At 33.4% G+C, this 72,089-nt stretch overlaps 1 pseudogene; it reads left to right on the top strand.

The window, feature by feature from the left end:
• Positions 1-51,362: 51,362 nt before the first annotated feature.
• LOC114087259 (glyceraldehyde-3-phosphate dehydrogenase pseudogene) lies at positions 51,363-52,711 on the top strand (annotated as a pseudogene).
• The last annotated feature ends 19,378 nt before the right edge of the window (positions 52,712-72,089 follow it).

Here is a 72,089-nt window from a genome sequence, read left to right as displayed (position 1 = left end):
GGCTTTTATCAGTGGGATTCTTCCAGGGTGCTAATGACTTCCTGGGAATATGTTAGCATGTGGGGTACTGCACTCGCTCTGTGTGTTCACTAGAGTACCATTCAACAAATTGATGCTGCAATGGGCTCAATGATACCCCAGTATTTTGAGAAAGTTAATTGCACATTCTTAGGTACCTAACTAACTCCCATGGCCTTACTGAAAACAGGATTTTGGGCAGTGGAATTCTGGTAATGCAGTTTGCTTGGAAGCATTGATTTGATGATGTATTGAGTGCTCTGAACTTCTTAGAACTTTCTATGAAAATAAATAGGGCTTCTCAGTTGGTCCTTTACTCTTTAGAATATCCTACCCCTCTCAGGACAGAGGAGATAAAATTGTTCCCTTATTTGTCTCAACATTTGTGGAGTCTGCCTTTTCAGCTGCTGCAGAAGAATGCCCCTTACCTTTACCTTTATGGCAGAAGAAAGCTGGGTCAGGTTATAGACAGCTACTACTGGTCATCTGAGTTTTGAGGCTGAAATAGGAGCACTAATACTTTGACTTTTTTTTTTTTTTCAGGTTTCCTGGGACTGTTTTAAGCATTTCAATAAATAAACAATCTGTATAGGGGTGGAGGAAATCAATATACTCTGCGTCTTTTCCTAACATACTCCAATCAATAGAACATGCAATAGAAAACACATGAGGTCTGGACTTTTCAATAACCTAGTATAAAAGTGGATTTGGAAGGGATGAAGCTCAAATGAGACAAAACAAATCAAGATGACTGCCATTTTTTCTGAATGGCATGTTGACTTTTGAATGATATTAAGTAGCATTTTGTGTTTTAATATACATGATTTTTTTTTCTTAATTACATAACATTCTGACTGTAGAAACCAACCCAATGATAAACTTGAGATGTTGAGGCCCCTGGGGGAAAAGAGAACAAAAACCAGACTTTGAGAACAACTTAATAAGGAAACGAGGAGCTCTCTGGAACTACAGTTGCTGACTATCTACCTATATCTGTAGAAGCTAAGAGGCATAAGGAGTATCCCAAACCTTGATGAAGTACTGTCATGAATTCCACTTATGAGAAAGACTGCTACTTTATCAAAAGTCCTAAGTAAAATAATTAAATATAAATCCATATGCACATTTTAAAGAAAAATTAATATGCATTATTGTGCAACAGCATTGGATTTTATACATTAATATTTGCTTTGATGTTGGGATATGTGACTGCTTAGCTAGAAATACAATTTTCAACAAAACCATTGACCACCTATCAAAGGGTATTGAATTACAAAATTGTCAAAATCATAATGGCATAAAAAATCCTATCCTCCACATTTACTCATATTGAGAAGTTATATTTAATATAGTCATATATGTATGTATGCATTTGTGTTTCTATATATTTATATTCCTATATATGTCTATGTATGAATATATGTACATGTAATGGTGGAGCAAATTGAGAAATAATTGCACCACACATTAATAATATATACATCTCAAATAGTTCAGCTTTGCTAAAGGTGGAAGTAAGGTGCTTATGATTTTTACAGAATTTGTTCTCTTTATTCATTTTTGAATGTACACTCCTTTAAAAATTACAAGCTTTTTATTTCCTGATTAAAGAGAAACGTACTGTATTGCACTTTGAAAAAATGCAGGATCTATCATTGCATTTTCTTGTGACTGTCAAAAGCCTACATTTTCTTCCATATGATCCATGTTTATAAATCACTTACTTTCTAAGCAAGCACTTAATAGACATCGTATCTCAAAGCATCAAAATATTCCTGTAAAGGGAAAAAAACAGCAAGTGGAATTCTTCTCAAGAATAAGAATCTGAGATCTTAGGTTGAATCACTGAAACATGGAAATACCAGGCTCAAATCACACAGTGAATATAGCATGACAATTACAACCTAGGGCAGAGTGTTCTCACTACTAGGGTTCAAACTGTTGCCTCAGTTGAGTTGAATGTCCTTTTCCTTTTCTAGGGGGATGTGAGGGATGGAACATTTATAATTTTAAAAAGGTACGTAATTCCTCTAGTGATACCCTTACAATGAATGTGAATTTCATTTGCATGCTTAGATTCCTCACTTAAATTGAAGCTGCTCACAGCCCAAATGAACAAACAAAAATAACATTTACTATATTTTTGCTTGAGTTTTATTTTTCAAAACCCGTTCTCTTTCTGACTCCACTGTGACAAAACATGACAAATTATTTTGCTTTTGTTTGGCCACCCTCAATGTATACCTGAAATCATATACAGTCTTTTTTTCTTCTGGTACATTATGACATTTCCATGTGATTTGTTTTCTAGGTAAAAGGGCTCTTTTATTATGAAAAAGGTTACTACCAGGGTTAGCAATATTAATGTATAATGTCACATGTGGTTGTTTGGACATTATAGTGAAGGCTGCTTAGCTGCCCCGAGTATTTATTGTTGTCTGTGAATTAATCTGCTGTTCTAATGTAACATGTTCAGTAAAATGACACGGATCATTGGCTGGTTCAAGGTCTCTGCTATAGCAATATGAGGTAAATAAAAATTAATTCTTACCAGTCTAAACCTTATCTATATCAAAACAGAGTACTGACAAAAATTCCACTTATACAGTATTATTATTTTTTTCAAAATATTTTAGTTGTAGATAGATACAATATATTTTATTTTATTTATTTTTATGTGATGCTGAAGATTAAACCCAGTGCTACACACATGCTAGGCGAGCACTCTACCACTGAGCCACAACCACAGCCCGAGTATCATTATTTTTAACTCTTGCTAAAACTCATTATTTATAACCCCTCCTAAACTAAGAATACCATTCTGTTGAGCTTCGTAAAATCTGGTCCAGAGGAAAGATTCATCTGGAATTTTCTACTGAGATCTGTTTAAAGTTTTCTTATTTTTTCCAGAGTTCCAATAGGATAAATAGAATGTATGGGGGCGCAGAAGCCTGTTTCTGTGGGATTCAGCTTGTACTTAGAACAAAGGCATGACTAGTTAAATACTGAATATTTTTAAAGCATTGTGTTTATAACTTGACTCTGAGGAGTCCTCTTAGAAACAGATATGAGGGTCGATGTGGGGATAAGCCAAATGAATATCTCATTCCCTCCCTTTAGGAAGAACAGCTTTACTCTTACTTCTTTTCATACTAACCAATGTGATTCTGCAACCTGTACACTTGGAAAAATGAGAAATTAGACCCCATTTGATTCAAATGTATGATATGTCAAGATCATTGTATTGTCATGTGCAACTAAAAAAGAAAAAGAAAAAAAAAAAGATTTCATTTGAAGAAAGGGGTTTACGAATATGGAGAGCAAAAATTTCTAAGTTTAGCTCCCTTAGTCTTAGCCTGAGCAGCTTTTCCTTCATTAAGGCAGATTAAATAAATTGGAATCCTACATGAGAACTCTGTTTCATCACTGTGCTTTTACTATAAAAAATGCAGGTATAATTACCATCTTGCTCTGAATGTTGTTAGTAGGACTGAATAAGAAAAGTTTGGAAAACCTTTGGAAAAGCTTACTCATGATTCTTTAAGTATGGTGATTGATTGCTTATAACAAACTCAAATTGTGTGGCAATCATTTGTGAAATCCTGAAATGCAGAAATTTGAAAAATAATGTAAATGATATTGTAATATAACTGAATACTTCATAACTGACAAAGTGAGATTAGTAAAGTTGTTTTGATCATTCTGTGATAGCATTTGACCATGGAGTTACTTGAGCAAGTTACCTTTTCCAAACCTTTAATTTCCTTTTGTGATGAAGGGAAAACCATACTATTAACCTCAGGTGTGGTTTTGAATATACAATGGCATCATAACTGTGAAGACACTTTCTTCTATGCCTTGTATGGCAAGTACATATTGTGCTCAACAAATGCTTCTTTATTGTTGTTATGGTTATTTTTATTTGCATTTCTTTTATAAACCAGTTAGTGAATTCATTCCCGATTATTTATTGTTTGTTGGAAATTAAAAAATGCTTTTATAAAGGAGGAATAAATGCATGACTCTGAAAGTCATCTTACTGTTACATTCTCCCCACCCCCTAAACATCTACAGAGATAATAACAAAGCTATGAGTCATTATGATCTCATGAGAAGTGTATGAGATGCTTCCATTGAAATTTCACTGAAATCTTAATACAGCCATTATGGTTCTTCCATTGAAGTCAAAATCATGTGTTCTGAAGCCATCATGGTGCATCGTGCCAATGCACACTAAGGGAGTCCTCATGCACAGACCATTGACATGATAGACTATAATGGCTCTTTCACAGTTGCTATGGTCCACTGTGCCAATGCATACTGAGGGAGCCTTTAAAGCACTGATCCGAGCCTGCAGAGTACTTCTCCACTGTGTGGAAGGGGGATATCTTATGAATATTTTGATGAAAAGCTAGTCACTTGAGTTTCATTGATTTTTAATAAGCCTCATAGTGATGCAGTGATTAGTGTGCATCCTGATACTGTAAGGTTCAAGTTTTATTTAAGAATATGTTAACAGTTGTCAACCTCTCAGGATACAACCACTTACTTCCCAAAGCAACTGTCTGTATCAAACATAAGAGCACTTTCTAAGGGTTCATTGGCACATGCTTCAGTGCAGTCTCCCAGCCTAGCCATGGCGGAATCATCATCGTACACTAATGAAAGTTGCCAAAGCACTCTTCATCATTTCTAAACATGATACTTCTGCTTGTGTCTTATTATCGAAATTTCAGAATCATGAAACAGATGTGCTTTCCTAAATTCATTTCTAAATGAAGAAATTCGGATGTATATGCAAGAGACATTGAAAGTGTTAACCTTGATGAACTAAGTGTGTTCATTTTATAGCATTAGTTATCAACCCATGACCATTTGAATTTTTTTGTCACTATGGAAGAAATTTAGTGTTGAATTGTACAGATGGACATACATATTGGACTAATTTTAAAATTTACTCACTTAAATAAAAGCCACAGCCCCTTTAAGTATTTTGTAATTAACTAAAATTATTTAAAAATTAAGGAAACTAATTTACTAGATAATTCTAAGACTGTATGTGCAAAAAGAGTTTGAAAATTAAAAAAAAAAAAAAACACTTTGCAGAGTCTTAACTTCTTCCTCCATCCAGCATAACTTTTCTTACTGTTTTGTGTTACATTGTATTGCCCTTTTCTTCCAATATGTATACTTTTCTCTTTACTTTTTCAGGTATGTGGACTACTTATTTTTAAACCTGTATTTCCCTCAGCAGAATATTAGATCATTATTTGTAAATATTATCTGATAACTCCAATTGATTATTTATAATTTACTTTGCTATTAATGCTTCATAAAAAACAGTACTATCATATTAAAATAAAAACTTGAAATCTGACTCTTTAAACATCCCCAAGAAATTAATAGCAAATCATAGCATTTAGTCAAAAAAAAGTTCTCTGTTACAACTCATGACAGATTCCCCCCTCCCTTTGTCTATTTGTTTGAAGGTTTGATCATGACTAGATTCATCAATGACTCAGGAACAGTAGAATAAGACTAAAGGCAGATTGAAAATGAAAATAGCAACAATACCTAACATATATACCAATTAGTCTCCATCTACTCAAATAGGTCCATTTCCCCCTGTTCTATGTCCTGGTTGGTCTCTGGCTGTTGACTATAGCTAATAGGGGGAATAAGTAAGAAGTCAGGGGGAAGAACCTGCACCATGTCTTCTTTAGTTTAGCAAAACAACAGTGCCTGCATTCTTCTAAGACAAGAATGTAGAAAGCTTCAGCTCTAAGTCTCCAAGAATAATATAAGGCCTGTAGGCGAAGCAAGGATTAATGTTATCATGAGACTCTGGGCTTCTCAAACTCTTTTCATGATTCCTTTAAACTGGGACACAAATTTCTAAATGGTCCCATCATTAAAATTTCTTCATTTAAATGCTTTATGTGGAAATGTCTTTCCTATTGAGATGATTATTTGCACAATAAATGGTACCAGAACTGTTTCCAAGGAACAGAGGGGTTTCTGGGATATATCCAATGGACACAAAAGTGACTTTCTTACTGGTGGATGAAGAATTGGATGTTGGAATTCATAGTAAAGAGTGACATTGCATTATCCAAATTTTATATAAAAACATCTCTGGCATGGAATGTGTTATTAGCAAAGAAATAGACAGTAACTGTGATCCATATTATAGACAGAGTGAGAACAATTACTGTATTAGGGGAGAACAGCTATTGATTGAAGTTAAATTACAAAAAACAGAAGATCGTCGCCTTAAAATTCCAATTTATAGCATGGATTAAGAATCATAAAATTTTTGCAGTCTTTGATTTGGTGTTTTATTTTGGGCTTTTCCAAAAGAAGGCTCAGAGAAGAATTTGGGTTTTAAGTAAATTCTCTTACAGACAATCCTAAGTATTACAGTGAAAGTGTGGAATTAAAGCAAACAATTAAGGAAAGCATTAAATGTACATTAATGAGCAGGTTACCCTTTCTCAATCCCATAGGGGGCTACAAGGGCATTATCCATTAGTCTTTAAGGAATTATCCATCTCAGGGAGGAGAAAGTCAGGATATTTGATCTACAAGTTCCTATCAAATATTAGTTCAACATTTCTAGGGTATTAATTTCCTGTCACTTCTAGTTTGCCCCTTACACTGGGTCTTGAGTCAGAAAACATTGGCAGATAGAGGAATTTGTAGTGAAATTCAAAATAATCCCTAAAACATGGTGAGAGCAACTAGGTAGCACCCTGATAGCATCTGCTGTAGTTATCTCAAGCATAGTCCTCTTGTGACCATAAAACATGCCGTAGTCTGGCTGGGCAAACTAACCAGGGGGTGACAAGCAACTTGTGAAGATTGATACAGCAGGAGCCGCTTTATTACGGGACAGAGAAGTATATATACCTAACTAATTACACACAGCTTATCTTAATTAACATAAACTAGATGCAGCAGTCAACCAATAAGGAATTCTCATCATCTTAATGATTACACACAACTTAATTCAATTAACATAAACTAGATACAGCAGTCAGTCATTAAGGAATCTCCATTATCTTAATGGCTCGCTGGCATTACTTTACAAACCACTCCCTCTGGCAAAATGCCAGGCGCCATCTTGACTTGTTTATGGACCCTAACAAAAACAGATGAAAGTAAAGCAACTCCAATTAAATACGCAGTTCACCAAGTCCTTCGTGCCAATGTGAATGCAATGGTTCCTCACATGTGAACTGGGACTGTAGTCTGATACATAGGAAGCCTAAACCCATGTATTTCCCACTCTTCATTGCTGACTGTTTCCAACAACTCTTTTGAGAAAATAAATATTGGAGTTCTTTCAGTGACTGTTCTTCTTCATAAGACCTATATCCACTACACTTGGTTACTTTCAAACTCACAGTGAGAATTAAAAGTCAGAACTTTTCAGAGAGAATTGAAGTGTCTTTTCTGGTAAGAGACTACAGAAAAAAAAATAATAAGATATTGCTGATCTCTATGGTAGTACCCAAAAGATCTTGTATTGTCATGAACTCCATGGAAGAGGATTAAATATAACATTTATTTAGTAAATCTATTATATATGGCTATATTCAAAGGAGATTTGGCATTAATTGTGTAATGGTGGTTCCATTCCAAGTTTTCTTAGGAAAAATTTTAATTTGTGGTGGATTACAGCAATAGGCTAATTTTCACAGAAATCACCAGTCTTATGATTTATCTTATCACTCAAAAATTTCTGGCATGGGCTTGGATCGTGGCTCAGTCGCAGAGCACTTGCCTCACAAGTAGGAGGCACTGGATTTAATCTTCAGCACAACGACTGTTTCCATCAAAAACTAAAAAAAAAATTAAAATAAGTTCTGGCATGATATAGTGGAGAAATGGCTACTAAGTGCTTGGTTGTGGTGTCAATGAGGGAAAACACCTTGTTAGGAAGGGATGCTGTCCTGTGAGATTCAGCATGAATTTTTAATTAAAAATAACAGTCATATTACATCATTCTTAGCCAGGAAGCAGAAGTCTGGGAAAAAAGTGATAGTGTACACCCTCTCTATATATACCCAACATAGGACACAGGGATTTGCCTTTTCTTTGTTCATAACCTTAGGAGCAGCAAGTTTGGTGGTCTTGGAGGAGAATGCCTCCACCAGGTAGCATATTCAAAGTTCCACTTAATTGGAAACTAAAACTGCCTGGAGTTTCTTGGGGCAGCACAGTCAAAACCGAAAAGGAGGCTATTGATCTGACAGTGGCAAATTATCACAGTTGTCCTAGGGAGATCACACAGCTTTTTTATTGCTTCAGCAAAAAGACATGACAAGAACAAATTTAGAGGGAGGAAAAGTTTATTTGTGAGCCCATGGTTTCAGAGGTCTTAGTCCATATACTGCTGGATCCATTCCTCAGGGTTTCAGGTGAGGCAGAACATAATGGAAGAAGAGTGTGGTGGAGGAAAGCAACTCAGGACATGACAATCAGGAAGCTGACAGAGAGCTCTTCTCAACAAGGACAAAATATAAAACCCTAAGACACATTCCCAGCGACGCACCTCCTCCATCCACACCCTACCTGCCTACAGTTAGCACCAAAGTAATCCCTATTAGAGGATTAATGCACTGATTGGGTTAAGGCTCTCACAACCCATTCATTTTACCTCTAAAGCTTTTTGTCTCACATGAGCTTTTGGGGAACACTTCATAGCTGAACCATAACAGGTGGCTACTGCAAAATGGGCCAAAGAAGACAAACTTTTGAAGCCAGGAGACTCACTGACACACATTTTAGTAATCCATGTACAAAAATCTTCTTCTATATTCTGAATTTGGTAACATTTTTTTTCATTTTTTTTATATTCCCAAACTGTCTCCATATCATTACTTAAAATATTAGAATTTATGCCTATTTTGGAGGCTCTTCTTCTGCTTTTCTGTCTTCTCCCATTATTTCTTTTTGTGATTCATTTATTTTATATCTTTCATTAGTTGACCATGCAATATATGTTTAGTTATAGAGAGCCCTATTCATAAAACTGAAGAATTAGCATAGATTTGCCTGGTAGGATAAACATGGATGTAGTCTGATTATTTGAGTTTTTTGAAATACATAATCAGAAATTATACAAATAAATTTGAGGGACAAAGTTATCATTAATAAGGAAAGTGATATTAACAGCAAAACAAACACTGGAGCTAAAGGAAGTAAGATCACTGTCATCTGCCATTTACTAAACATACACACATAATTTATGATTTTTTGTTGGTTTCTTCATTTGTGAAGCCCTACACCTGGGATAATCTCACATTTCTAAGTTCTTTCCATGATTCTAGGTTCCTACTTTTTAATTGCACACATTAATCATAAGGATCAGGATTTCATATTAACAGCTATCCCAGAAAGAATGTTAGCCTGCTCAATGTTTGGGCAACACTGCAGAGCATGTTGTTATTCAGAGATTTGTAACCTAAGCAAATTTATGTTTGGCAAAAAAAATTTAATTTGTGAAGTCTCTTAAACCAAAGAGTGTTTATACAGAAAAGTAATGCGTTATAAGCAGTATATTTTAAATTTGAGGAACCATATTTTCCTATGCTAAAAACCTCATTATGCATGACACTGTGAGGCTTTTCAAACAGAATGAATTTGGGAAATTTGAAGAGAAAGCCATCATCTGAGTAGTCCTTTGAATATATAGATTATTCAGTATAACATTTTATTTGTTCTTGAGATAAATGTACACAAGGCAAAACCATGTCTCTGGTTAATGATTAAAATCATAAAAGGAAATTACTGCTTCAGTTTAGAGAATAAAAGAAATAATGTCATTCAAGAGGTCAGTTCTTTGGCATAAACAAAAACTCTTTTTTTGACATCATCTAAGAACAATGATCTATGCAGGGTTAGTAAGAGAATGCAAGTATTTCAAAGAAAAGAAATGAATCATACTAATGTGCCTTCCCTCACTGTAGAATATAAAACCAACCACTCAACTTCATTCTTCGTAGAAGCTAGGGTACCACACAAGCATCCTTTAAAACTGAAGCTCTGCTAAATAATAGCTCCAGACACATTTCTGATACATTGCACCTTACATCTTTAGTGACTGACTTACATATGTGATTCTTACTATAAGTATGCATTTTAATAAACAAACTTTTGAGATTGAAGTATGAGAAGTCAAGTATGAATGTGTTTTTCACAGAACCAACTGATAACTCAACCAAGGCAATTCCAGGATTAACATCTCAGTATGGATGGGGAATTTTCTTCAGCCCTAAAACATACTTACTCTCTCTCCTCTATCACTGCACTCATTTCATCGTTCTCCTTTCTCTAGTCTCACTTTATTATCATTGCTCCCCATCTCTCTCCTCTACTTATTCTCTTACCTCTTTCCTTAAATATCCTTAGACTTTACTGTCTCTCCACCACTAATCTTTCTACTTCCTTTCTGTGGTTCACTTTTGTTTCATTTCATGCAAATTCTCAAGCTTTATTTTGGTTATATTTTGAAAAAGGATGAAAGGATAAACTTCATGATAATCAATATATGATCATGATAAGGAAGATTATTTTCTGCATGGCAAATTTAGGTCATATACACTATTGTTAGTTTTCGGTTCAGATGTTATATGTGTTTATTAAATTATAAGAAAATAATTTTCAGCTTTTAAACATGAAACTCATCTTTTTAAATGATTATGTGGTAGTCTGGTCAAAGGATGGGATTGAGTATTTGATGAAAGAGAGGTGCCAAAGATCAAGCTGATCTATCAGCTTCTCAATGTCGCCCTGCCTGAGCAAATTGGCAACTCATAAATGCTTTGTGGGATGATGCACAGAGAAATGTGTGCATTGGAGGCTAGTCAGCCGGCTGCTATGTGTGGCCAAAAAGTTATTCTTGCCAGGTGCTGAGTCCAGAGCCACTCCTGGCAGACAAAGCCTTGCCTAGAGCAGAAGATACTGAAAGACTTTCCTGTACATATGGAAGGGCAAGTTGTTAACTATCACTCTGAGATATGAAGAAGAGAAGAACAGTTCTGATGAATTTCCCATTCAGAAACATCAAGGTCTGGAGGGAGAAGCTCACTTAGATTTATGTCAGGATTTACGGCATATCTTCTTAAGCCCCCTCTACTATAGAAATACAGTTAAAATGCTTAATAAGAGAAAGCTATAAAAGGAAAAGGAATTTCAGAGATAGAAACTCAAAGAGGTATATGGTATATACATGGAAAATCAAAGAGTGCCTTCTATCTTATTTGTAATAATATTAGTAAAGAATTATATTCTGATATGCAGGAAATAAACCCATGTACCAAAGAGCATCGCAGCTCACCCACCCAAGGTGGAAGATAATAGCCCAATTTAGTTTATCTTTTTCACCTCTATTTCCACATTTTTCTTCCCCTTACCTTTCTTGAAGGCTTCATAGCAACTTAAATACATTCTGTATATTGTGAAAGGATGAAATGACTCACCTCAAGTACAAACTGCAGAAACAGCAGTGGGGGCTAAGGATCAAGTAGTGGAGGTGGGATGGGCTGTGCAAAGAAAACAAGTTTAAAAATGTGACAACAATGTCACTGCCAAACCTAACAAAGTTAACAATACATCTTCAATATTATACAATATAGAGTACATAGTAGAATTTTCCTGATTTGTCTTACAAACAATTCTTTAAAATGCAAGCATCTATATCTCATTCTAAATAAGTTTTGCATGTTCAATTTTGCTGTTACTCAAATCTGATAAGCCAAATATATCTCTTAAGACTGGCAATTCAAATAGAATCCCAGCATTAAATATGATTTTTGGGTTAAGATTTCCAAATTATCAGCTACATGATATATACATTGGAAGCAATATATTGCAGAATCAGACAAAGTGGCTCATGCCTGTGATCTCAGCTAGTCTGGAGGCTGAAGAAGAAAATTGTGAAATAGAGGATACTCTGGAAACATAATGATTTCACTAAAAAAATTGGAAGAAAATGTAAAAATTATGTAAAAATACTTGAATTTTTTTCTCATTTTAAAGAAAGTGTGTGTGTATATATATATACATATATATATATATATGTGTGTATATATATATTTGAATGTATTTAAATTCATAACTATATATAGGTTTACATACACTTAAAATATAAAATGTTACTTCTAACTTCTTTATCATCTCATTTCATTTATCAGAGGAAATATGGCTAATTGCAAATATTAAGGATTGGATAATTCAATCTTGATTTTAAATTTATATGCTTTAAAAATTAATTAGAGCAAAACAAAACAATTTTCTAGTAATTTCCTATTTAAATTGAAAGATATATCCACTAATATACTGGTTACATTTGGAAGAATATAAGACTAATACCAGTATGATCCTAGAGTTTTGGTGTTAGGAAAACTTCAAGTAGCTCAATGTCATTAACAAATACATCAACTTTATTTAATCTTTTTAAAGTGCAGTATGGTCTTTGTAATAATGTCTCACCAATCTCCATTACTTCCTATTGATATGGTTTGGTTAATCTCAACAATAATCAAGGTAAAAGAAAACTACTCAGAAAAGCATGACCATGTACAATATGAGTGATGCTCAAGATGGTTTGAATTCTTCTGCCACAATTTCTTGAGTTCTAGAGCCACCCCACTCTCTTTCTATCTTTGCACATTATCAAAATGAGGTTTCAGGTGACCCTGAAGTCAGTTTCTATGCAAAGGAAACTGTTCGTCACCAATTTGTTAAAATGTTAATTTTAATTACATAATATATCATTAAGATTATATAGTTCAACATCCCTACCTTTATATTTTATTTATAATTCTATAATATTCAACACTCTACATTCTGTTTTCAACACAGTTGAAAAATTTCCTTAAATATTGGAACAATATTTATGCATTTAAGATATCTGATTGCCTTTTAAGATATTTTAATTATCTAACAAACCATCACTGAACTGTTAGTTTTAAGAATTTAACAAATTTAAACACTGAATATGAACTCAGACATTATTTTACTGCTTATAATATAAAATTATTTTCATTATTTTTAAATTAGGAGTACAGGCATAAATCAATTACTCTAATGATTAACATGAAATCACCAACCTAGTAATCTGATTAGATATTATGTCAAATTATCTTAAACATTATTTTTAAATGTCAAATATACCCAGACTTTTCTTTCATTTATGCAAAAATATTATTACTATTGGTTTGCTTTTATTTTTCTCACTCTGAACATTAATTTAAATTTCCCCAGCACTAGGCAGATTAAATTCCTCAAAGACATAGAGTATCTGAATGAATGGGTTAAAAAAGAAAATTTCTACCTGTGTGTTGTTTGTAATAGACTCAATTTAGATTTAAGAACATAAACTGTAACTGAAAGCATGATAAAGGTAACATTATGTGAAAGGTAACCCCCCAAAATGAAATTGTCTATGCTTATATCAGAAATCAGGGTTGCTCACTGATTTTTGCACTCCTGCATTCATTTCAGTGATATTCTCAATCGCTAAGAAGTGGAAACACATAAATGTCCATTAACAGATGAATGAACTGATAATGCTGTCTATACATACAATGGAATATTGTTCAGTCTTAAGATTGAAATCCTGCCATATGTGACAGCTTAGGTGAACTTTGTCAGACATTGTACCAAGTGAAATCAACCAGTCACAGAAGGACAGACACAGCATGGTTCCATCTGTGTGACATACATGGAAGAGACAGGAACTTCAAATAGAGGATAGAATAGTGATTGCCAAGTGCAGGGGGAAGCAAAATTAGAGAGTTGCTATTTAAAAAGTATTGTGTTTCATTTATGCAAGGCAATTAGATTATATAGAGCTGCTGTAAAATCTTGTGTTTAGTTAACAAAACTGTACAGTATACTTCAAAATTAAGAGGGTTGATCTTGTGTTTAGTGTTTTAACTAAATAGAAAAATACTTTTTCTGGGATTAAAGATTTTCACCATGAAGACAGCAATTAGATTACACTAACAGAATTGGCATTAGTGTATCTGTTGAATTTGGTTTACCTGTTCAGTTGGCTGAGGTTAAATTTGACCAAGATTTGGATTGGGACTTCAGATCTGTTGCTGAAGACAGACAAATCATTTTTACTAATGACTCAGTAATAATGCTTACATATCCTAGGTAAAAAGGGACTAAGTCCAAACCTTGAACATACAGTCCTAAAAAAATAATTATCTAATTATTTCATGATTTCTTTTAACTTTTTTGAAATATCAGAATGAATAAAATCCACTAAATCCCGAACAGGTTACTTTAGCAGGAGAATTGTTTCAACTAAACAATTTATTTCCTTGTTTAATTTGAATTCATTTCATATTCTTTCTCTCTTGCAGAAAAACAAAACAAAACAAAAACACAGAGAAAAAAAACCTTAAAAGATGTTTGAATGACATTTGTTTGAGACTGTTGAGTAGTCATAATTGTATGATACTGTAATTTCCCCCTTTTCTTAAGGAATTTAAATTGTTTCTTTAACTTGAAACTAAAATATCCCTCACCCAGGAGAAAAAGAAGCCAATGGAGTATTTTTATACAGAGATCTTATCACAATGAGAACCAGGAAATTAGAGTATCATGATAGCCCAAGAAAAACAACTCCTTTATCCACATTTCCCTTCTTTTTTGGTTACCATATACAAATATATTAAAAAAGGAATAGAATTTGGGAGAAACTCGAAGAATTCACATTTTGATTGATTTCAGAGGGTTAGAGATTATGATAAGATCTAGTTTCATGCTTTCAGAGTAACATTTTAAAGTCACCATTAAGTTATGCCTTAGTAAATGTTTTATGGTTATCCATTTGTTTCTATTTCCTGGATATATATTTAATTTATCCATCAGGCATTTTATTCTTTTTGTTCTGATTAGCAACTTGCTCCTTGGCTCAGAAGAATCTGAATTCTTAACTGTTCATCATTACTACTTTCAATTGAAAGCACATTAATTTTTAATTAACTTAGCTTACAAGTATAAAACTAGAGATACAATTGCCACTTATTTTTTCTATTTCAATCACATTTTGGCTCAGGCCCACTTCAGGAGAAGAAATAAAATCTTCAAATTCATTTGAAATTTTATTCCTGAAAGAGTCATAATTTAAAAGATTCGTCCCCAGGGTAATGCTTTTGAGAAGTGGTAAATTCTTTGAGAGGTGAAGCCTGTGGGTGGTCCTTAGGTCACTGGGAGCATACCCTCAAAGGACAGTGAGACCTGGCCATTCTGTCTGTCTCTCTGCTTCCTGGCTTGTGATATAAATGGTTTTGCTCAGTCACACACTCTCACCATGATATGCTGCTTTGCAACAGACTCAAATCAGAGGGACCAACTGATCACAGACTGTAGGCTCTAAAATTCTGAGCCAAAATAACCTTTTTATCTTTATAAGTAGATTATCTCAGTTATTTCATTATAGTGATAGCAAGCTGAGTTTAAACATTTGGAAAATTTGCAACTTGGCAAATTTGCAATTTGGCCGAGAATTGTGTAGTTGGTATTGCTTATAAAAAGAAGTCAAGTGCTTTGTACTGGGACAGTTAAAAAAAAAAAATGCTTTGGGGCATCTTAGAAATCCGCTATGCTACCTTGGCTATCCCAGGTTCAGAGATGTAGAAATGAAAAATATTTTCAAAGATTTTGGAGGACAGAATTTTTTCAATAAAGGGCCCTGGGTCTACCAGCACCTGCCCACCCAGGACCACCTTAAGAATAATTTATCTGGAATTTATTTCCTGTTGTTCAGCTGGCAAGGCACTCAAATGCCATGAAAACCCTGGTTCAAGTGGCCCCAGGTACAGCTAATGCTGGTGGTAGTCTTTGGCATGATCTGTGTGATACTGGTTTTGCAGCCATGAAGAATACAGGACTTAAGCAGTCATGGGGACTTCCACTGAGATTTCAAGGGAATACCCAGGAGGTAAGGCAGTGTGTTGCAGGACTGAAGTCTCTGCAAGCAGCCCGTGACCAGCTCATGTGTAGCGCTGTAGAAGTGAAGCTGAAGCTACAGTGAAGATACCCAGAACAATAAATGTATTAGCAACAATCAACATTCATTGCAGAAAGCTACACCCATCATGAAAAGGGGTCTGAGAGAGTGGTTGTGTGGGCTGCAACCAGCATATAGTGGTGTGGTTGCCCAAGACCTGAAGAGTCCATCTTTCTCCGTAGTTGCCCCAGATGGTGGGCATGGAATGGAAGGATTTAATGTTTGCCCTGCTGACCTTTGGTTTTGCTTTGGACTAACCCATCCTTTCTGTTCCTCATTTTGTCCTGACTAGGAATGTTTACCTTGTGCTATCCCACTATCTTGTCTTTGATGTAGGCAACTTGTTTTTTTTTTTTTTTTTTTTTTTTGCATTCTTAGAGAGGCCCAGAACTCTTTCCCGTGAATCACAGAGAAGACTTTAGACTTGGACTTTTAAGCAATGCTAGAAATGTTAAGACTTTTGGGACTCTTTAAGGGGGACTAAATGCATTTTGCATGGGGCCAGGAAAAGAATGCTGTAGTTTGGATATTCAATATCTCCCAAAGGCCTTTGTGTGCTGCTGGGGATTACAACCCAGGACCTTGTGCATGAAGGAAAGCCCTCTACCAACTGAGCTATATCCCCAGCCCTTCCCCCAAAGGCCTTTGGATTAAAGATTTGGTCTCTATAGTGGTACTATTGGGATGTAGTGGAAACATTAGAAGGTAGGGCTTTTTAAGATGTTCTTAGGTCATTGAGAGCATGTCTATGAGGGCAATAATTGGTCCCCAAGCCCCTTCCTCTTTGTCCCTCCTTCCTTCCTGACTGATGATGGAAGGCATTCTGATCCATCAAATGCTTTTGCTATGATGTGCTACCTTGCCTCAGGCCCAAAGAAACACAATTAACCAATCAGAGTCTGGAACCTCCCAAACCATAAGCCAATGTAAATATTTTCCTTATATAAGTTGGGTATCTCAAGTATTTTATTGTAGAGATAGAAAGCTGACAACTCAATTCCTATGAAAAAGATTTAAAAGAGATTTATTTTCTTTCCTTTTAATTTTTTAACTAGCAGTGAAGTATTATTACTTTTAGATATTTATATTAAATACATGCATATGGATACCCAGATGCACATATATATCTCTTGTTGTGAGGCCAAATATAATTACTATATGAAAATGGAGATAGGAAAAAATATTACTATAAATATTTTTAAAAACAAGCAGCAAAAGAGATTAATTTTGTGCAGCCATACAATACATGAAGTTGTTCTCTGGTTTGCCCCAAATGAATATTTTAGGAAAATATTTATATTGGGAAAAAATTTCTTCCCTTAACTCCCTATTTATGGTACTTCAGCAAAGTAACAGAAGTCAAATTTAAATAATACTATATCCCAAACATGTAAACAACTATTGCCCTAATTATTGCATTGACTTGAACTTCATATATTCTCTCAATTCCATTGGCTATTTTCATGAATTTTAAATTTTTTTGCAAGATTCTAGATTAGAAAGTATATAATAACCTATGTTTGTAATAGTAATATTTTTACCCTAGAATTCTTTTTATGAGATAAAGTATTTCATGATTCCTGATCTATTACCAATAACTACAATTTGTTGACTGGATAAGCTTTCTAAATTTTTTTCTTTGGAATATCATTATACAATTTTTTCCTTGCTTGATTTTCATTTAATCAGGATAATTAAAATAATATAAGTGACCATGGGATGAAATGCCAAATGAACAGAAGACTCACACAATGCCAGATGATCTCTTAGGTCCATAAGAACAAACCAGTTCATCAACCCCTGGAAGGCAGAAGGTCTGATGCAATTATAGAATCATCAGTGGAGTGAAAACTCATATTTTACTTTTTGATAAACATTTGAAATTTTGGGGGTATTTCTGAATAGGTAAGAAATGTAAGGCTGTGACCTATGTTCTCAATTTCTCTCTGAGGTTTTATCAAATTTTCACATTCAATATTTTGATGTTAGGTGTTTCCTCTTCGTGGTAAAGCTATGATCACCTTTCAGGTACAACCCCTGTCCATTTTTGAGGTGATGTTTCAGCAGGTTTATTTTTAGCTTACTATGTCAAACTCTTCTACTGTACTGTTAAGATTTTTAATGAAATGATTAACTGGCAAATATTGATTTCAGGTTACTTTCTTTCTCTTTCTCATCTATTGTCTAATAGATGGCTGTTTCTGAGAATTTCCTCAGTTGATACTTAGGAACGGACTGTGTTCCCCTGAAACTGACTAGGAGGTGATGGATGGATTAGATAGCAGCTTGAGGGAAGAACTGTGGGGTGCATCCTGGCTTTCTTCTTCTGGAGTCCAAGGAGGACTGTCCACCATACTGTCTCCTCAAATCAGAGAAACCAAGGGAGCCAGCACTGGCTGAGGAAAGTAAGGCCAGGAAGGAAGGAGCAAACATGGCAAAGACCTTGGGGCCCAGGGTAACAGGAACACTGCCTGTGTCTTCAGTGTCCTACTGTGCAACTTCTATAATCTGTCAGTAAGAATGAGCACAAGTGGAAAATGGTAACTTTCCATCAAGGCTGGACTTCACATAACATGAATGAAGATTCATGACAGAAAATGAAATGTGCAAAAACTCTAAGTATGTTTGACAGAAAGACTCTAAATTTGTGGAAAGCGACAGCCATCAATCCCAGTGTTTGTTGTGCATGTTCATTTGTTTCATTAAATAAATGTCAGTAAAAAAACCGATCTTTGCAGAATTTGCATTAGAAGAGAATGGATAATATCAAAATATTAAAAACAAACAAATACAAAAACTTCCTGACTCTGAAATACCACACTTTTATAAAACACATACTTTTTTCATTTTTCAAAGCATGTTCAGAAGAAATTCTTTCACTAAAAAAAAAGGGGGGGGGAGGGCTGGGATTGTGGCTCAGTGATAGAGCGCTCACCTAGCATGTGCGGGAGTCCTATGTTTGATCCTCAGCACCACATAAAAATAAATAAATAAAAGTTATTGTGTCTAACTACAACTAAAAAATAAATATATATTTTTAAAGTTGAAAAAATTACCTGTGATGGAGAGTTATCATTTTCCTTTTTGTTATAATTCTACATAAGTCTAAGAAGTGATTCATGGAAATACCCAGGATGTGCTTGGAGAGAACAATTTCCTTCTACTATCTGGATCATTTAATGCACAGCATGAATTGGGGAGGGGGGAGTCAGATACTTTATGAACAGGATTAACATACAATATGCGATATTTTTTTGTTTGCCTCCAAACACCAATAAGCAGCACACAGAGATCATAAACTCCTTTATATTGGGATGAATGACTCTTGTATTTTAATTGCAAACGAAGTTGCAGATACAATTTGAAGTTCTTTTTGTGCTTGTAAATATGTTGCTCATTGTTCCTTGTTTACGAGCAACCTTAATTTGCACTGAAAATTCTGTTTGCATCATATTTTCATAGGACTATGTACCTTTTAACATGGATCTATTTTTTCCCCATTGGTGAATGCTGTTCCAGGGAAAGCGATTACTAAATTCATGAGACCAGCACTATTTCTGCTGCTATAATTAAGGTACAGGGCTTATACCTAACCATAAAAATATTCACTCCAGAGTCTCATCTCATGGGCAAATCTTTGGCTTACAGCTATGCAAAAGAAGCTTTGGGGCATATTTTATTTATATATCCATGCGTACGGAAATGTGTTCAACATATTTTTTAAAACATCTTCTTCCTGGAAGTCATAAGGCATTTTTCAAGTTGCTTTTCAGACAAATATTTAAATGAACAGCATCAGAAAACTTTAAATGTATGTTGTTGATGGAGTATTTAAATTTTTTATATTACTTTTTATTTCTAAAATATCCTTATATTTTTATGGATGGACTTTTTCAATAAAATTATATATCATATAGAGAATTTTAGAGGGACAATTTATAAATAATTTTTTTTAGATTTTTCAAAATGTGGTAGTTATTGATATCACTGAAATGAACCAAATAATATTAATTATAATTCTCAAATTTATTTGATCATTTATAATATTCCAGGCACTAACCTTTTTACTTTAACAATACTAACAAGTCTAATTATTCTTTTTTTTTTTTTTTTGGTATTGGGGAATTAACCCAGGGGAACTTTATCATTGAGCCATATCCCAGACCTTTTAATGTTTTGTTTTGAGACAGCAGCTCACAATTGCATAGGGCTTTGCTAAGTTGCTGAGTCTGGCTTTGAACTTGCAATCCTCCTGCCTCAGCCTCCCAAGTTGCTGGGATTACAGGCATGCACCACCTCACTCAACTAACAAGCCTAATTATTCTAATAACACCATAAGATATGATTATATATAAAGAATTATATTATTATATCCACATTAAACATAAGAAAAGTGAGGCAAATATTATTTACTTGCTCATTGCTCTACAGCTAATGAGTGATAGAATCAATATTGTATCCTAGGCTGTTGAATACAGACCTTAGTTTCCTATAGAAAAAAAATAGTTACTAATTCATTACTAATTCTTATTGGGCTAATATAATTTTTACCCCAACCATAAATTGCATATTCATTAAAATGAAAATATGATTTTCAGCTATAGAGTTTTTCTCTATGATATTCCAATACATTGTGAATGGCCAATTTATATTTTATAAATATATTTATCACTATAGATTGCAATAATGCTAAAATTAGATTTCTAATATTTTTTTTATATTGACACAATATGTATAAAAATCACAAATCCAACATTTTGGGGACTGATATCTATATATTATCATTTTAACTTGTCCCAGAGAGAAGGTATTAGAATCTCCTAGCAAATGTAGAGAAAAGCAGAAGTTGTTTTACAAACATTTTTTTCAGATAAATCCAAGTGAAACACATTAAAAGCTTTGTTCATAATTACCTTTGGTTTTCTGTGCTGGAGGAAAAAGCACCTAAAAATGCCAATTGGCTCAGAAAGAGTAAAAAAAGAAATCTAGAAATAACAATCTAGGAATACTGGTCATGTTTACAGTTTAAAAGATTTTAGTTTATTTCTATTGTAAGGCATTTCTTAAAGAATACTCAGTTGCATACTTGTCTGTTTTAAATCAGAGGCCATCTTGTGCACTGATGTTGCTAATTGGTAATGTTGCAATTATAGAATGTTTTAATACAGTCTTCAAATCTAATGCCTTCCTCCTTTCTTGTAGCTTGCCTCCCTGATTCCTGCTGCAAGAACTAGTAGAGAGAAGATCAGACAACAATATTCTACTCTTCTTGGAAATTTGCATGTAGGAAAGCAAGTAAATGCATATTCGCCATGTGCATAGTTCATAGAGTGATGAGGACAATATGAGCCTCAGAGGGAATGATTGTTTCACAACAAGGAACTCATGCATTTCAAATTACTCGACACCTGGGCTTGAAATAGGTCCACATTCCTGTTGGTTAAAGCTACTGCTGTAGTACTGGCAAGAAGACTGACAGCTTGAAGGGGCATTCACAAAGTCATACAGCACGTTAATTCTGGTAATGTGTCTTTTTTTCATGATTGGCATGATTACAAGAAAGAAATTGGCCATATCTTCCTGATTCTGCATCTGGTTACATGGCACAATGAGAACAGACTCTACATTGAGTTCACAGATTTTAACTCTCATTATTTTTGTCTGTGCAAGTACATTTTTCCTGAAAATGTATAAAACGCCACACACTGTGTATGATTTTTTTTTTTTTATGTTCCTCATTAACCTATAGTATTAGTCATATCCTTGTATTTTTCTGTTGTCTTTGCTTTGACTCTTGGCTTTGGCCTTTTATAATATTATAGACTGTAGTAGAAAAAAGGATAAAAATCTAATATTCTTGGTATTTGTACACAGACAGGGTTTTTAATAGATTTACTGATCATATTAAGTAGAAATTACTTAAAACTCCATAAAGAATCTATTTTCTTTCTCCATATTATCTTTCCTGTATGTGTACGTGTGTGTGTGTGTGTGTGTGTGTGTGTGTGTGTACACACAGGTTCTTTCACAAGTTTGTACAGATAAACTTGAAATGTGCAGTTCTAAGGTTCTCAGTCAGTTACCACCTTCTACCCCAATTATCCTTTTTAACGTATGCCCTATACACTATATTTAAGGTTTATTTTGGACCTTTTCATTTGCAGCTACATACATTATCTTTGTAGTTCCTGGGAAAAACAGAATTGAATCAGCTAATCACAGGTCTGAGGAAAAAAACAACAACCAATAATTGTTCCTCTGAAACCGTAGAGAAAAATCTGACAGCATAGTCTGTAGCCATTCATATCACTTTTTGGAAAACAAGCTCTGTCTTTAATCTGTTATTTGGTTTCAAACCTGCTTTTGATCCATTATTCACTTTGAAATTCAACCTTTGTTCAGACATTCTCTTTAGCAATATATTCTAAAATTGCACCCATAGTTCAGAAAGATGGAGACTTGCAGCAGCAGCATTTTCTTAATTTCTCAGATCATAGAAATACATAAAAATTATAAAACTGCCAAACACCTCTTAGCTCACTCTAGCTCAAGGAAGCATAATAATTTGGATGCAAGATAGCAGAAAGAACATTTTTGTATTGTAAGTTATACACAATAATAATGCACACTATTAACTAACCAAGTATTGAAATATTTCCCAGCACTTCTTTCAATGTGCAGTAAAATTCTGGTGATTAGCATCTTATCTCTGAGTTGATTTGCCCTAGTCAAGTTTCAAGCAACAGCATTTTTCTTTACCATTTGAAAGCTGTTTACTCGGGAAAGCAGTATGGAAATTCCTTAGAAAACTTAGAATGGAACCACCATTTGACCCAGCTAGCCCACTCCTCCATCTATCCCCAAAGGACTTTAAATCAGCATACTAAGTGATGCAGCCACATCAATGTTTATAGTAGCTCAAATCACAACAGCTAAATGGTGGAACCAACCTAGATGCCTTTAAATGAATGAATGGATAAAGAAAATGTGGTATACAGACACAATGGAATATTACTCATACTTAAAGGAGAATAAAATTATGGCATTTGCAGGTAAATGGATGGAGTTGGAGAATATCATGCTAAGTGAAGTAAGCCAATCTCCAAGAAGCAAAGTTCAGTGTTTTCTCTGATATGTGGATGCTGATCCATAATGGGGGCGGGGCCAGGGAAGATTGGAGAACTTTGGATTGGGCAGAGGGGAGTGAGGGGAGAGGAAGGGGCATGGGGGTGTGAAAGATGGTGGAATAAGTCAAACATCATTACTCTAGTTACATGTATAATTGCACTAATTGCATTAATGGTGTGACTCCACATTGTGTACAACCAGAGAAATAAAAAGTTATGTACCACTTGTGTTAAATGAGTCAAAATGCATTCTGCTGTCATGTATAACTAATTAGAACAAATAAAAATTAAAAAAAAACGAATAGAAAATAATAAATAAGGTCAACAAAATAGCATTGTTTGACAAGCATAATGACACATTCCTATAATCACAGCTACTCTGGAACCAGAGGCAGGTGGATTGTAAGTTCAAAGCCAACCTCTATGTGAGACCCTATCTCAAAAGAAAAGAAAAAAAAAAGAGTAAAAAGTTTGGAGATGTAGCTCTGTGATAAAGCATCCCTGAGTTCCTTCCCCAGTACCAAAAGACAATATATATATGTATATATATATAATGTGTGTATGTGTCTGTGTGTGTATATTTTTATATATATATTATATATTGTTTCTTTGTTTTGTTATTACTTATACTGTCTTCATTGAGGATATAGCATGATGTGACAGCCAAGTGGGGCTGCTTCCTGAATGCCAGATTACCTCAGTTTGGGACTAGAGGGAAGCAGACCTCTTTCCTAGGCTGAGGCCCTGGGCAATAGCAGCTGATAGCATTCTTGGGTCTATCTTGCACTCAACTGTTATTCCTCCCCAAATTTCCCAATCAGCAAATGATCTTCTTCAAAATGATATCAGTGAAAAGCCAAGGATCTGCCTAAAATACTGCTAGAGAAAAAATCACTTTTCTTCAAAACCAAGTGTGGGACAAATGTTTTCATCTCTAAGAGTATGAAAAGTTACTTTATAGTTGGAAAACACATTGTTATCATAAACATATTTAATCCTCCTTAATAATCTTGTTTGAATGATTTATTTGATGAATGAATGTTCTTTTCATAAAATGTTAACATGTTTAATTTTTAAAGAATTATTAAAAATTCGGAATGAATATGGCCCAGATCATATAATATTGATTTACAAAGTACCTGTGATAAGCAGCTTCTTGTTCCCAGAAAGCTCTCAATATTGCCTCTGTGTTCTCCTCTAACCATGGTGGAACTTTCACTACCGATGGTTTTCTGAATATGAATTACAGTTTCTGTTTGGCAAGTGGTGATCCATCCTGAGATACTTAAATTATATTAATGCATTTTGATGATAATTTGCAAAATTTACTGCATTATCAATCATCTTTCTGATCAACCTTCAAAAAATTTAAATGATTTGTAATGAAAGTTTCAGATTTAAATAATAATATTAGATTGATGTTAATAGTATAATATTTAATGTTTATCTTTGGAAAATTTATGAAGTTTCTATCAAAGTTCTACCTCTAGTTATTTTTAAAGTATATGTTTTAATATATATTATGACTGATTGACCTGGTTGGATAGTAGTCATTTAAAATATTGTTTTGGGCTGGGGATATGGCTCAAGCGGTAGCATGCTCGCCTGGTATACTTGCGGCCCCGGGTTCGATCCTCAGCACCACATGCAAAACAAAGATGTTGTGTCTGCCGAAAACTAAAAAATAAATATTAAAAAATTCTCTCTCTCTCTGTCTCTTAAAAAAAAAGATTTAAAATATTGTTTTATTTAGCTTTTCCTTTGCTGTGACTCAAATATCTGACAAGAAAAATTAGAGGAGGAAATGTTTATTTGGCTCACAGTTTCAGTGGTCCAAGTCCTTAGACAGCCAACTCCATTGTTTTGGGACCAAGGTGAGGAAGTACAGCATGACAGAAGGTTATGGTGGAGGAAACCAGCTCAGGAATATGACACCAGGAAGTAGAGAGAACTGTCCTCACTAGGAACAAAATATAAAACCCATGCCCCCAGCAACCTACTTTCTCTAGACCCTTCCCATTTTTAAAGTTACCACCCTGTTAATCCATACCAGTGGATCAATACACTGATCAGGTTACAACTCTCATGACCCAATCATTTCACCTCTGAAGTCTCTTAGATTATCTGACACATGATATTTTGGGGAACATCACATGTCAAAAGTTTAATTTTCCTTTCAATCTTTTTGTGGAATGTCCTGCATTAAAAAAAAAGCATTTTTTTTTCATAGATTTTCATTGATGCATGTAATGAATGTATAATTTATTGTTTGGGGCATATTTCAGTAAGAGGAGCATGTAATCAAAAGAAATTTTCCAAGTGATTATTATAGTGTTGACCACTACTATAGAGTGGTACTTTGTTATATAAACTTCCACCTAATTTCACATCCTCCTTTACCCAGACTGAGAAGCTAACAATTCCCATACCACTTCTACTACAATTCCTAGTTTCCTTAAGCTTCAGCCTTCTACACTGTTCATTCTGCTAACACTTAACTTTTATATTAACTCCAGTAGTGTTCTTGAGTATGGAAATATTGCTTCACCCTGAAGCTGACTTGAAATATAATCTCTTCAAAGAAATCTTTTTCAACTCCTGAAATTATCACGTTACTATTCAATTTAATTTTTTAATTGATACTTAAAAAGCCTACATATTTTGAATATTTTACTCTCTAAGGCTCAGAAAGTTTTAATAAAGAGTTTTATTAGATGTTTTTATATAGTCGGAAGCAAACTAAGCCCAGAGTCTTCTCTCACTGGGATACTTTCATCAGTGACTCACCATCTCTATATATCTTTATGGAAATTTCATTTCTGAAAGAAAAGAACTGATCATTCACATTATGGAAGATAAAGACTGATTGATACAGTACAAAATAGCGACTCAGGTGTAATAAGTGAAGGGAAAATATCTGTAAACTAAATAAGCCATTTGGTGTCTCCTATAATTCTTCTAGGTAATATGAAATACTGAGATAGTTAAATGAAACAAATTTTTTCTGTTTTACAAATTTATTGATCCATTCATAAAAAATTATTTTTTCTTCTATTTTTGTTGAGAAGACAGTGTCACTTAAAAGTCTAATTTGACATCAACTTGCCTCTCTGTGTCTTTGATTGCTTCTTGGGTTCTGAAGTTTCATATGCTTTTATAAGTTTATTACACCTACCCTGCTTGAGATTTGTGTAGCTGTTTTTTGAACATGTGGTTTGGTTAAATATATGCTTTACTGAATCTGGTATTTTAGTTCAGTTCTAGAGTATTTTTATTCAATCACTTTTTATACAGTTTTTACCTCCTGTTTATTACCTCTTTTATTAGATCTTTATATTTTCTAACATTTCTTTACCTTTATAATTTTAACTCCTTATATGTTTCCATGAAATTATTTTTCTGTTATATTCTGGATAATTGCCTCAGATATATTTTTCACTTAATTAATTCTTTGCTAAGCAGTGTTTAATATGTTGTTAAATAAACCACGATTTTTTTTATTTTGGGGGGCACTGGGCATTGAACTCAGGGGCACTCAACCACTGAGTCACATCCCCAGCTCTTTTTTGTATTTTATTTAGAGACAGGGTCTCATTGAGTTGCTTAGCACCTTGCTTTTTGCTGAGGCTGGCTTTGAACTCGTGATCCTCCTGCCTCAGCCTCACCTTGGCTGGCTAAACTACTGAATTTTATACCAGTGCCTTCCCCCATTTCTAGAAGTATGTTTTGATATTTTTAAAATCTGTTAAATCATTTTTATATTTATCAATAATCTCATTTTAAAGGCTGTGGAATAGTGGTATTACAGTCCCTACAATCGGTATTTGCAAGATAATGAAAGGAGCAGGCATTTCTTCCTCTCTCTACCATTAAATTATTTCAGGTTGTTCCACTGATTTTTTTTTTTTTACCATGTAATCCATATGTTCTTATGGGTACTACAATTCACTCATGCCTTCTGTTATCAGGTAATGGTAATTTCTAAAAATAAATTTCTAGACCCAGAATCATATGCTGCTTACTGATCAGCACTTCATGAATTCTTTATGTGACACCTGAAATTACTATAAAAAATAAATTCTGAATAAATTATCTTTCCTTCTACTTCCTTTCTTGCCTTATTTTGACGAAGGATCCCATAGTCCAGGCAGTGTTTCTAACTGAAGCCTGTGAATGTTCTTTATTTCCCTTAGATGTAAAGAGTGTTTGGCTATGCTACCTTTTACGTGTGTCACACATGCTTCTTCCCTTTATTCCCTTTGCTATTGCCTCACTTTAGGTTGTTCTTCTGTCCTGTTTATTTAGTTATTTATTGGTACTGGGGATTGAACTAAAGGGTGTTTTTACCACTGAGCCGCATCATTAGTTCCTTTTAATTTAATTTTTAAAAATTTTGAGACAGGGTCTTGCTAAGTTGCTTGAGGCTGGCCTTGAACTTGGTGATCCTTTTGCTTCAGCCTTCAGAGTTGCTGAAATGGTGCGCACCTTCTATTTATAATTTTGGTAGCACTATATCCTCACTAGTTTCCCTAATCCTATTTTAATTTCTTCTGATCTCTGACCACTGTACTTTGGAAGCAATCTTTTAGAAACTGAAATCTGATCATGAGTCTTTCTTGTCAGGCATTCTCTTAATGTTTGCTGATTTTTACAGAATAAATTACAATTTTAAAAAAAATTCCCATTCTTCTCTTGCCTTCTTTTCTTTTCTTTCCTTTTTTTCTTTCTTCTTCTCTCCTTCCTTCCTTCCTTCCTTCCTTTCTTTTTTGTGGTACTGATGATTATCTTTTTTTGATTCTTTTGCATACTGTCACTTTTTCTATTTTCTATTGTGCATATAACATGATTTAAAACATCCAAAATTTTCATTTTCTTCCAGGGGAAAACATCCTTTTACATTTTCCCGGGAACATCTGTCTCCTTGGAATTTCTTTATACATTTGTTTTTTTCAAAACCCAGATCAAATTTTATAACTCTTTGAGGACTTCTTTGTCACCCAAACTCAATTTCCCAGCTCTCTTCCTTCCTTGTCCACATGTCCATAATTTCACCTGTCACTGAGAATTAAAAGTATCAATTTTTCCAGATAAACTTAAATTCCTAAAGAATGAGGTAATCTTCAATTTCCTTCTATTTTCAGAAGTGAAAATACTGCCTGACTTTTCTTTTTTAATCATTGAAAGAGAAATGTAGCTTTATTACTTTAGGTACCTGACATTTTGTAGGTGAGCCATACATATTTTAATAAATAAATGGTTGAATGTTTTGGAGATTGTTTTTGTTTTTCTTATTATAAAAGCCATCTCTTAATAGTCACCTTCTGCAATCTCAATCTCTCCCATTTTTTATGGTTCAGCTCAACTTTTATGTCGTCCAGGGCACAATTGCTGACAACTCTCCATGTTTCAAATACTTGCATGATATCAATCACAATGACACTTATAACTCAGTGTTGTGTTAAAATAAAAATAGTGTGAATTAATTTTCTCTCTACCCAATTTGTCTGTGTGTTTCTTATCTGTGGAAAGAGAATATAAGGTAAGGGTGGCAGGCATGCAGATTAACCTGATATTCTTATGCACTAGACTTTCTTTTGGTATTTTCTATTTCATTCTCCTTTGGCTGGATATCAATGCTATTATACGGAAAATAATCATAGGAAAAGTGACCTAAATTATGAAACTAAAATTTAACCAATATGGTTACAATCTGCATGTTAAACTGATATTAAAAACTTCCCAAGGACAATTTATCCATTGTAATATGCTTACTACAGATAAATAATGAGCAACAGAAGTTATAAAATTATATCTCCAGCTCTTCTTTTGACTTGCTCATAGTATTTTTCTTACTGTGTAACAAATTACCAACAACTTACTAGCTTAAAATCACAATCACTTACTGAACTAATATTGATTTGTTGCTCTTTGTCTCACTTGGTTGGAAATTGAAGTGTTGGTGATACCACAATCCCACCTGCAGCTTATGGGCCTCCTCCAAATGCACTCATTTATTTTCCAGAAGAATTCAGTTCCCTGTGGTTGTAGGACTGAGGTTCCTGATGTTATACTTTTTATAAATCTACTCCTGGAGTTCTCAGCTCTTACAAGTTACCTAACATTCCCAGATGCACGACCTTCTCCTTTATTTTCAATTTGCTCCTTCAAGACTAATAAAAGATTCTCTTCTGCTTCTTCTTGACTCTGTTAAATACTCAACTCATCCTACTGTGTCCATAGCTATTGACATACACAAAGGGAAGGAATGATTCAAGTTGTTCACACCAGGGGTGCTAATCTTAGAACTTCACTCACCACACTTGCTAAATGTTTAAATGTCAAGTGCCTTAAGTATTCAAAAATGAAAACTGTTAATAAAAATGATCTTAAAATTGTTTATGATATTTATCTCTCCAAGCCTTAAAATTGGTTAATTTAAAAAACCACAAATATCCATTTCTTTCTATTTTAATTTTTTTTCCCTTCCCAAAGGCTGAATATTGTCATTTTACCTCAGTTACCCAGTTATATTTGTTGATCAAACTCAGTCAGCCAAAATGAATAGACTTCTGCTAAATGAGTACCATATACAACAGATATTTTGTGGCTTAAAAAGTTACTTCATTATTAATTAAAAAAAATGAAAAGTAAATCATTTTGGAACTTCAAATTTCAATGTACAATATTTCAAAAGTGGTTACTAAACATAGAATTGTATTGTACCAGCAAGTGATCATATACTAAATTTGAAAACCTGTCTGCCTTGACTATTTTATTAAAATGAATAAAAGAGCAAAACAACTTCTAGAAAACTTATAGAAATTATCCAAGGAAAGCTTTTAAATCATGATGTGTCATGTGAAAAGAATACTGTACCCTGTCTTCTCCTTGACAGGTTCTGTCACCTGTGGGAGAAAGGTATTCTTATTTGTAGAATCTGTTGCACATTCTGGAACTCATGATGTCTAACTGTCAAGTTGCCCACATAAAAGTAAGAAAAAAAGACTTTATTCATCACCAGGACATTTCATCTTGATTTTAAAGAAACACAGGAGCTATCATGTTTTCCTAAAGATCTGAACTGGGAGGGTTTTGTTTGTTTTTTGATTTTTTTCCCCCTTTCTTCTGTAAGTCCTTAAGTTGTCAAGAATCCGGACACCTGCATGAATTTATCAGTGGAAGAGCTAAGTACACGTCCATTTATATAATGCTTTTTAGAATACAACAATCTGTTTATAAATTGAACATTTTTTCATAGATGATATATGTGCCACCATAGCTACTTAATTTCAAATTTAATAATTTAAGGAATTCATAAAAAGGAAAATTAAAAGAAATGTTATTTTTTAGATGGTAGTTAAGTGTCCTTATAATTAGGTTAAAATAGCTCTTTTTTCAAAATCATCATATTTACATTATGTAGTTTATGTTTAGGAATATAATAATTCTGAACATAAGAATCTTTCAGAATTAATTGAATTTGTTATAGTTTTAAGTTTATTTCTGATTTTCTGTTTCTGTTAATAGTAAGCTAGGACATTGGGACTAAAACTGTCTCTGAGGAGAGTAACAACATCAGATGAATTCATTATTAAAATATTCTTAAGCATTTGAAGAACTAAGAAAGAAGTGAAGACATATGAGAAGGAAAAGAAACACAGAAATAAAGGAATTCTAAATCTGATTTCTAGATTTCAGAAAATTCACATTTTCTAAGGGGAATTAAGTTTAAATCATACAACATCTGAAAACAGGAAAAGAAAACAACAACAACAACACAAAACAATCTTTGATCCCAATATATTGGGATACCCAGTGTAAGATTGAAAATTAGAGCATCCCTCTTTCATAGAAGTTTGCTTAGATATACTGGAAAACCTTAATGTTGTGAGACTGATTTAAGTTGGTCCTAGCTCAGTATTGTTTGCAGGTGGTTGGCAAGATTAAGTTCCCATACATTCTGAATGAGAGGAAACTTTAGTTCAGACAGGAAATTATTCCTAGGTAACATTTCAAGTTCAGTGCTTTGAGTTCAAGCAAGTTCAAGTTCATGTTCAGTTAGTCAATTATAATGAGGTACAAATGAAACTCTCATGGTATGACAACTTCAGTAGAAATGAAAGCCACAACAACAAAAGATCATGGAAAACACCAGCTACCAGAGTAAAAACCAAATCATTTTTAAAGAAATATTTAAGAAGCAACAAGCTTGAAGATATGTACAAGGAAGAGAAAATTATACAAAGGATCAAAGCAAATAAGGAAAAGAAATAACATTCTTTGTTTGAAACTTATGAGAATTGCTAAGCTACTGAATAAAGTAAAAAAAAATTAATACACAGACAAATGAAGGAGAAAAAAATTATCAAAAGCACTGGCAGAAAATACCAAAGAGATTATTTCCAAATAGTAACATTATCATTTGTCTGAGTTTCCCCACACCCCCCAGATAAATTTAAAGAAAAGGTCTTCCTCTTGGCAGTCTTATAAGATCATGATTCTGTGATCTTAGTGATGCAGGCTAAAATAAGTTCAAGTTTTCCATGCCTCAGTTTTATTATCTCTAGAATTTATTTGTTAGATTATATACTTTCAAAATATCTTTTATATTCTAAATTCTACATAATTCTGATAATTTTGTGAAAATGAAGTTAATGCATTTTGAGGAAAAAAAACAGAGTTTCATCTCTATTAATAAAATAAGTAAATAAAATATTAGTAGTAGAAGATTTTTTTACTAAAAAAAGAAACACAAATTTTTATATGGGCATCAGTGGCTAAATCTTGCAATTCTCTTTAAAAATAACCTAGATGCCCTTCAATGGATGAATGGATAAAAAAAATGTGGCATTTATACACAATGGAGTATTACTCTGCATTAAAAAATGACAAAATCATAGAATTTACAGGGAAATGGATGGCATTAGAGCAGATTATGCTAAGTGAAGCTAGCCAATCCCTAAAAAACAAATGCCAAATGTCTTCTTTGATATAAGGAGAGTAACTAAGAACAGAGTAGGGTCGAAGAGCATGAGAAGAAGATTAACATTAAACAGGGATGAGAGGTGGGAGGGAAAGGGAGAGAGAAGGGAAAATGCATGGAAATGGAAGGAGACCCTCAGAGTTATTCAAAAGTTCATACAAGAGGAAGTGAGGGGAAGGGGAAAAATAATACAAGGGGGACAAACGAATGTCAGTAGAGGGGGCAGAGAGAGAAGAGGGGAGGGGAGGGGAGGGGAGGGGGGATAGTAGAGGATAGGAAAGGCAGCAGAATACAACAGACACTAGTATGGCAATATGTAAATCAATGGATGTGTAACTGATGTGATTCTGCAATCTGTATATGGGGTAAAAATGGGAGCTCATAACCCACTTGAATCAAATTGTGAAATATGATATATCAAGAACTATGTAATGTTTTGAACAGCCAACAATAAAAAATTAAAAAAAAAAAAAAAAAAAAAAAACACTGGAAACAAATGCATCAAAATGCTTGGTATTTTTTTTATCCCTTACAGATGTCCTTGCTCCCTGGTAAAGAAACCATTGGAATGTTGCCATTTTAATTAGGCTTAGCTACAAAAAAGCCTTAATCTGCCATTGAGATGTATATTTGCCTGTTCTATTAAAGCTTAGGGGAGGGAGAAAGGTGGATTTCCATTTATAGAAATTATGTAATAATACAGATAAACTTATTCCAAGATAATTTTACAACTTAGAGTGAATTTGAAATATAATTGATGATTTTGAAAAAAAAAAATAATTCAGGTGTGGTGGTACACACCTATAATCTGAACAACTTGAGAGGCTGAGGCAGGAAGATCATAGGTTTGAGGCTAGCCTCAACAAGTTAGTGATACCTTCAGAATAAAAAAAAACAAATAAAAAATTAAAAAATGCTGGGGATGTATCTCTTAGCGAAAGCATCCTGGATTCAATCCCCTATATAAAAAACAAATAAACAAACAAACAAACAAAAACTAAAAAACAAAAATGCAACAATACAAAGCAAACAAAGGAACAAAAAATAATATATCCACCTCTTTATAAACTCAGTAGACTATGATAGCAATAGTGAAAGGTCTTCGTTTGAATGTTGAAAAGTCAGAATAATGTTTAGCTCTTTTCTTTAATACTAGATTTATTTTTTATCTGCTGTTAGGCCCATGGAAGCTTAAAGAACAAAGTAGAGGTGAGGATGAATTCCATTCTTATTCAATTCTGTAAATATTCTATAATAAATAGATTAATGTGAACATAAAATTCGAATGAAGTCGATACTATTAACTCATGGAAAGCGTAATTATAATCAGGTCGATTCTCACACAGGGGTATCATTTATTTTGCCATATAAAAGAAATGTAAGACAATTAAGAGTTTCCAAATTAGCTTGATGGGAGAAAACTTACAATAGGGCAATCCATTACTTACTAATGAAGTTACATTCCATAAAGGAGTTCCTCCAAGGAATTTCCTTTTGAAATAATATTTATGTACAGTTTAGCAGAGGTGAGCATTGATTGCTTATCTCAATTGCAAATTTAGCAAGTTCCCCAGAGGAAAAAGCACATAGATTGTTTGACTGAATTGTTGTGGTAGTTTAAAATTATGATGAAAGGCAATGTAAAAATAGCAACTATGTGGCTTTCTTTAGTTTGCTTGAAGGGAATGTTACTAATTTATTTTTCCTCTAAAAATTCAATGAAATTAGAATTTATATTTTGCTTCCAAATTGGCAGTGACAGAGGGGGAAATAAATTAATCAGCTTGTTATATTTATTAGTTCTATATCGTCCTCTTTAGCCCAGATATTAAACATGAGTGCTGACTACATGACCGAAAATACTTGATAAAGAGAAATAAGTGAGAAAAATTGATATGAAATAGCAGGTATTGCTAATTCTATGTAGGAATGTGAATTTAGAATAGTCAGTAAACATATAGATACAATGTTTATGTAACAGCTATATGCCACATACAGATATGGTGAATCATACAGTTATGTTAGACTCTAGATACTTACAATAAAGTCAGTTGTTTATAGAGTTATTTGAAACACATAATAATCTATCATTCATTTATCTCTACATTAAATAAATTCTAATATATCCTGGGTTCTGACAAAAAAGACAATTTCTGTCATCATGGAATTTACCATATAATGAGGAAGACAAAACATAAATATGTAAACAAACTAAAACTAAAAGCTTTGCAATTATAAATGCACTCTCTGTAGCAATGAGAAAAATTCAGTTGTAGAAGTGAATAGATAGGGGCCAGATGATTGCATAGGGAGGAACATGTATACCATTTAAGATGAGTTACTAAGTCATGACTCATGAGTCAAGAAGATAAAACTGTGTAAAGAACACAAATAATGAATTCCAGGCAGCCCAAATGGCTTTTGCTGGGAAAGGGAAGGACTTGGGTGTACTTATAGGATACAGAGTCTGATGTAATCAGAACTTTTCACATCATTGTAAGAGTTGTTTAAATTGTGGTTGAAACGTACTGTATTAGCTGCACATTACTATCATGAAATACCTGAGATAATTAACTTATAAAGATAAATGTTTTATTTTGGCTCATGATTTTGGAGGTTTCAGTCCAAGATTGGGTGAACTCATTACTTTGTGCCTTTGGTGGCTCTACCGGATGGCAATGGCAGGGAGCACATGGAGAGATAAACTACTTACCTCATGGTCAGAAGCAAAAGAGAGAAATAGGGCTTGTCCCCAGTGGCCTAGGAACCTCCCACAGGCCTCAACTCCTAAAATTTCTACTACTTCCCAATTATTCCATCCTGCAACAAAGTGACCTTTGGGGGATGTTCTACTCCAAAACTATAATGTACATGTAGGGACCAAGATTTGTAGGCCATATACAGGATGTATAGTAGATTCAAAGTTCCACAAAAAGTCATTGGAAAAGAGTTATGAGGCACATTCTAAGTTTATGACTTTAAAAAAGAAGATGACCCAGAATACACTGATTGTTGACAGTATGTTGAAAGTATGGAGTACAGGAATGGAAATCAGGAAAACAAAAAAAGACTATGGCTATAGTTCAGGCAAGAGGTGGTCTAAATTATAATGGTACTAGCGAGAAAGTTGAGGCAAACATGATTTATTTTGATGATGTTAGTAAGAACGCTTGGTGGAACCTAGGGACGGACCCTTCAACATATGAATGGATAAAGAAAGTGTGACATATATACATGATGGAATATTATCTGGCCATAAAGAAAAATGACTTCATTGACTTTATGGCATTTTCTGGTAAATGGATAAAATTGGAGACTATTAAGCTAAGTGAAATAAGCCAATCCCAAAATGTCATAGGTAATTTTTTTTTCTTATACACAGAAAGTAATTCAAAACAAGGAGGGGGGGATTAAAAAAAATAATAGAAGAAAGATTATTGAAGTAGACACGGGGGATGAAGGGAAGGGAGGAATGATGTGGTAGGAAAAGACAGTGAAATGAATCTGACCTAACTTTCCTATGTACATATATAAATATGCCACAGTGAGTCTCACTATTGTGTACATCCATAAGACTCAAATTAAAAAATTAAAAGAAAACCATAAGTAAATATCAGACAGATTAGTAGAGGAAATGAAACAGGGGGAGGGAGGAAGAGAGAAAGGGAAAGTAATGGTACTGACTTAGAACAAATTATATTTCATGCTTTCATAATCATATCAAAATGAATTCTATAGATATGTGTGACTAAAATGGAACCAATAATTATATATGTATATAATGTGTGTGTGTGTATATATATACATTCACACACACACACACACACACACATACACACACATATACTTGGTGGTATTTTTTTAGAGGGGGACAAAGGAGAGCGAAGGAGAGCCAAAAATAACGAAAGCCCCCAGAGGCATTTCTCTTGAAAAATCTCTGTGAATGATTTTATCATTTATTCAGATAAGAAATAGACTTAGGTTTTATGTGGATAAAGGTAAATTATTGTGTGTACTATGGATATACTAGTTTTGAGATTTGTATATAATATAAGAAAATTGGCCTTAAAAAAAAAGCAGTACAAGAAAATTCAGGGTCGCTAGCAGCCATAGGGATGGAGTGTAGAGAGAGAAGAGCAAAGGCCAAAGCATAAGCCTTGCAGATTTCAGCATGAAGCTGTCAGGAAGGTTATTGGAAAGGTTTTTAGAAAAACCAAGATAAAATTGATGTTCTTGTAGCTAAAAGAGGAGATGGCTTTCAGAAGAAGGGAATACTTAGCTGTGATAAAGGATGCGGAGAAGTAAATGAGAACAGAACCTGATCACTGAACTTAGCCAAAGTAAAGCTGCTACAGATTTTGGCAGAAAGGATTTTCTTTCAGTAATGAAGAAAGAAGCTAAATTATAGAGCACTGAGGAGGGAGCAGGAGGTGGAAAAATGGGAGTGAATGTAACTTTTTTTTTCCCCTAGTTTTTCTATAAATGTGACCACATATTGCAGCAGTGGTTGAAAAGAACTGCAGAGGAAAAAGTAATTTGGTGTTTATAATATGAATCAGAAAGAGGAATTTGTATCCTGATACAAATATTCTACTAGAGAAAGTGAGAAAGATGGTTTAGGAGTGAAAAAGAATGAGTAAGTAAGAGGCGAACTATTTTAAGTTAGTTAAGTGAGATGGGATGCAGTTATGGAGTAAGAAGGACAGATAAACTTTGTAATACAAGGGAAGATGAATAATATGGATACATGTGAAGGGAGATCAGAAATTTAAGTAAAATTGGAAGGAATTCTGGTAATTTCTGTATTTTCAGTGAAGTTGGAAGCGAGTTTAACATCTAAAAGTGATTAAGCAGGTATAGTCGAGGAACACTAAGGTGGTTGAGAAATAAAGATAACTTATGAAACTATTGCTTTAGGATAAATACATAAACTTTCTGCAGAAATGTGTTTGAACTGTAAGAGGAAGTTTAGTGTCTACTTAACATTTGACATCACAGGTTTAATTTAAAATTCCACTTTGGCCAACCTCATTGGTTGTGTGACTTTCATCTGCAGATCTCCACATTTGCCTTCTATATACCTTATAATACTGAGGTTCTTTTAGCAGAGCAGGGCAGAAGGTGAATGAAGTGGGAGTTAAATACTTTTGCTAAGGATCACTTATTTTTATGAATCATGAAATCTAAACTGGATGTAAGGAAGAACAGAAGGGTGTTTATAGGTAGGGAGAGAATGGTGAGTTTAATATTTTGAAGATTAAGACGAGAATTTACTTGAAAACATAAGCTGAAAGCAGATAAGATTGGGACATCTGACTGGGATTTAATATGTTGGCATTAGATACTTTGAAACTGGTAAGCTTGGGAGTGTATAATTGAGAGGGGGAGGAGGTCAGTAGAGACACAGGCAAATAAACAGTCAAGACAATGTGTTCCTGAGAATAACCACAAGCACTATGGTAGAGACACAGGTCCTTGACTAGCATGGGGAATTGATAGGAAAGTTAATAAATGATAGCAATAAGGAGTACCTTCAATTTTAGCTTTCATTACATAATCAAATATTTCTAATAGTAAGCTTTATCTATTACTTATTTTGTTGACTTTAGAAATGGATATTTGTTTTCCTATCTTAATGGAAATTTTGGGGTTTCCTTTAGCTACAGTCGATGTTGTTTTCCCTCCTATCTCCACAAAGATTTGTTTAAGGGTTTTGTTCAGCTGGCAAATATCAGTACTGCCTTCAATCTTCAAATATGCCTGTAAGTTCATTCATATTTCATCTCAAGGTCCTTGAGTGCCTTCTGCAGCCCTCCATACACATTCCTGGGACAGAGGCAGTTTTCAGCTCTTTGATGTATCACTAAAGTAGTGGATATACATGTTCATTGGCCTACCTAGTTATAACAGTTGGCATAACACTTAAATATCACCACTGGTATTCTCTCCTAGATGGATTGGCAGGTTGCTGTTTTAATACAAAACTACATATTTAAGCCCTCATTTTAAAAAATTGCTGTTATTCATTATAGATGATCTTCTTATTCTTTCCTCTTTATGGTTAGTCATTAGTACTGCTTTTCTTCTGTTCACCTGTTTTTCCTTGCCTTCTGTCTTATCACATATAGGTTTTACCTTATTAAGATGGATGATATCTGCATTGAAATCTGTATATACAATTTAGTAATCATAGGAAAAAAATATTATCTGCTAATTTCTTTTACCACATCATCTCACAGCATAGAAATGACTGGGGAATTGCCTATAGGTACTTTTCCCCCATGTTTTTTGTGTTAAACAAGAAAAGGGATATGTCCAAATGACTAGTTCTCTATAATATGTTTTCCAGCTGGCATTTGAAAATAGATTGCTGAGTTATTTATTAGAAAAATCCACATTCTGGAAAGTTTGCACAGATAGTAATTGAGTGAGAAAACAAAATTCCATATTAGCTAGGAAGCCTCTCCAGTTTTCTTAAAGTCCTTTACTTCCTATTCAAATGTGGCCTTTTCTTGGTGATGGTTATTTTCTATTTTTGGATAATGACTTTCTGATGCAGTTCCACTCTTCACTCTGTATTTTCATCATGTCATTAGGTTTTTCTGCATTCTTAATAATACTGGAGAGCCCCTGCAATCTACTGTTTTCCCAAAGAATGACCCTCTGGAAATATTTCTTTTTAAAATTTGTATGAACAATGACATGAAGAATAACAATTTTACACTTGCTGGCTTAAGAAATAAAAGGTATAAATAGAGAGACAGCTTTTGCATTTTATTTGCTTACTCCTAACCCTTGCCCCACCCAAACACATACATACCTCTACATATGCATGTATTAGTCAACACCACATAACACATTTTTATGTAGTAAGATAAATGATCTATGCGTCATTCATCAGTTTGATTTTATATTTATGTGATATTTTGAGAGCACACGTGTACTACATGTAGTTTCAGAACATTCATTTTTATACCTGTATTGTAATACTTTACCACATGAAAATACAAGTTACTTAGCCATTTTGGAGTTGATGGGTATTTCACGTTATTCTCTTTTTTCTTTGTTTTTGTTTTTGTTTTATTTTATTTTATTTATTTTTTTTCGCTTACAGACAATGCTGCAATGGAAGACTACCATATGTTTTTGAGTTTTAAGAAAGATTTTGTATACACAAATTTTGGGGTTGTAGGCACATGAATAAAGCTTTAATTTTACTAGATATAGTCAAATTAATTACCAAATTGATTTCAACTATGTATGTCCACACTGCTATGGTTTGAAAGTCATCTCCAAAACTAATGTCAAATTGAATTGTCATTTTAATAGTGGTAAGAAGTAGGACTCTTAAGAGGTGATTAGGCCAGAGGAGCTCTGACCTTATGAATGGATTAATGTTGCTGTTGCAGGACTGGGTTAGTTCTCCTGAGAACAGGTCCCTAAGAGTGGGAAAGTTGGGCTGACCGCATCTGTCCTGTGTATGCTCACTTGTCCTTCTGCTGTCTTTTGATTCAGCACACAAGCCCCCACCAGATGCTAGCAGTATGCCTCCAGAACTATAAGTCAAATAAACTTCTTTAACTGCTTATAAATTAATCTGGCCTTTAGTATTGTTATAGCAGCAGAAAATGGACCAAGACATCTACCAACTGACTTATTATTGCTCCAAATTCTTTTAAATAGCTGAGGCTCTAACTTGCATATTCTTGTTGCCTAACTTTCATATTCTTAATTATTAGCATCATATGGATTTTCTGCTCTGTAATTATCTTTTTGTATTTAGTCATTTTCTAAATTAGTGTAATCACTTATTTCTTATTGATTTGCTCATATATATATGCCCAAAATACATATTCTTGGTGAATAATTTTTAACTGCATTTATTTTAAGTAGATTTTTGATTGACTGGCATAGTAGTTCATTAGTTAACTATTTAATTATTAAGTGTTAAATCATTTTTAATATGTATTTACCATTTTCCTTAAAAGTTTATACTCATATATGTTTTTGGTTTTATTTAGGAAATCCTCCAACTCAAAGTGCAATTTTTATTTATTTTCTTCTAAAATTAAACAGTTGTTTGTTTTATCTTGAATCCAGCCGTAGAGATTTTTCTGTATGAATGAAGGAAGCACACCACTTTATTTGCTTTCAGAATAACAAAATGATTCTCCCAGATCATTTGTCTACAGCTTCCTAAGTGAAGTTCATGGTGACAACTCTCCTCTAAGATCAGACTGGACTTGTGAACTTTCTTCTTTACTCCTGAGTTAAATCCACATTTTTAAGATAGAGTTCAGTGACTCCTGAGAAAACAAGTATGGGAAATAAAGCATAATTACTTTATCAGTAGATTATACTGCTGTTCATAGATTTGTATGGCTATATCATATCATTAAACCTGTACCTCAGGCAGTAAACATATTATAAATTTAGATTCTCAAGGCAGATTGCCAGGATTTGTTTGTCTCTTTCACTTGCTACCTATGTGATCATCATGATGATCTTTTGTCTGCATTTGGGTGCCCCCCTGGAAGACAAAAAAATCATAGATTGTTCAGAGAAGTTGATTTTCAAATGCCCAAACTGCATATGTATATGTGAATATTTTCCCCAAAGGTATCTATGAAAACAGCATTTTATTGAGAGTTTGGATGAGATTTTGTTCCTTTTTCTCCACCCTTGTTTCCATCATTTTACCAAAGAAATACAAGCCTCTGATTCATGATAACAGCAGTGACAACTGCCGTTTCCATTGATAAAATCCTTATGGCATTTAACTCATGGACAATTCCAAGTGCTATTCAGGAGTGATTCTAAATGAGTAACATACCTCTGTGAAACAGTTGCTGCCTTTTTTTTTTTTTTTTTTTATTGCAAAGCAAACATTTGCTACCCTAATTGAAATATGATCTGATCCAGTTTTCAGGTAAAATATTATTAAAAATAACATTCAATGTTAGATCAGTCTCTGATATTTAGCATATGACTTAGTGAGGGGTCTGGCTCCTAATTAAAATTCTGTGACTTTTTTTTTTATTCCTAACCCATAGTCAATTACAAAGGCTTTATCAGACAGAACTTGAAGAGGGAAATCTGCCCTCCCTACACCAGATTTGGAGATGGTGCATTATAGTATCTGAGGGAGCTGCCGCCATATTTGCAGCTGCCAGGTTAGTCTTGCTTTGCACATATTTGTTTTCTTAGCCCCCGGTGGTTTTATTGCCAAGTCCCTCTATCTGCAGACTTGTGCGTTAGTCCTCATCAGATATTTCCCTGTTACCTCTTCACTGGAGAAACAGTGGGAAACCTCAAAGTCAATTTGTTCTAGTCTGACTCAGTAATAGGTAGTTTCACATTCATAGTTCCTCCACTGGATCTTGGTTTCTCAAACCTCACATCCACACAACTGCTAGTCTCTCATTCAGGACTCCTCCAAGAGTGAAATTTTCTTCATGTCTACTGATCCCTTGGTCCTTCCATTCGTTTGCTTTTCTATGGAGAAAATGGAGCTGGTATTTTTCCTGGCTTTAGACTTTTCCTCAAAACATTGCGATGAGAAATTAAAGGTTTAACAGTTACTTTTTTTGGCTTGTTGCTATAATGGCTACTCAACACCTGGCCCCTTAGGTCTCTGTGTCCCAGCTTAGCTGAGGTCTTGACACTTTCGAGTTAAAAAAAACAATTGAGTGACATTACTTTAAAAAGCTCTTATTCTTATTAATAATTTACATGTTATTCAATATTTAAGTCTATAAAAGCAAAACACAGCATAACAAAACTGGCATAGAATTGAGGCTAAATTATTTCTCCATCTAGCAACAGGTAATAGTCATCTATAGTTATAAAAAAATTAAGAAAAGGAAACCACATTTTTTATTAAGGAATGGGAACATAACTAAAATGTATTTATTTTTCATAATTGTTAAAAGTTTTGAAATATATTTGTTGATTTATGATTATTTTAAAGCCCAAACCAGGAGAAAAGATATTTAACACATATATCTTATGCTACAAGGAAACATTTCATTGCTTATGTGTGTGTGTGTGTGTGTGTGTGTGTGTGAGAGAGAGAGAGAGAGAGAGAGAGAGAGAGAGAGAGAGAGAGAGAGAGATTTGTTTCTGTGAAGTTTAAAAGGGTGCAAATAAAATACTTTCAAAAATAAGAATATACTGGGGCTGGGGATGTGGCTCAAGTGGTAGCGCGCTTGCCTGGCATGCGTGCGGCCCAGGTTCGATCCTCAGCACCACATACAAACAAAGATGTTGTGTCCACCGAAAACTAAAAAAGAAATAAATATTTAAAAAATTCTCTCTCTCTCTCTCTCTCTCTCTCTCTCTCTCTCTCTTAAAAAATTGTAAAAAAAAGAAGAATATACTGCATTAAGACATAATTCTGTGCATAAAGTATAATGGAAATTGAGTACAAAGAGAAGAGAAAAAACCATGTAAACTCTCATTTATTGATAAAATTTTCATCAAGTTTTAAATTGAATTGGTAATATTGGATTTCAATGTTATTCTGATTTTATTGGGAACATGACTGAATAACGTGAGAGCAATTTCAGCTGAAATAACCAAATACCTATGTTTACAATGCATAGAAATAACTTCCCTTCAAGCTATATTTCAACTTTGCACATAAAACTCCAGAGGTCAAGTTAAAAACATGTGATCAAATACATTGCTTTTGGACATTATTTTAGGAATACATCATCCAAAATATTTGATGACCACTTATCTGAGAGATCTTAATGTTCTACAGTACACAAAAAATAACATAAAAATTCTCCAACTTGACCAGGACCAGGTGTAGCCTCTTTAGAAAAATAAAATTTAAAAATATAAGTCTCATGCTGACATCCAGGAGGAGGTGCAAAATTTTATTGGGACCTAGGAAAAGTGGACATAACACTTTAGAAGTACTTCTTAAAAATTGCTAAGAGTGAAAGTCTAAACTCTTACACTTTGGAAGGTTAATCTCCTCAGAGTTATCTTCCAATACACTCAGCCTTCAGAAGAGTTCACTGTAAAAATAATGGATATACTACACACAGGATACTCTCTGTCAATCAAGGCTCTGGCAGGAAATAGATGGTGTATTCAAACGGGTAACTGAAGAGAATTTAATGCAGGGACAATTTACAAAGGTGCAGCCAAGGTCAAGGGAGCAAGGAATGATGAAGCATTAATACAGAGCGGAAGTTTTTGCCAGCTGCAGTCATTACCAAACCCCACAGAGGCAAATGCAGGTTGAAAACGGGGTATGCTTTTCAGCAACTATGATTCCAGGCAGAGAAACATGGCCAAGGTCAAAATAAGGTTAATAGTGGGAGAAACCGGGAAAATAAATGCCCAGAGTCCTGTGCCTTCTCCCTTTGACCTACTGCCAGTATCCCTTATTGGCCAAGCCAAACCAAACCAGAAGCCAGTGAATTAGGGATCCTAGTGAAGTGACCTGGTAGAAATCATGTTCCCTGGGTGATGACAGGGTGTATAAATGCATAATGAAGGAGAAAATAGGGACAACCCTACACACTGCTTAAAAGTAGTCATGAATCTACTACATAAATTAGAAGTTTACACAAAATATAGTAAATACCCCTATATTTCTTTTTTTTCTTTCTTTTTTTTTGGTACTTGGGGATTGAACTCAGGGGCACTCAACCACTGAGCCCCATCCCCAGCCCTATTTTGTATTTTATTTAGAGACAGGGTCTCACTGAATTGCTTAGCACCTCACCATTGCTGAGACTGGCTTTGAACTCAGGATCTTACTCTCTCAGCCTCCTGAGCCCCTGGAATTACAGGTGTGCCCCACTTTGCCTGCTGCCCTGAAACTATTTTAATACCAAATTCCAAAATTCAATAGAGTTATTATTCATTTGGAGATTATAATGAAGTATATCAATTGGAGGAGGTAATGGGTGAATGATAAAAGTAAAATATATATGACTGTCAATAACTCCATTTTAATGGAGGAATGTATACCTACATGACATAGGAGATTTAAATTTTCTAGTAGCCACAATTCAGAAAGGATAAATTATTTTAATAAAGTTTTATATAATGTGATACATAAAATATTATTTCAACACATTTAATTAAAAATTACTAAGTAGGGATTTTATATCCCATTTTATTTCATAGTGTCTTCAAAAGCCAGTGTATATTTTACACACATACTACATTGCAAGTGCCCACGGGCTATGCATAGTAAGTAACCTTCCTGGTTATTGCAGTTCCAAAATTAATTAAAAGTCCTTTGATAGAAATGAAGGGACATTTACTGTTAAAGTATGAAGAAGAGATTTTATTTGGATATTGTTATTGAATATGTTTTTCATGTTTCTAGCTAGAAAGACAGAAGATTATGCAAATAAATTTTATGAAGCTCAAAATTATATGAATTAAGCTCATTTAAATCCAATGATTCTACATATCTGTTTTATTCTCTCTTGTTCTTGCTTTCTCATCCTACTATGATTTTTGAGGTCAACACAGAAAATTTAACCTTGGACTAAAAAGAACAATCAACCGTTGAAATAATAAAAAGGTTTGGAATGAGGTTGTATCTATTAAAAAAGGAAGAAAAAGAAAAAAATATTTAAAATGTTTTTATTTCGTTGAGATATAATTCACATACCATAAAATTCAACATCTGAAAGTATACAATTAAATGATTTTAGGAATATTCACAAACCTGTATAGCTATCATCAAATGCTAGAACATTTTTATTGCACACAATTTAATCTTTGGATCAATTAGCATCTCTCAAACACAGAATAATTATAAGAATATGCAAAAAAAGATAATATTAGTATATAATTTTAAGAAAGGACCTCTAGATACTTGGTATTTTGTATATAGTAATCTGAAAAAAGAACTTATTAGAGTGTCTGCATTATAACTACACTTTAAATAATTGGGTAATTGATTTATCGTTGTGATTTTATATTTTTCTAAAATACTCTTATTATTGAAGTATCTCAGATAAGTGTTTACTTACTGTGTTTATAATTTCAATGTTGTGGTAAGAATTATATTGTACCTAGGAAGATTTTTGGCATTTGTAGACAATGCAGTGTATGAGATTTCAACTGATAAAGATGTTCTTTAAAGACCTTTAAGGGAATATACCAATTATTTTATAAACTAGCTGAATATTTTTCTTTTTAAAAGCTCCTTGAAAGTGAGTGCAGAAAATTTATGGGGAGAGGTCTAAAGTTCTGCCAGCAAGTACAATAAAAGTTATATTTTGTATTTGTTATAGAACTATATGGTCTGGATCTGTGACAGGAAGTTCTTTTAAACTGGGATCTATTTTCTTCAACACCACATTTATAGACATTACAAAGTTCTTATCTGTAGAAAACCCTCAATGCCCAAATGAGAAGGGTGTAACTAAAGTACTAATGCCAAACTAACTGATCAAGTTAATTAAGTGGAGATGTACTCCTGAACTGGGGCAAGAACTGGCTCCAGAAAGTTCTGACATTCCATGTTGTGAGAAGAGCCAAGAAATTTTTACCTATTGCACATGTGAATTTTAGTGAATTCCTGTTTTGCTCTCTGCTGTCGCTACTGCTCTGGCAGGCTGCCTTGAGCTCCATCCTTCTGAGTTCCTCTGGGTTGACCAGCAACCTTCTGGCTGGAGAGGGACTCCCTCTTCTAGGCTGCTGTCTCTCCAAAGCAAGTTCATCCACCAACATTAGCACTTTGTTCCAATTTATTTCCTAATAGTTCCCCTTCTCCTGTTTGCTTAATTGTTTGAAATATATTCCCTATTTTTAATTCTATTGATTGTTTTAAGGCTCTTCAAACAAATTTTGGGCTTTCAACCATCTGACTATTAAGCTTTAATTTAAGACAACTATTTCCCAAGATTCTGCTCAGCAATTTTCTTAACATTTCCTCAATTTTATTCCAGGTCAATCATTCAAGATGGATATTAAAAGTATATATATATATATATATATGAGGTGCAATGATTAGATAGATATAGAGTTACCTGTTTCTGGTAATCCCCTAGTAATTAAAGGAATTTGGTTTTTAGTTTAAACTTTAAAAATCCTAAATCTAAACAGTTTTAGACTGATATCTTTTTATATTTTTATGGACAAAATTTTTCATGCAATTTTGAAATTCGGATGTAGCTCTGATATAGTATTTTTTTTTAACCACCATCTCCATTACTGAAAACCAAAGACACATTTATTTATACAAAAAATGATTATCTATATGTGTTTATCCTGATTAATATTTATTTAATATCTATTCTTCTATTTGATTATGTATGGTTCATACTACCCCATAGAGTGAATTTGTGCTTATACCCAAGAAACAAGTTGTAGAGAAATGATGCCAGTATGGGTAGTAAAAAGTTTTTCCAAAATAATACTATATTTGTAAACAAATTGTGAATGTTGTTTAGGAGGGAAAGTCACTGATGATGTCTGTCCTTCTGACATTGGAATTCATGAAATATACTAAAATTATTTTTAATACAAATGCAAGTTTAGAAGTTATAGTTGTACTAATAGTGATTTCCTACACTGGCTCCTTAAACTTCATTCTGTGAGAGAACTTTCAACCTGATCTTTAAGGGAAACTTATGAAATTCCACAATTTATCCTGTGACTTTTAGGCAACAAAAATTCTATGTTTATTTTGTTCTACATGATCTCAAGTCAATGTCTAAAATTCTAAACACAATTATGAATTGATCTTATGAAGACTTCACAATTTTAAAATCAATATGGTAGGAAAAGTTAATGTAGCCTTTGAATATTAGTGGCTTATATTACCATTTTGGAAATGTGGCAAATATAACAAAACATTAAAGGACACTTAATTTTAAAATTCATAACGAAAAAGTGAAAAGAGCATATTTGTCATTATCTCTGATTAAGTAAATACTTCTTAGAACACTTGATCCTTGGACTGATAGATTATCCCATTTATATTATTCCAGCTAAGCCAAATAATATCAATTACAAAAGTTCTCAGAAATTAAATATTTTGAGATGTATCAATTTACTTACAAGAAGACCAGTTTCTTTACTTAGATGTGTGTATGCCAAAGTGATGGAACCAAATTGAACTTCTGTGATTCACCTAGGTAGGTAGTGTGTGTGCATGTTTTGGTTTGGATGTGGTTTGTTCCTTAAAGTTTGTGTGCTGGAAGATTTATCCTCCATGCAATGGTGTGGAAAGGTGATACAATCTTTAACAGGTTGGGCAAGTCAGGTACTCAGGTCGTGGAGGTCGCATCCTTGGAGAAAATAATACCTGTCTTGCAGGATTGGAATGGTTATCATGAGAATGAATGGTTGTTATAAAGTGAAACCTATGTGTTGGGGCCTCTTGTGTACAAGTGCTCGCCATAAGATGGGTGACACATTACAATGTAGCATGGGGTCCTTGCCAAATTCAGCTGCCTGATTTTGAATTCTCCTCTCTCCTTTCTGTGAAATTAATAAATCCATTTTTTAAAAGGACCCAAACTCAGGTATAATGTTAGGGCACAACAAATTAGACTTAATTTATAAGAAGGAAAATGAAGAGAGTCTGATTTAGCCAGATATTTATTAATTTTTTAAGTAGAATCAATTCTTGTGTATGTAATGCAACCTTTGAAATGACTACTAAGGATCTTAGACTCTCAAAAAAGCCTCTGTTCTTTTCTGATTGATGCCTGAAATTCTGATTTCAAGAATTTATTCATTTATATTATGATTCTGTTATAGTTCAAATTGGCAATGTAAACTAATGTTTAAAGCCATTTTACTACACTGACAAAAAATAAATGCTTTGTAGTAGATTTTGTTTGATATAGACAGTAATAATGTAGAAGCAAGTCATCTCATGGAATGGAGGAAGACCCTGACTGAAGGACAATGACGACAGCAGCACAATGAGCGATGTGGGATGAATGGTAATGGACAATAGGATTCATCTGTGAAAGAGTTTTCCCCCAAATCAATTCTTGTCAGAGCAATGAGTAAAATGGTGACACTTTGAAATCCATGAATTGCCAAGTACTGTCAAGTGTATTATTACCGCAAGCTTAATATCTGAGCACATTCACTCCCCGGCATCAACTAATCTTTGCTTAAATGTACCATAGTCAATTCTGCCTATGCAAAAGAGAATGAGGAGACACAGGAAACGGCCTCAGTAAATTAAACTGAATTGTCATCTACACTTAGCCTCTGCCATGGCATCATGATTCACATTGTCATGGCAACTAATATTTGAAAAAGAGGATGGGTCAAAACAGATATTCTTCTTTGGTTTGATTAACTGGGAGACATGGCGGGAAAAGAAAAGATGGAATTTGATATGGCTTTAATAGCTATCCTCAATTCTAATAATTTATTTTCTAAGAGATTTGCATTTTAATGAAGTGAATACCATTCACATTTACCTACAAGCAACCTAAGAATTATTTTTCTTTTAAAGAATATTTATTACATGCTAACAATTTTTCCCAGAATATAAGCTAGGCTTTGGCAACACAAAGACAAATCAGAAAAAGTTCCTAACCCCAGGAAATTCACTATGTATTATGGGAAAATAATATTTATTGTTTAGGTAATTATAATGCAATGCAAATTCATAGTCTACACACAAATTTCTACGAAAGTAAAGGAGGGTAAATTATTAATTCTCCATGAGAAATTAGACAGTCCCAAGGAAGGTATGAGATTTTATAACTGGAATTTTAATAATAAATATTGTTTTTTCAATCTGCTACAACAGCTTAACTATATGTGGTATTATCAGGAATGTTTCTAATGCTGATTACAGCATTAGACAATATAAATATATGTTGAAGGAAAGAAACTATGTGCAATTGTTTTGGAAATACAGAATGTATTGAATAGCTACTGGATTGAGAAAAATTGCAAATTAGGCAGAAATAATAAAATATAAACTCTCAGACTCTCTTTTCAGACCCCTTTATGAGTCTTTCACCAATATATATATCAAAATATACATGCTATAGAAAACTATTTTCATTATTTGATCCACAATGGCACAACCAAGTTTGGAAGCTTACACAAATATATAATCAAAGGTAAATTATTATGCTATTACAAAACATGGTTAAATTATTTTAGTTTGTTTTTAGACTTTATGGTCATACTATAGAAGAGGAAAAACAGATCATAAAAGAAAAGCATAATGTCCTGGATTTATTCTCTCTGCATCATATTGTTGATAGTTGAGTATGTGCATTTATGAAATTAAGGTTGTCAAAACCATTCTGTTTTATCAATCTAAAAAATTTCTACTTTAGCATACAAATAGGTTAGCAGGAAATCTTTTAGTCCTACATGTGTCTAGTGCATTTTTGAAAACCAGTAGGGAGAGCAAGAAAGAAAAGATAATCAGTAGCATGTGCTCAAGAGTACCATACAAAAATACTGAATGCCACATTAATTCATCATCAACAGGGCACACTAAGAATGTAAAGCATAGAAAAAAAATATATATAGACACTTTCCAAATTTTGTTGACACCTGGTTTTACATTTGTTTCTCCAAATAGTCTTTTTTAAGTAGAACAGGCAGGAAGTTTTATGCTTATTGAGTAAATAAGAAGACAAACTTATTAAGAAATAAAGTGATTTTCCTCATGAATGAGGAGCCCAGAAAGGCATATTCTTTGCACAATATCAGGTGCACAAGCATGAACAAACAAAGGGAGCTCTGTAGCGAGTTTCAGATTTAAAAATTTGAGTGCTGTGTCCATTATGAGTGAACTTTTTCTATCATATCTTCACTTTTTTGTATACTTAAAAAATTAGAGATAACTGAGTTTTTTTAATGAAAATAATTAAATAAAACAGGAAAAAGAAAAAAATAAAAAGCAAAATCTATTTAACCCAATAAACTATGTGTAAAATGTTTTCTAACAAGACATTGAATTTCAGAAATTAACCATATATTTTTGCAAAGAAGATATTACTTGTATATGTAATATGAGACCATCCAGGTAGATAAGTGGTTCAGACAATTGTTATGGGAGTTGCTTTCAGCAGTTATAATTAATCAAGCTTTCCTAAATGATGGGCAATTTGAGTTGACCTTATGGTATTGAACAAGCATAAAGAGTAGGCACAAATAAATTTATGATCAAATCAGGGATTAAACTTTTTTTGACTATTTTTTAGTATTTATTAGGCAAAAATATAGATTGTGCTGAGATTGTGGGAGGATTTGAATTGAGCAGCTCTACTCCATGAAATTTATGGACCGGTAATGCTACTCCAGTCTGTGTACAGCAGAATACATTGGAAATGGAACAAATCTTGCAAGAATTCAGACAACAGAGCTCCTGTAATAGGCTGAGAAGCAGCACAGAGATATAAGGCCTGGTGTTCAGGCTATGATAAGCATGGAGTGAGAACACAGGAGTTAAGTCAGGAATAGTTTCTCTCCTTTAAGGACGTTAATGACTAAGAGAACTGCCTTTAAGGACCCTAGCATACATAGCTTCTAAATTTACTTGCTATAAAATTTTTATCTGTAATTAATACAGAAAGAATTCTGGGAAGAAAAAAGAGGTTATTTATGATCAGGTGTTTCCCCATGGGTTTTTTCATGTTCAACTGTTCATTTGTAAAAGTGACTTCTCCGTATTGCAAACCTTTACAATTGGACAAAAGGCCACTAAGACTTCAGCATATCATACAGTAGGTTCGAAAGAATTGATAGATCACTTCTTTTGCTTTATCATTTCAAAAGTTTTTTTTTTCTTTCTATTCAATGGTTCTTCTCAAGGTTTTATAGAATTTTTTTTTTCTTTTTTTATATATCTATTCTCTATTTTTTTTTTTTCTGACAGGGGAAAAGACGTTTTAGTCAGGAAACATTAAAAGCTTCCTCTGTATAAAACATACATGTTCTTTTTCATGAGGAATTGGAGAATTGCTTTTCTAACTACAAAGCAATCTTGCATGCATTTCTCTTTATTCTTCTGAAATTGAGTCATGCAGTTATGATTAACTTTTGTAATATTCTTAATACGTATATTCTCCCATCCCCCACACCCATACAATCATGATTTCATCTTAGCAACTAAGTTTCCTTTGCATGTTACTTTATGAGTTCTAATACTTTAAAAATGTTGTTATTTGGCATATCATCTCTTTTTTGATGTTCATAAATATTGGAAGCTTAGAGTGACATGTCGGTCATAGGTATAATCTTTTAGGTTAAGAATGAACAAATTTTGAGGATCTAAGGTAAAACATGAGTAGTGTTGGTTTTATTAATTAATTTGATATTGATAACCATTATGCAATATATGCAAGCATTAAATCATCATGTTGTACAACTTGAATATATATCATTTTATTTGTTAATTAAATATTTTAAAATGAAAACAACTGGGGGCTGGGCTTGTGGCTCAGTGGTAGAGTGGTCACCTAGCATGCACGAGGCACTGGGTTCAATCCTCAGCACCACATAAATGTAAAAATAAAGATATTGTGTCCACCTAAAACTAAAAAATAAATATTAAAAAATGAAAACAATTGTTCCTCTCTGTTTCATACATAGATGCATCTTTCCTTGCAGTACCAGCTGTGTCTCCAAACTTGAGATACAATGGTGAAGTTCAGAGTAAATGAATTTGTGACTAACCACTAAATTTCAACTCTGGAAAAGTGGTTATTATTGACATCAATGATTCCTTCATTGACTTTAACTGTATGATGTAAATGTTCCAGTTCAATTCTATCCATGGCAAGTTCAAAGCTTAAAACACAAACCTTGTCATCAACAGGAAGCCCATATCTATGCTCTAAATGGCAAAATCCCAGTCCATCAGTGGGGCTAAGCTGGTGATGGATACATTGTGGAGTCCACAGGTGTCTTCACTACCATGGAGAAGGCTGGGGTTCACTTGAAGGGTGAAACCAAAAAAGTTATCATCTCTGCCTTTTCTGCTGACATTCCATGTTTGTGATGGGTATAAACTCTGAGAAGTATACCAACTTCCTCAATTTGGTCAGCAATGCCTCCTGCATCATGAATTGCTTAGTCCTAGCAGAAGTCATCCATGACAAATTTGGTATCATGAATGGACTCATAACTACAATTTCAAGCAACCATGGCTAATCAAAAGACTGTCAGTGGCCCCTCTGGGAAATTGTGGTGTGATGACCATTGGGATGCCTATAACATTATCCTTGCATGCAGTGGCATTGCCAAGGCTATGGGAGAGATTGTCTTTGAATAAAAGGCTCACTGGCATGATTGTCTGTCTCCCCAAATAATTGTGTTCTCATGAATATGACCTGGAGAAAGTCGCTAAATATGACATTGAGAATATAGTGAAATAGTCCTGGAGGGTCCTCTAAATGCTATCTTGGGATATGTGGAGGACAAGATTGTTTCCTATAACCTGAACAGTGACACGCTTCCTTTAATTTTGAGGTTGGCATTGCTCTCAATGGCCATCTTGTCAATCTCATTTCCTGATATGATAATGAATTTTTCCACAGCAACAGGGTGGTGAACCTCAAGGAATAAGATCCTGAGGAATAAGACCATTAGCAGTAGAGACCTTCAGCTGCTGGGAGTCCTGCCCCAATTCAGTTGCCCAACACACTGAGAATTCTCTTCATAGTCTCCATCCCAGACCCTCTTAAGAAGCAGAGGTGTGTCTTAAGAAGCCCTACTTTTTCACGTAGCTTATAAAATCCGCTGTACCCAGAACCTGTATACATACATGATCTAAACCTAAATATAACATAGAGAACAATTAAACTTCTAGATGAAAATATAAAGAAAAGACAAATTTCTGAAATCAATGTGGTTAGGTGGTTGTACTTGATTTAATTATAAAGGATACACAAAAAACAGTTTAGTTTTATAGTGCTGAACCACCTCTTTTCAGACTACCAAATTCATAATATATGTGGGCTTGGCTAAATTTTGCAGACTCCACAAAAAGCAGCAGAGAATTTCTGTAAATATAACACTCAAATAATTACTTCATGTACAGTATACATGTCATCACATTCCTTTGCCATTTTCATGGTGGCTTGTCTTTTCTACATTTTATTATTCATTTATGATAGCTATTATAGGCCTTTCAGATTCTATCTTGCTCTCCAGAGGAATATTTATGGCTATTATAGGGCTCTTATGAGAAGACCCAAAGATAGTTAGTGCAGAAACCTTGTGAAATGCTGCATTAGTACCGAGATAGGCAGACAGTAAAAAATCTCAAGTTGTTTCAGAACCCCTCTTGATGAAGATTAAAAGGCAAGTTACTTCTAGTAAGGTTTCCTTTTCACCCAAGAGAACCAAGTTATTTTTGACATGGAGGTTAGAAAGCATAAATTATCACAATTTTGCAAATAAGAGCTCTTTTGGAAAGGTCACCAGGAGGAAAGTGGGAAAGGATTTAGGATGTATAGCATCTACAAACAGATCTGTGAAAGCAGTTTATAAACTTATTGCAGAATTACTCACAGAAGGTACACATAGAGAGATGCAAGTTGCCTGGAACAGAAATGGCAATGTCTTAGCTAGAAAAAAAGTACACATTGCAGTCCCACGTTATCTAAACGGTGTTGTCATAGATTTTAGAACATAAATGTCTCCAGGGAAGGATAGTGGAGTGTTTCATTCAGTTTTGCATATCATGCAGCTAGAACAACATCTGATACATATTAGGTCCTCAAGCAATATCTGAAGAATGGTTACATGAATTTTTCTAAAGCTACTCATTTATTTATGTTTATTTATTATTTTACCCTGAAGGGTATTTTTGTTTTGTTTTTGATTAAGAAAGTTGATTTTTCACAAGAGTGACATAAATTTTAGTCCACAGGAAAATACCTTCTGTTCTCTTCAGTTACACGTATTTGCTATTATTCCAAAAAGTTATTAAAATTATTTATTTGTAAATGACACATTTTCATTGCTTTGTCTAAATCTCTATAACAGATTGTTAAGACGTAAAAATTAGAAATTAACTTAATTCCAGAATTTTTGCAAAGCATTGATAGGAAATATAATGTCCCACATTCCACCAGTCAAATACCTCTAATCTTTTTTTTTTTATTGATTTTAGTTTTTTAAATACATGACAGTGGAATGCATTATAATTCTTATTACATATAAAAAGCACAATTTTTCATGTCTTTGTATATAAAGTATGTTCACGCCAATTCACGTCTTTATAAATGTATGTTGTTTTTTTCTTTTTGCATTACAATTCTTATTACACATATATACCATATTTTTTCATATCTCTCATTGTATATAAAGTATGTTGACACCAATTCTTGTCTCCATACATGTGCTTTGAATAATGATGTCCATCATATTCCATCATCCTTGCTAATTCCCTGCCTCCTCCCTTTCTCTCCCTCCCCTCTTCCCTATCTAGAATTCATCTATTCCTCCCTTGTTCCCCTCCTACCCCACTATGCAAACACCTCTAATCTTGATTGAAGTAACCAAAGAGAACAAGAGGAAATACTTGAGTTATATATTAATTTGCACTTGAGTAAATAAAAGTTTTGCCTGAGGTTTTCTCCTCTACCATTTTCTTCTGAGAAGTTAGCAAGGTGAGGTAGGGTGGGATAAAGACACTTAAGTCATATATTATTTGCACATGCCACATTATCATCAAAAACATGAAAACTGGGGCTGGAGTTACAGCTCAGCGGTAGAGTGCTTGCCTCACACATGCAAGGTACTGGGTTCAATCCTCAGCACCACATAAAAATAAATAAAGGTATTGTGTCCATCTACAACTAAAAAATAAATTTAAAAAAAAACCATGAAAACTGCAGTCACTATTTTAACTTCATTAAAACAACTTATAAATTATTCACATGGATACTATAAAATGAAAAGTCAAGGAGAAAAGTATATCGCAGATTATTAAAATGTGTATATTTTGCTTGAATTCTAGCCCAACTACTTACTGTTTAATCTATACTATTTTATTGCCTATTCCTCATATAATGAATGGAAATACAAAAATTTGCAGAATTATTGTGAGAATTAAATGGAAAAATATTATGAACACAAGGAAACTGACAGCATTTACATTTTGTTCTCACAAAGGTATATTCTGGATTCATTGATGTTTATCACATTTGACAAGAGACCTTTGACAGATAACTACAGGAAGACTGTGTAGTCAATGTGCAGAGGCAGTGACACAGGTCAGGATATGCACCAAGATGGCTCATCCTAAATCCCTTACTCACTGGCCATGACATCTTAGACATACAAGCCACTTCTTTCGTTACCATTATACAGTGTATTTATTTAAAAATTATTTTAACATTAAGTAGGTTGTATCCACATATAAAGCATTGTTGCAACTAACCAACCATATGTCCATGATCCTTCTTTATAATTGAACATTTCTTTCTAATATTAAATACATGAAGTTTCATTTGGAGTATTTCTTGTATGCTCACAGCTTACTGGTCACATATTACCTTCCCAGTATTTTTGTTACCTGATTATTGTTACATTACAATGTCCTTTAGGCCTATGAGAAAACAAACAGAAGTGGCCCTCTTCAAGAATCATGTCGTTCTCAATGATAAAAGAGAAAAAAACACACCTAGAAATGAATTTTCTGTGTGATGATCCCAGAGTTAAAGCAATATATTGCTTTCTTTCCTTTCACATTTCTGTGAGTGCCTATTTTCATATTTGGTCTTCTTAGACTATTTACAAGGAAGGTGGTTGTCCAGGTTCAAGACTGTAGGGACCTTTCAAATGTGGTTGGGATGCGGTTGCGGTTTTTGTTTTTCTCTATCTGCTGTTTGTAGATAATGCAAGACACAGTAAATGCTTTGGAATTTCATTTTAGCTCAGCACAAAGCTTTTTAATAGACCATGTTCGTTCTGGTAATGTGCTCATTGGCCAGGTATCCAGCAGCTTATGTCAGTCCTCTTAGCTGTATTAGCTACCTGTAAGTGCAGCTCCCAGCAAGATGAAATGACCTGGGACCAATTAATTGAAAAAGAAAAAAAAAAATCTAGTAAATGCCGTTGGGAGTGATTAACAAAACTAGCTATGCATCAATTGCAGATGGCCAGAGACACTGCTTGCCAAATGGAGTTGGCTACATACAAAGGAGAACATATTGTTCAAGCAGCAGGACTTGTGGAGGACATAGAAATTCCAGCAAAATGGGCAAGAGCAAATGCAATGATACCTAAATGTAACAAGGATGATATATTCTCTTATAACTTAATTATTATTGTAGCTGTATTTTATATACATGCATGTATATACAAACATATATATATATATTTACACACATGTGTATGTGTGTACGCATATATATGTATGTATATGTATGCACACCATTTACATTCAACCACACATATAATTTTCTAAAATATCTGAGCCAGAGCTCAGATACTAGAAAATTATTGGCTTAGAACTTGTCAAATTGTGTACTTGTTTTTTTAATAAATAAGTTTTCTTGATTATAGACAAGAGTTTTATGGATAAAAACTTCATTCTCTTTGTAAATTACTGTTCTCTATCAATAATAAATCTTCTTGCTTAATCAAAGACAAACCAGTGTTTATACTTGAGAAAGCTGTTTTCCATTCTTTAAATAAACATTTTCCTCCAATTAATAGGTTATGAATTAATCAATCTGTTATCTTCACATATTAAGTTTAGATTTATAGAAAGAACAGAAATTCTCTTCATTGGAATAGTTAGTTATTATGGCTTCCCAAAGAGTATCAGTAAGCCAAAGTGATCTTATGCCTAAATTTCCTAATGTTCATACATATCTTTTTTTTTGAATTTTTTTCAGACATATCTTTATTAAAGGCCTTTGGACAGCTCTCTTCTGCTTTTTGATATCTTGATTAGAGAAGCTTCTGAAGGGTACTTTAATAACTACATTGATTCTGTTCTTGAACATTCAGTTTAGAGATTTAGTGATATCTCTAAGAAGTTGGACAAACTAGGCTGCAGATAAATATTTGAAGAGCAATTGAAGTCATGATCCACTACTATTTAATTTATTTTTAATACTTAGATTCTCACTAACATCTCTTGAGGCATTTTACCAATTATGTCTCAGCTATGGGATCTATCTCATAGATTGACAATTGCCCAATACCTGTATTGCTTAGTGATCTTCTCATATTAAGCCAGTGTTCTCAATATTATCAAGTCTTATTTAACATAAAAATTGTTACAAAGATAGCCAGTATTCCTGTAGTGACTCTATGAATGGAAAATAGCCTGCAACTATGTTTCTCAGCTTAGCTAGGTTATGCTTTTTGAAACTTACATGAGTAATATCAAAAGGCAGTTTATACAGTTGCACTGTGATTTTCTGTAATATTTCATCTAAATACCTAAGGCTTAGCTCTTTCCACTTGATATCTGGGACATTCTGTAGCTACTGGTTGATTGAGAGTGGCATGTAGAGCGACCTTGTAGTCACACTGAAAGTTGTCATTCATGCTTCATTTTCTACTATGGTACTCAAAAGTTCCCTTAAAATAGACAAATGATGTATGCATATTAGATTATCATGCATGTGTATTCAATTAATTGTCTTGCGTCCTGAAACATAAGACAGGTGAATGAAATTTTCCCCAAATCCAGAAAGAATCTATCTACATACCTTGAAAAGAATGAGTGTGTGGTGGGTTCACAAGAAAGAAAAGTTGCTCTTAATCTGGAGCCAGTTCAAAGGATATCAAAACATCTGTATTCAAAAAACTAAACTTTGTTGCCTAAGGTATTGGTTGATTTTTTTATTTGAAGTCTTCATCCCATTTAATTGGAAGGAGAATTAATTTCAAACACTTACCTGGGTTTCCACAACAAACTTGTGTAGCTTTTATAAGGAACTAAATTATTTCAAAGTACTTGGTAGAAAGCTCCTAGTCTCAGCTTATCATTCCATGGATATTTCTAGAAATATTCATTATCATATTTCTAACATTTGCTCTGAAGAAACTGTCTTTATTTCTTTACTCTTGACATATTAGACTTCCTCTGAAAGTGAATAGCTGGACTACATGCTCATTATGCCAAGGGTTATTTTGCTGAGATTATTTCAGATTTCTGTACGATTTTATTGCTTTTCAGTCAATTGAAATAAATGAAGAAGGATCTTTATCTTTTTGGGGGAGTATTATCTTTGGTTTTATTAGTAGTTAGATCCTTTATTTGTCTTCAAATTATGAAACAGTTCTATTCAAACAATATTTTCAAAGATAAAAATCTTTAGTAAGATGAATTTGTCCATATATGTTAAAATTAAACAAACATAAAATAAACCACTTGATTCCTGACCATCTTAAAATAGTCATAAGTGAAGTAACTATTTTTTTCTTGGTTAAGTATTCAAGTACTTAAATTTCTTAAATCTGTTTTTATTAAAGGGATAGTGGTGTTTTTCTAAAAATTGTACTTTTCAACATGATTGTTTTATTTATTTTTCAGAAAACTGAACTGATTCCTACCCTTATTGGTTCTTCAAGAGTATATTATTTTTTAATTAATTAACTAATTAATTAATTAATTAGTTTTAAAATTGTTATGTAGTGCTGAGGACTGAACCCAGTGCCTCCCTGGTGTGAGGCAAGCGCTCTACCAATGAGCCCCAGCCCCAGCCCAAGGCTAGAGAAAATACCCATATGTGTCAAAGTGCCTGGTAAACTTAGGATAAAAGTTGCTAAATAAAATGTATTCTCAATTCCCACCCCCTCCACCTGCCTCCTGCTCAATAAATATGTGCTGATTCTGTTATACCTCTGGGGAATATTTTTGTGTTGTGTTTTATTTCTAACTTCACACATGCCTTCCTTGAGACAATGCACAGAGTGGAGAGTCTGTTTAGTACCAAGAAAGGAAAAGGGAACTATAAGGGGAAAGACAACAGCTAAACATCTCCAAATTTTATTTCATCATGCTAATATATTTGGTATGGATCACTAAATATTTATATATCGAAGAGATAGCAGAAACTTATTTAAATTAAGCATAGAAAGTCAAAGTTTCTATTCTCAACAATTTCAGGTTGATGGAAGATTAAGATGTTTATTATGTGTCAATATCATGTGATAGATGACATAAGCATGACTTTCTTGGGAACAAGCTAGATATTTAGCCCTTTGTGAGTGAGGAATGATAGGGTAAGGGGAAGGCACTGTAGAGGAGTTGACAGAAGATTTTAATATTAAGAATTGAAAGGAACTATTCAGATTAAAGTGAAGGAAATTCCAGTCAGAAAAAAAATATTGTAACTGAAAAGATACTTGACAGTTTTTGTTTTCTACTTTGGGGCACTTATTTACTATAAACATTCATTAAAACTTTTGTGTGGCGACATAATTTTTTTCATAAATTTATAAATACAAAAGAGTACAGGATCATCTAGTAAATGTGTTCTACCCTTTATAAGAAACTACCAAATGGCTACCATTGATAACATTTGGACCAATTTCTCTACTCAGAAGCAATTTTTGAGAGGTCCAATTCCTTCACATTCATGGCCACAATTTGTATCTATGATATTTTTAGTTCTGTCATTTAATATGGCCAAGAAGCAGTTAAAAATCTAGTAGCATTCATTCTGTCACATAGAATTAAAAGACCGGAATTGAAAAGTATTTTCAATAAATGATACTGGAACAACAGAATATCTGTGTGGGAAACACAGTAGCCATGACCCCACATCCTTCTAAATACAAAAATATTCACAGATAATATTCTCAAGATATATCACAGTCACAGATATGAATTTTAAACTATACTGATTCCAGTGTATAGGAAAATATTTTCAGGATTCTGCAAAAGTAAATTTATTTTTCAACTTTGACATCACACTAAACATAATATAAAAATAATTGATATACTAAACCATAGGAAAAAATAAACTTCTGCATATCAAAGATATTATTAGAAAACTAAAACTAGGAAGCCACAAAATAGAAAAGGAATTTATACTGCATGCATATCAGAAAGATCTTGTATCAAAGTGTAAATACTGCTGCAGATATAAAGAAAATAGTTTTTTAAGTGCAAATTTTGAACATATGAATAAAATAAAAAATAAGTGATCAATAAATACATGAAAAATTATCGAATTTTTGTTTAGTGTTCTTCAGATAATTTCCAAAATATTTTTGAAGTCTTTGGATCCTGGATTTAGAAACTGAAATTTTTGCCAGGAGAGGAGTTAAAGTGGTAAAAGAAGTGTCTCTCTCCATTCAAAGCAAATGTTTCCTTACAGAAAAGTGCAAATAGAGTCTGAAGAAGATTTTTTTTCCTCCTGAATTAGGGTATTTCTTTTTGAGACTGAAGGCTGTCTTCAAAGTTTGAGGTTATGACTGAAAATGGTATAAATCAAATGACAATTTTAAACTCTATTGCTGTCATTATTATTATCCCCCAATAGAATTATGTCCCTGATACTTGTAATTGCATGCAAGTAGCAACTCTATTAAATAATGAATGAAATACCAAACGATGTGATTTTAGTTGTTAGTGGGACAAAAACAAAATAGAATTATTATCATAGACATTGGCCTTAAAAATGGATGTAGACAACAATAAATAAAATTTAGAATTAGGTATTTATATCAGTCATAGTCTTTAAGGTATCATCTGAGAGAGGTATAGAGAATATACACAGGAGAATCTGTGCATCCTTGTTTTTAGATAGTTAATTTCATTATACTGAAGTAACAGCAAGATCTTGAATTCTACAGAAAAGAATTATAGATGAGTTCCTGCATAGTGAATTTAAAAATTTAGATCTATTATAATATTGATGCCAATATGTGTGTCATACCTAAATACAAAAAACCTCCAAGTCAGAGGACAGGAATGAAACAGCTCCCCTATAGTCCAGTTTGAAATTTACAAAACAATCTCAGAGGCCACTTCAAAATCAACTATGTGCCATCCAGAACCACAAATTTCTCCATGTGATCAAAAAGTGTTTCATGTTTTAGACCTATCATTTAAAATGGGATGGTCATTGGAAAAGTTGGAATCCATTTAGAAAATGACTATTTTTAAACAGATGTAATGCTACCTCATAAAACTTACGGAACAAAAAGAGATGACTTTTTCAAAAGCACCTGATATATAAGCAAACACAATTTTGGCCATACATAACTGAAAGTAATCTTTGTTGTTGTTGTTGTTCAGTATTATAAGATTAGTATGTACTTGACCTGTGGGAAAGTTCACACAAATTTGTGGGAGGAATAAATGAGTAAAATTATTTTCATGGGAGAATAAAGATAATAAGAATATCCAAATGAATCTGGTAAAAAGGGGGGAGGGAAGGAAAAAAGAAAAAAAGAAAGGAGAAGAAATGAGGAGCAAGGAGAAAATACAAACACAATGTTTGTTTCGCATTTGTAGATGTCAGAAATATCAGAGAGTTTATCTTAGCAGCAAAACCCTTATTTAAGCCATATGAATAATTGATTTCATGAATAACTTGTTATATTTTCAGAAGAGTAATTCCTATTTTTGAGTTAGTGATAGATATTTGCAGTAAGTTTCTAACATGACTTTTTAAAATGAATTATTCTGAAACCAATCCTCCTAAAGAACACAGAATAATCTTATCAGTTTGCCCCTAAGAATTTTATGATAGACAAAACAGCACATGTCATATGACAGACATGTCACTTGCCTTGTATGTTGTCACACACCAGAAATACAGACATGAATAAACCATGGGATATGCTTTCAAGAAGTCTGCGCGACAGTGAGGAAACTGGAGTAAATAGAAATGCACAAAACAATATTCATGCAAAAGTAGGTATGAACCCAGAAGGTCAAGAGATTCACTCCCCAGTAGAAAGTAAAATTAAAATTTTACAATGGAAATAGAATTTGAGATGAGTTGTGAAGGGTTAGCACAGCTATGAGGTACACAAGAAATGGAATGGAATATAAGGTTGAGGAGAAAGAACATTAAAAAATAGTATCTCAAAACAAAAGACAAGGTGAAGTCTATGAAAATTTCTTTGGAATTTACCATTGGCCATGTAGATTATGAAGGATCCAGGTATTAATTGGAATAAAAAACTAGAAACCAAATCTTTCCACTGAACCAAATGATTTTTAGTCTCTTCAAGATATAGTTTCAGTGCACTCATGAATATGGTAATAGTATTGATCATCTCCAATGTACCTTCATTAAATGATTACCAAGTGTTCAGGTGTTTTGTTGTTTGTTTGTTTGTTTGGTACCAGGAATTGTACCCAGGAGCACTTAACCACTGAACCACAACCCCAGCTTTTAATTTTTTTTTTTTATATATATTTTGAGAGGGGATCTTGCTAAATTGCTTAAGGCCCTCCTTGTAAAGTTGTTAAGGCTGACTTTGACTTGTGATCCTCCTGCCTCAGCCTCCTGAGTTGCTGGGATAACAGGCAAGTGCCACCACACCTGGCTTAAGTATCACTTATTTAATCCTCTTCATTATACTTAAGTTCTAACTGAGAAAACATTGACTCAAAGAAATCACATAATATGCTCAATAATTAGTATCAAGTTGTGGGGAAAATATTTAAACCTAAGTCCTATGTCTATCTCTATCATTGAGGTCTATATAAGTAAAGGAATCATTTGGTCTTGCTAATTTTCTTCATCTGAAGTTGGGAAATGGACTGGGGATGCAGCTCAGTGGTAGAGCACTTACCTAGTATGCACAAGGCCCTGAGTTCTATTCATAGCAATGCAAAACAAACAAAAAGGTTGTAATTAAGTTAAAATCTAATTCTGAAAGCTATTGGAATCTAACAAGAGAATTCAATAGAAAGACTTTTATGAGTAGCAATGTATAGAATCACTACTGATGATACATATAAAGGATATTCTAGGTGTGCTATTTTGAATATCAATGATGATGAGACTAGGGAAATTCAACCAGGCAAACAGTGTTTTTAGAACTGTTTACATTTAAAGAGACAATGTTTCCCAGAGTACGTTTTCTAGAACATAATTTCTACACAGGAAATTACAGGTTTAATTGTGAGAACAATGTTACATTTAAAAAATACTGGGTCAAACAAGTCTAAACTATCTTCATTATTATTTCTTTTAGGATTTATTAGAGTCTTATAATATGCATTCAGTGAATTTCTAAGAACTAATAGAGTCTGATGAACTTAGTGAAATTTTTTCAAACTTGGAAAATTATTTTCATGAAAATTATTATACTACTCAAGCTTTATGGAATGCTCTTTAGAAATTCTGATGAGGGTACAAAATTTTAACCCTGGTATCTATGTATGAGCACTAGTATAGAGATTTTAAAAAGTAAAAAATGCTTAGGATTCTTTGCTACTATAGCAATGCTAACAAATGCAGTGGTGTTTGTTTGTTTGTTTGTTTTTGAGAGAGAGAGAGAGAATTTTTTATATTTATTTTTTAATTCTCGGCGGACACAACATCTTTGTTTGTATGTGATGCTGAGGATTGAACCCGGGCCTCATGCATGCCAGGCAAGCGCGCTACAGCTTGAGCCACATCCCCAGCCCAATGCAGTGGTTTTTTAAAAACTGGAATTTATCATTTTCTTCCTGACATTGAAGTTATTAATAAATATTAGCACTAATTAAAATAATAATCATTATTATTGCTTAATACTTTAATTTGTACTACTTCACAATCAGTGAGAAATACAAATATAGAAATGAGCTTAAGTGTCAGTAAAACTGGACTTTTAACATCACAGCACAGTAAGAGACTCTTGATTATCAAAAATGATGCAATTGCAGATTGTTTATTTTTTCAACTATTTATTCCCAGTGAGCTTACCTCCCAGTGTTTTTCTCTCAAATACATGTTTTTCCCTGAGCTTTTGCAGTGGGAATTCAGTTCAATTCTGGCTAATTAATCATTATGTGATGTTAATTAGGAATTTTTTGTTGAAGATTTTTATCCCCAACAAAAAGCAATAGGCACATGAGATAAATAGTCTTATAACTTTTGCTCTTATTTTCTCTCTTCACTGGGTGTGGCTAAAGCATCAGTTTTGCAGTTGGGAAGAGAAAAGAGGATATGATAGAAATTCATAGTGGAAGGTCAGGAAAAGCCGCGTCCTTGTTGATAGTGTTGAGCTATAAAAAGTGTTCACCTTGGACTTGTTTTTGACAATCACTTGCTATATGATTTAAATCCCACCTAACTCCAGTTTCTTGCTGACAATCACTAGTGCCTTCTACTTGGTTGAAGGAGGTCTGCAGAGTTAGATAAGTCTCCTATGCATGTGTCCTGCATAGTCTGGGTTGATGGAGTATTTTATACACCTAGTAGCAAGCATTTTTTGTGCCTATAGTCATATATTTTCTTTGAGTCTATATTTTGACCTAATATTAAAAAAAGACAAAAGCTATCGGAATCTAACAAGAGAATTCAATAGAAAGACTTTTGTAAGTAGCAACATATGGAATCACTACTAATGATCTTTATAAAGGATATTCTAGGTATCTGTGCTACTTTTAATATCAATGATGATGAGATTAGGAAAATTCAACCAGGCAAACAGTGTTTCTAGAACTGTTTATGTTGTTCTCTGACAACAATTATTTTTAGAAAAGAAAGACAAACAGTGTTTTTTCACCCACCATCACCACATAAAAATTTTTATATCAACATATTTTCCTAAGCTGCAAACATAGTGTAGACATAATTTTCCCAATTCCACCTGCTAAGAAAAATTTAAGAGAATTTTTTTTTTTATGAAATAAACAAAAGACATTTCTGAAAGTTGGTGAGAAGGGAACACACTGCCATCAATCCTTAGGACACCTGTGTGTAATACTTGTGAATTTATTGTTTTCATTTTTGCTTTAAATATCCAAAAGTTGGAGGTGAATAAACTGACAGCATGATTAAAGAATAAGACCCTGTGATATCTATAAGGAACATGCTCCAAATGTAACAGTATACCCAGATTGAAAGTGAGTTAACATAAAAAAGAACTAGCATCCAACGAGTAATTGAATCATAGGAGGAGAAGCCAGATTTTCACATGAAAGAGACGCTGGAGAGAATAAAATGATCAGAGACAGAGAAAGTATATGATGATAAAAAGTCAATCTATGCAGAACCTATAGTAATCCTATTTATTTATACATGAAGCAATATAGCTCAGAATTAGAAGAAAAATCCCATATAACTGAAGTGATAAAGAGAAATTCACAAACTGAAAACTTCAAAATATTTGTCTGAACAATTTATCACTAGCTTGACAGAAAATCAGCAAAAATGTAGTGCTGAACATCATCATGCAACAGGATGTAATAAAAATTTACAGTACACTAACTCAACAACAGTAGATTGTACACTGACTTCAACTGCCAACACACATATAACAAGTTCATATATTCGCCCTTAAATGAAACCTCAGCAAATTTAAAACCATACAAATTATGTTCTCAGACCATAAAGGAATCAAACTTGAAATAAACAAGAGAAAGAAAATACTCAAACACCTGGGAATTATACAACACAATTTTAAATAATCCATAGAACATAGAAAAACTCAATGAAAAGGAAAATTGTTCAACATCACAAGTAATTCAGGAATTGAAATTGAAAACCACCAGGAAATTCTGCTGTACATCTATCAGAATGGCTAAAAAATAATGCTGGTGAGAAACTGGATAACTCATACATTACTCTTGGGAACATAATATGGTATAATATTTTAGAAAGTAATTTGAAAGCTTCTTACAAAACTAAAAATGCAACTAATCTATGACTCAGCAGTTGCACTTTTGGACTATTATCCCAAAGAAATAACTTAGATTCACCCATTAACATGTATATGTAAAAGTAGTTGTATTTGTATATGTATTTGTGACAAATTTTATTGTAAGTAGGATAGCTCCAAACTGGAAACTATCCATGTGTTGTTTAATGACTGAATAATTAAACTGTAGTGCATTCATCTGAATTAATCTCTATAGAGAATTGTGCCTAGTGAAACTGCTAATCCAAAAAGTTTATATGGTATAAGAATGTGTGATTAGAAAACATCTAGATAACCTTCCTGAATACAAAAATGTAGAAATGGAGAAGAGATTACTGGTTGCCAAGAATAAGGAGTGGAAGGGGCATGTTACAGTTTGCATCTGTGAGGGTTCCCCGAGGGCCAATTTATTGGAGGCATGGTCTTCAGCATGGGACTACTGGCAGGTGATAGAACCTTTAAGTACTGGGGCCAAGCAGGAGGTTCATTGGAGGCTGAACATCTAAGGGAGGTTACCAAATCCTGGCTGTGATAATGTACTCTACTTTTGTAAGTTGTTACTAGTAAGAAATTAGGTTAAGGGTATGTGGAATTTATCTGTACTATTTCTTATAACTGTATGCCAACCTGATACTATCTCAGTTGAAAATAATATATATCTTAGAATGTGAGGGGGATTATTATAATATTTTTTAAATGGAATATTTTGTGGGATATTATGATTCCTATAAGAATTAAAGCTAGCAACTAAAAATTATGAGACTAGTTAGAATTAATTTCAACTTAGCTTTAATATAAAATACAAAATACACACTTTTTTCTCTTATTCATTTCTTTCTCCTCACCTTTTGTGTTGTTATTGATAAAAATATCAATTTTTATATTGTGTGCCAGTTAACATAGATTTAAAAATTTTGTGAATTTGTCATTGAAATCGTATGAAATTAAAAAACAATTAAGGACAAACTGTGCATTAATACTGGCTTCTATATTTTTCTGTTCAGATTATACCTATGTGCTTACATTTACTAAAATTAGTGTCTTCATATGAGTCAAGATACTTTCTAGTGTCCTTTCAATTCAGCCTGAAGCACTCCCTTTAGGATTTTTTTCCATAGGAAAAACTCCCTTAGCTGTTGTTTATCTTACAGGGTCTTAATTTCTCCAGTTTGAAGGATGACTGTTGAGAATAATTGGTTGGGAAGTTTTCTTTTTTTATTTTTTTCTTTAAGTACTTTAAAAATGTCATTCATTCCTTCCTGGCCTCAATGTATTCTGGTAAGAAATATGTTCTTAATCTTTTCGGGAATCCCTTGTCTATAATGAGTTGCTAAGCCCACTTTAGAGATTATTTTCCTTTTCAAAAATTTAATTATAATATGTCTTGGTGTGGATCTCTTCACTCTAAGCTGCAGTTCTCTAAACTTCTCAGATGCATACACTTGTATCTTATAAATTTGGGAAGTTCCTATTCATTATTTCTTCAAATATTTGGATCTATTCTCTCTGTCATCTGTCCTATTATTTTTATATTGGTATGCTTTATGGTGTCCTCCAGATTGCTTAAACCTTATTTGTTTTTCTTTGTGCTTTATCTCTTTCTGCTACTTAGACTGGATAATTTTAATTGGCTACTCTTCAGATTCAATATTTCTTTTTTAAAGCTAGAATACGCTAGTGAATCCTTTTAGAGTTTTTAGTTATTGTACTTTTTAGCTGCATAATTTAATTTTTTGCTATGATTTCAGTATTCTTATTGATATTACATATTATTTTATTCATTCTCTTAGTTCCTTTAGTTTTGTGCATTATTTCCTTTAGCTCTTTTAGCATATTTAAGGAAATTTATTTAAAATCTTCATGTAGGAAGTCCAATATCTGTGCTTTCATAAGGTCAGTTTCTATTGAGTTGTTTTTTTTTTTTTTTTTTTGCTTGGACAGGATATATTTTCTTGGGTTTTTTTGCATTCTTTATAATTAATTATTCAAAACTGAACATTGTGGATACTATAATGTGGTAATTATGAAAATAAGAGTCTTTTCCTTCCACATGATTTGTTTTTATTTCTTGCTGTAGATCATAGCTGTTTGTTACTGATTTTTTGAAATGTTATTGTAAAGTCTGTATTATTTGTGTTGTCTCTGAACTCTTTTTCTTTCAATTGTGTGATTTTGGTGTTCGACAGAATTCCATGAATGCCAATAGAAGAGAGAAAGAGAGAGAGAAAGTGTGGCGGGGGGAAGTTGAGGAGTGTGAAATGGTGGTGGTATGGAATAGCTAGACACACACACACACACACACACACACAGAAGAGAAACAAATTCTAAGAAAAAGTCTTTGTTCATTGCTTCTATGGTAGAGTACATTCTTCATTGCTGATCCACACCATTTAAAACTCACATTTTTTTTTCCACTGAGCCTAGTGATTATATGCTGGTGAATGTTGAGGAATTCTCAGATCTCTTCTAAGAAGTGTTCCCCGGGGTGTTTCACCTTGGAAATGGGTGTGGCTTTCCAAGTCACCAGACCCAGTCTACACAGGTACTTTTCATTGCCCTGATTTCCCTTAGAAATTTACTTTGCTCTGACTTCCGTTAGAAATTTTCTTTTTTTTTTCCCCTCTGAGATTTTGGTGCTCTGTTTGCTTCAACTGTAATCTTTTGCTCCAAGTGACCATGGGGTTTTCATTTGCCTTACAATGTTTGCCAGAAATGCCCACTGGTTTTGCACACAGTAATTTCCAAGTTAGGTGAATCAAAGTCAAACACCTTCCCATGTATGGTCTAGTGATAGCATAAACAACAACAACAAAAGAAAGACTTTAATTTCCAAATGTATTTCATCACTTAAATAGACAAATGAGCTTCTCACAATTTTCAGTCAGATGAGAATGAAGGGTTTTCCTCTTAGCTGTGATGTCAGTGGATCTTGAGCAAATGGTTAATGGCAACATTTGTTATTTTGTTTAAAAAAGGTTATTTACTTTAAAACATTAAATATTCCACGTTTTCCTGCATTAAATTAAGGATTTTGTATATTTAGTATGAACCTATAGTTTTGGAATTTCCAGTGGCTTTGATGTACACTGTATTCTAAGTATTAACAAGCATCTTCTAGAAATCTTAATATGCCCTTTTTAAATGAACCCTTAGAATTATCTAAATTCCCAAAGCCAAACATATATAAGACAGGAATCAAACCTGAACTTTATTTAAAAAAAGTTCTTTTTAGTTATACATGACAGTAGAATGTATTTTGACATGTCTTACAAACATGGAATATAACTCTCTATTTTTGTGGTTGTACATGATGGGGAGTTACACTGCTCATGTATTCATGTACAAACATAGGAAAGTTATGTCCCATGAATTCTACTGTCTTTCCCATTCCCATACTCTCTCCCTTTGCCCCACTCCACCCTGTCCAATCTGGTGAACCTCCACTTCTCCCTGCCCTGTTGCCTATTGTTGAGTCAGCATCTGCATATCAGAGAAAACACTGGGTTTTTGTTTTTTGGGATTGGCTTATTTCACTTAGCGTGATAGTCTCCAGTTGTATCCATTTACCAGCAAATGCTATCACTTCATTCTTATTCTTTATGGCTGAGTCATATTTCACTGTGTATATGTACCATGTATTCTTCATTCATATATCTGTTGAAGGACATGTAAGTTGGTTCCATAGCTTAGCTTTTGTGAATTGAGTTGCAATACACATGGATGTGACCACGTCACTGTAGATTTTAAAATCACTGATGATTTTAACTCCACTGGGTATATGCCAAGGAATGGGATAATTGGCTCAAATGGGTGTTCCATTCCAAATTTTCTGAGGAATTTCCACACTACTTTCCATATGGTTATACCAATTTGCAGTCCTGCCAGCAATGTATGAGTGTAACTTTTTCCCCACATCATCACCAATATTTATTGTTACTTGTATTCTTGATAATTGGCAATTTAATAGAGATAAAATCTCAGTGTAGTGTTAGTTTGCATTTCTCTAATTGCTAGAGATGTTGAATATTTTTGTATACTTATTGACCAATCATATTTCTTTATCTGTGAAGTGTCTGATTATTTCCTTTGCCCACTTATTAATTGGATTATTACTGTTATTATTATTGATGGTTTTAAGTGTTTTGAGTTCTTTATATATCCTGGTGATTAATGCTCTATCTGAAATGCAGGTGGTAAAGATTTGCTCCCATTCTGTAGGCATTCTCTTAATGTTCTTGATTATTTCCTTTGCTATGAAGAAACTTTTTAGTTTGAAACCATACCATTTATTGATTCCTAATTTTACTTCTTGTGCTTTAGGATTCTTGAGGAATTTTCTTCCTAAGCTGGCATGCTGGGCCTACTTTATTTCTAGTAGGTGTACGGTCTCTGATCTAATATCTAGATCCTTGATCCAGTTTAAGTTGAGTTTCATGCAAGTGACAGGTAGGGGTCCAATTTCATTTTGTTATATATGGATTTCCAGTTTTCTCAACACCATTTGTTGAAGAGGCTATCTTTCCTCCAATATACATTTATGGAGCCTTTGTCTAGTATGAGATAACTCTTTATGTGCATTGGTCTCTGTGTCTTCTATTCTGTATCATTGGTCTTCCTGTCTGTTTTGTGCCAATACTGTGACATTTTTGTTATTATAGCTCTCTAGTGTAATTAAAGATCTGTTACTATGGTGCCTCCTGCTTCACTTTTCTTGCTGAAAATTGCTTTGGCTATTCTGGGCCCCTTATTTTTGCAAATGAGTTTCATGTCTGCTTTGTCTATGTCTATGAAGAACATATGAATAGGAATTGCATCAAATCTGTATAGCACCTTTGGTAGTATGGCCATTTTGGCAATATTAATTCTGCCTATCTAAGAACATGGGGGATCTTTCCATCTTCTAAGTTCTTCAATTTCTTTAGTGTTCTGCAACTTTCATTGTTGAGGTCTTTCACCTGTTTTGTTAGATTGATTACCAAATATTTTTTTGAGGCTATTCTGAATTGGACAGTTCTCACAGTTTCACTTTCAGTTGATTCATCACTGATGTATAGGAAGACAATTGATTTATAGGTGTTAATTTATAGGTGTTAATTCCCGCTACTTTGCTGAATTCATTTATGAGTTCTAGAAGTTTTTTGCTGGAGTGTTTTCAGTCTTCTAAATATAAAATCATGTTGTCAGCAAATAGGGATAGTTTGAGTTCTTCTTTTCCTATTTTTACCCTTTAATTTCTTTCTTCTAATTGCTGTGGCTCAATCCTGAACTTTCTGATTAATCAGGGTCTCCTTCTGATATTCCTTCGATATTCTTTGTAACAAACAGTTTGAATTTATTTTGAACGTGTATTTTGAATTACTTTCATTTTTGATGGAGATGCACATTTCTCATGTTAAACTGCTATGTTAGTGATGTCAGTCAAACCATAATTCATGTAAATTAGTCTCTTCTGTGAGAATGAATTGGACTTAAGTCAGATATGTTCGCAGGTCATTTTGGTTTTATTGAGGTAGTTACTCATGAATGTTTCTTTGAACAACAAAGCATTGTGTATTGCTTTTCATGTATTTTTATTGAGAAGTTCTTCAAAAGTTCAGTCAAGGTGGGCTATTCTTGAATTTCTACTTAAACCATGTTAAGGGTATGTAAAGTATATTGGAAAAGAAAGTCTAGAAATTCAGCCAGATAACCAATACATAGGTATTACTGTTAGATGGTAATTCCTTTCCTGTAATTTTTCTGTTTTCTACTATTGCTTAACCATCAAAAAATCAGTAATTTGAAAATATTTGGATAGAAAATAAAATATGTTTATCTAGTAATCATAATATGACTAATGATCCTTTATATTTTACATGGTATGTATTGACTTTCCAAGAAAATCTAAAAGCCCAATTATACTATCCTTTAAATTTTAATTTCTACTTTGGTAGTTGACAACATTCTTTCCATAAGGCATCAGGGATAAAAATATCTTATATGTAAAGCATCTGTTTGCATTATTATGAACCAATATTGATTAAATTTGATTTCTCTTATAATTTCTATACTCAACTAATTTTAAGGAATATTAATTTGTAGGCTCTGGTACACATAGTAGAAAGTCAAATTCACTAAAATTAAATAGTCATATAGGAAAAGTATATTGGTCCCT

The sequence above is a fragment of the Marmota flaviventris genome, chromosome 4, assembly GCF_047511675.1.
Source record: "Marmota flaviventris isolate mMarFla1 chromosome 4, mMarFla1.hap1, whole genome shotgun sequence".
Lineage (NCBI taxonomy): Eukaryota > Metazoa > Chordata > Mammalia > Rodentia > Sciuridae > Marmota > Marmota flaviventris.
The sequence above is the reverse complement of the archived record's forward strand: the minus strand, read 5'-3'. Positions and strand labels throughout refer to the sequence as shown.